Source organism: Olea europaea, unplaced genomic scaffold, assembly GCF_002742605.1.
Source record: "Olea europaea var. sylvestris unplaced genomic scaffold, O_europaea_v1 scaffold1469, whole genome shotgun sequence".
Lineage (NCBI taxonomy): Eukaryota > Viridiplantae > Streptophyta > Magnoliopsida > Lamiales > Oleaceae > Olea > Olea europaea.
Genome location: NW_019232246.1, coordinates 284,095 through 356,183, shown reverse-complemented (window position 1 = coordinate 356,183; position 72,089 = coordinate 284,095). Strand labels below are relative to the sequence as shown.

Below are 72,089 nucleotides of genomic sequence, written 5' to 3'. Positions count from 1 at the left end.
TATTATGTTAGTTCGAGAATATGTCTGTGGAATCTTTATGTACTTCCAACCCCAAAAAATATGTAAGCGAACCAATATCCTTCCTCTGAAAGGAACCCTGTAGTGTTGCTGGAGTTGAGTGATCAATTCAGAATCTATACCAGTGATGACAATATCATTGACATACACAAGTAAGAGAACAATACCAGTCGATGCGAAAAAATTAAAGAGGAGTCAAACTGACTCTGGATAAAAGAAAGTTGTAGTAAGGTAGATCGAAACTTCTCAAATCATGCTCAAAGGGCTTGTTTTAACCATAAAGAGACCACTTCAACTTACATACTTGTGAAAAGGAGGAAACGAAGCCCGAAAGAAGAAAATATCCTCTTTAAGATCACCATGAAGAAAAGTATTTTTGACAACCATCTAATGAATAGGCCATCCTTGAGATGTAGCAATAGAGAGAATAGTGTGTACTGCAGTCATCTTTGCCACTGTGGCAAATGTCTTCTCATAATCTATACCATATTCCTACCTATTTCCAATAGCAAATAGGCAAGTTTTATGATGATCCAGAGTTCCATCAGAACAAAGCTTAGTAGAATAAACTCACTTGCAACCAATAGCATTGACATTAGTTGGGCCTGGAACAATATCCCAAGTAGATTATCTTGAAGTGCTCGAAATTCTTCATCCATAGCCTTTCACCAACACTCATGGTTAGCAGTCTCGAAATAACAAGGAGGTGAAGGAATAAATGTCAATGTAGTGGCAAACGAATTAAAAGAGCCATATCTATCAAGGGGTCGATAAACTCGAGTAGATCGTCGAAGACCTAGGTCAGGGGACACGTCAGTCTCAGATTCCAAGTCAAACTCAGAAGGAAGAGTTTGAACAAGCTCAAATGTGTTGTCGACCTTAGGAAGAGGCCTAGTTGGTTGATGTCACTCATAAATGAGTCCAGGTCTGAATCATTCAGGATGAGAAATCAAATCATCAAAACATGGAAAGATACTAATTTTAGGCAAATGCTCATCATGAGTAAAGAGGAAAGGTTGGTGCTAAACAACATAAAGAAAAATATGAAATCCGTTAGAGCATGGATCATAGCAAATATAACCTTTGTGTGAAGCACTATAACCTACAAAATCACATTTAACAGATTGAGCAGAAAGTTGGTGTCGTTCATGAGGAGACAAATTAACAAAGAAAATACATCCAAAAGTATGCAGATCATGATAAATAGGATGTTGATGATGAAGACGATAAATTGGAGAGTCAAAGTGTAAAGTTTGAGAAATCAATCCATTGATTAAATAAATTACAGTAGATAATGCTTCAACCTAGAATTTCGAAGGAACATATGAATCAATTAGTAATGCATATACAACTTCCAAGAGATGACGATTCTTTCTTTCCACCACCTCCATTTTCTTGAGGGGTATAAGGGCATGATTGTTAAGATACAATTCCTTTCTGGTTTAGGAAATCATGAAACTCACAAGACATGTATTCTCTACCAGAATCAGATCGTAAAATTTTAATACTGTTAGAGAATTGGATTTCCACATGTATCTCAAAAGTTTTGAATATTGAATATACTTCAAATTTTAAACAGAGAAAGTAGATCCATGTGTATCGACTATAATCATCAATAAAAGTCACAAAGTATTTATACTAAGCATTAGATGTGATAGATTATATGCCCCAGACACACTATGCACAATATCAAAGATCTTTTCGGTATGACCACCATGTAAAGGAAAAGGAAGATTCTTACTTTGCATGTAGAACAATCGAAGCACAAATTATTAGAAGAATTGTTTTTATTTCTTTGCAAACTCCAGGATTTAACAATTAAGATGGAATAGTAGAGTTTGTATGGCCCAATCGTTTGTGCCAAACTTCACTTTTATTGTTAATTGTCATACAAGCCAAAGATAAGCATTAGGAATAGAAAAATGCAAGGAAAACAATCTTTCAATTTTAGGCTTCTTCGTGAGTATCTTCCCTGACACCTGATCCTGCATATGATAACCTCCACGAGAGAAATGGACATCACAATTGTTATCAACTAATTGATCAATCAAAATAAGAATTGTAGATAAATTATGAGATATGAAAACATCATAAATAGTAGAATTAAAGTTACCAACAACATCAATAGGCAAATGACTTCATTAGCTACTTGAATATTAAATCAATCTTGATAGGGACGAATATTATTAAGACCATCTGAAGAACAGGTCATATGATTTGAGGTACCATAATCAACTAGCCAAGATTGTGATGAAGTATTATATTTACCTTGAAGTCTCAAAGCAGAAAAACTGGATTCAATCATTTGTTGCATCATTTTAGGAGTAAGAACAGATTACTCAGCAGCAGAGGATGTCTTAGAAATCGATAGGTTGATAGTGACCTGATATGCATTAGCCTGACAATTTTGAGGTCGAGTAAGACAATCTTTGATATATGCCCCGACTTTTTACAGTAATTGTTGTACTTCTTGGCACAATGAATAGCAATATGCCCATAGTCCTTGCAGCTGAAGCCTTAGACCTTCCTCATGTCTCTTCCCTTATTTTTTCCACAAGCTACATAAGCGACAGCATTTGAGGTCATGTCATGTAATGATTTTGAAGAGTGGCATGTGTTGTAAGATGCTACTCTTCACAAAGTAACTCTCTAAAACAAACACCCAAAGAAGGAGATGGATCACGATTCATCAAATTGGAGTGGATTGCCTCAAATCTTAGACGTAGCCTCATTAGAAACTGATCTTGCTTACTTTTTTCATGAATGGATTGGACAACAATAAGGAATTCAGCTGGTACTGTCGCATAGATAATGTCAGTAAATTCACCCAATAAGCTTTGAAACCTAACCAGAGAAGTAATCCTGGATATTAAGATTGGCTTGAGCATAATTTGAAATTTCATACTCCAACTAAAATTGTATTGCTGTATGGTCTTGATATTAAACATTTTTTCAAATACTCCTACATATCTTTAGCAATCTTGTATGGCCTCAAATTTAGAACAATCATAGGATCAACAGATCCTAAAATCCATGTCATAAACGTAGCACCTTACACTGTCCATTGAGCCATTCGATATTCTCAGTTTACTGGGACACTTCCATCAATGTGACCCCATAACTCTTTTCCCATAACAAATAATTGAAATTGAAATTTTCATGTAAAATAATTTTTACCCGAAAAACGCACACCAAAAGATTCATAAATGTTGGTTGACATGGTGTACGTAATTTAATTATACCATCAGAAAGCTTAAAACAAATATGCAGCATTCCCAAAACAAAATTTAGGTCAAGAAAAATAAAATTTCAGCAACTCACAAAAAGAAAAAAAAAATCACAAAGGCAACCCAATTTTTGAAAATCCAACCTTAAGAGGCTAAACAAATTCTCTAGGACTGGCCCAATAAGGAAAGGCCCAAACCAAATTATACCTGTACAAAAAATAAAAAAAAAATAAAAAATAAAGGAAAAAACACTTCCTTCAACGCAGCAGAAGAACCAAACACTAAAGCCCAATGTTGAAACACCTAAGTACCGACTAGTCGTTGACAATCCTCAACAAGGATTGCCTGATCTTTACAATAAAAAATCATCGGCAAAAAGAAAATATATCTTTGGCAGTCCAACACACAGAGAACAACAATCACTGGCAGCAAGGACACTAATCGTCGGAAGAGTGTTGTCCAGACAAATTTAGCCACCAAATTCCTCGACAGTCCACAAGTCGACTTCGAACGTATCACTGGTCAGAAACCTCGAACAGGAATAGTTTCCTGCCAGAAACCAAAAGATTAGTCTTTAGCTAGAAAAATGTCACGAGACCAAAATTTGATCCACGGTGACTCCAAATACCAAAAAAATTGAAGAATTTTAGTTTGTAAGCTCTGATACCATGACATAGGTACTCAAATTTCTGTTAGAACTCGATGATCCTTATTTTGAGGATTCCTCTGTATGTATAGGGCCAATATGTCAAATTACAAAGCTCAAATTTAGCCATCACTGCACATATGGAAAGTAAATATGTTCCTACCATTTGTATATTTACTATGTATAGTATCTTAACTAAATTGCTTGCTATAATTACTTCCAATTGACACCATTCATAATCAAAAAGGGCAATGTGAATTTTTTCTTTTATCACAGTTGCAGTATGCAGAAAAATTTCAAAATAATCACATATGGGGTGTTTGGGAGACATTTTTATGTAAAAATGCATTTTTGAATAGTAAATTAATGAAAAATGTGTGGTTGAAAAATAAGGAATTTTTTTTATTTACGTGTAATACTATTTTAATAAAGAATGTATGATTGAAAAGAAGAGAGAGAAAAATGTATTTTGGAAAAAATAGGTACCAAACGGGGCATAATAATAAACTTGACAGGCACCAATAATTAGCTAATAATTTAAAGTTATTGTTTAATCATAATTTCATCAATAATCTTTTACTATGAAAATGTTCCAAAAGCCCACAGGCCATGTACTCATTTCTAGATTACTAAATCGCTAAATTTTCTACCACAAACATAGAAAATGACTAGCCTTCATGTGCTTCTTGTAACTTTTCCAGCACAAGGGCACATCAATCCCTTGCATTTGCCAAGACACTTATTAGGAATGGCATAGCTGTGACCTTTTCAATAGGTTTATATGCCCGACGTCGGATGACGAAAGCTAGTGACAACATTACTTTTGCGACATTCTCTGACGGATTTAATGTTGGTTGCAAATTCGATGACGATCGCAATCAATAAATGATAGAGTTCAAAAGCCGTAGTTCCAACACTATAAGAGAGACGATTCTTGCCAGTGCCGAGCAAGGCCATCCAGTTACGTGCCTAGTTTACAGTATATTGTTCCATGGGCTGCAATGGTGGCACGTTAAATGCATATCCCTTTCTCTTCTGTGGATTCAACCAACCACTGTGTTGGATATATACAACTATTATTTCAATGGCTATGGTGAAGAAATTAGTAAGTCCTCTGATGATCCACCTAGGAAATCCAGCTGCCTGGACTTCCATTGCTAGCCAAACATGATCTTCCTTTCTTTGTGCTTCCTCCAAGTAGCGATCACAAAGTCTTTCCTCTTTCATCATGTAAAGAGCATCTAGAAATATTAGATGCAGAAACAAGGCCAAAAGTGCTTGTGAATACGTTTCATGCGCTAGAGCCTCATAAACTTAAGGCAATTGAAGATTACGAGTTAATCGGGATTGGACCCTTAATTCCCTCTACTTTTTGGGATTATAAAGATCCATCAGATAAGGGCATTGGTGGCGATCTTTTTCAGAAATCAGAGGATTATGTGCAATGGTTGGACTCCAAGCCAAAATCTTCTGCAGTTTATGTGTCATTTGGGAGTCTCCTGAGGCTTTCAAAAGTTCAAATGGAGGAGATTGCTAAAGGATTACTCGAGTGTAGGCGAAGATTTTTATGGGTCATGCGAGTAAATGAAAATACAGAAGAAGAAAAAGATGATGATAAACTAAGTTGTTTAGAAGAATTGGAAAAACTAGGGAAAATAGTACCATGGTGTTCCCAACTTTAGGTCTTAACACACCCTTTGTTGGGTTGTTTCGTGACTCATTGTGGATGGAGCTCAACGTTAGAGTGTATAGCATGCAATATTCCAATGGTGGCATTTCCACAATAGGCTGATCCAGGGACTAGTGCAAAGTTGATGCAAGATGTGTGGAGGACAGGCTTAAGGGTGAACCCAAGAGAAGATGACAGGATTGATAGCAATAAATTAAACCCTAATGCCCTGATCTTAGAATTCCATGATTTTGACATATAAGTTAATTGATCAATAAACATACCTTGATCCTTGGCGATAATTGAAATATTTAAATCTACAAACTAAGATAAACAAGTGAAATAAAAAAACCGTTATCTCTCTTTACCTTACTGTAATTGAATAATTTAATTGATGGATTTCATTCATGTTTATAGGCAGAGAGAGATAATTGCTTATGGGCTATAAAACTACCCACTTTTCCATCAAAGTAAACGGTTGCTAATTCTCAAATGGGCCAATTAGATTTTAGCACATAGACCACTTTGATAAATTCATTGATAATATTATGTGGGCCAAATTAATTGGTCCAACATTCTCCCACTTGGCCCGAGTAATATTACATTTCTTTATGGTTTATAACATACTGCGCATACAGTAAGCTAAAATCCTTCTTACATTGCTCACTTATTATATCTTCCTTAAGTAATGACAAATAAGTGTCATGGCGGTTTTACAACTTCATATTGGCATAATTCCTTCTATGAATTACAATACTAGTCCTCACTTAACATGGTACACTTAACACATGATACGTAATGAGAAGTTCAATAATTATTCCAATGATATCTTTAAAAGGATAGCGTTCATATAATCCATTCATGTACAGGTACCAACAATTATGACTGGAATAGTATTTTGTCAAAAATAATACATAAATGAGCTCTAAGTATTAATACATAAGAATCATAAATTACATAACAATGTCAAAGATAATTTTCAATAATGCCCATCCTTTCGACATGTTCAATAAATGTCTTTGGTGTCAATCCTTTTGTTAGTGGATGTGCAATCATAAGATTACCGTTAATATGCTCGACTGACAACTTTTGTTTTTGAACTTCTTCTTTAATAGTAAAGTACTTCAATTTATGCATTTATCACTTTTTGAGTACTTGTCGTTCTTTAAGAAAAAAAGACTGTTGTAGAATTTTCAAAATAAAGTTTCGACGGCTAGACAATACTGTTGACAATTTCAATCCCTAAAATAATGTTCCACGGCCAATTTTCTTGAATTGTGGCCTCAAAGCATGCCATAAACTCAGCTTCCATAGTGGATGCAGCAATGACCAAACTACTTTGCACTTTTCTAAGATATAGCCCCTCCAGCCAAGAAGAACATATAGCCAAATGTGGACTTTCTAGTATCCACACAACCAGCAAAGTCTGAATCTGAATATCTATCAGATCTCCTATAAGTGAGCATGTAATCTTTCGTTCCTTGCAAGTATCACAATACTTTCTTTGTAGCTTTCAAATGATCAAGTCCTGGGTTACTCGATACCTGCCTAGCATTTCAATAGCAAATTGATGTCTAGATTGGTGCAAGTCTAAGCATACATTAAGCTCCCAACAAGAGATGCATAAGGAATAACTTTCATTTGTTTACGTTCCAATTCGTTCTTTGGACATTGCATAAGACTAAATTTGTCTTCCTTTTGAATTAAAACGAAACTCGCTAAACAATTTTCCATCTTAAATCTTTCTAAAACTTTATTGATATACACTTTTTGAGATAACCCTAACAATCCTTGTGACCTATCATGAAATATTTCAATCCCATTCATATAGGTTGCCTCTCCCATATCTTTCATTTAAAAATTTTTAGAGAGAAATTTCTTAGTCTTGTGCAATAGACCAAGATTATTAGTAGATAGCAAGATATCATCAACATAAATGATAAAAAATATAAACTTGCTCCCACTGACCTTTGATATATACATTGATTAACTATGTTTTCCTTAAATCCAAAGGAAGTAATGTATCGTTGAACTTAAGATACCATTGACGAAAAGCCTGTTTAAGTCCATATATTGATTTTTTAAACTTACACACTATGTGTTCTTTTCCTTTTATTGAAAACCCTTCAGGCTTATCCATATATACTTTTTCATCTAAATTTCATTTAAAAAGACAATTTTCACATCCATTTGATGTAGCTCTAAGTTATAATGAACTACTAAAGCTATTACAATTCTGACTGAGTCTTTCTTAGAGACTGGAAAAAATGTCTCCTTATAATCAATGCTACCTTTCTGAGTAAAACCTTTGGCAACAAGTCTAGCTTTATATCATTCGATATTACCATTAGAGTCACGCTTGGTCTTAAAGACCCATTTACACCCAACTCTTTTACATGATTCCGGCAATTTAATGAGATCCCAGAATTCATTATGCTCCATAGACTTCAACTCGTCTTTCAAGCATCTAGCCACCTATCAGAATTAGCACTCTCAATCGCCTATGAAAATGAAACTGGATCATCATCAACAATTCCCAAGTCAAATTCAAACTCTTGTAGGTAAACCAAATAATCATCAAAAATAGCATGTCTGCGTTATCTTTGTAACCTTTTTAATACTATTTCTTGCAGTTCATTTAGTGTAGATTCAACGGTAGCAACTTCATTATGGGGTGTTTGATCATTTATTTGTAGTTTGGGTAAATTGTCATGCCGTTCAACAATTTGAGGAACAACAACATTAGAAGAAATTGAGGATAGAGAAACTTGAACTCTAACTTCTTGTATTTCCATATTTCGTGGTTTCAAGCTCCCACTAACTTCACCATTCTTAATTAACCTAGCATTTCTAGTTAGGACAATAAAATCTATATCCCTTTGATTTTTTTGGATAACCAATGAAAAATTCACTAATTGTTCTTAAGCCCGGTTTCTTTTCTTGTGGATTATAAATTCTTGTTTCTACCGGATAACCCCAAACATGCAGGTGCCTTAAACTGGTTTTCCTTCCCGTCCACAGTTTAAAAGGAGTCTTTGGAACTGCCTCACTAAGGACCCTGTTTTGCAGATACATAGCAATTTTAATGCAAACATCCACAAAGAAATAGTTAAAGAAGAATGACTTAACATACACCTAACCATTTCTACTGAAGTTAGATTATATCTTTCAGCCACACCATTTTGTTATGGTGTGCTTGGCATAGTGTATTGAAAACATATGCCATGTCTTTCAAGAAATTTAGCAAATGGACCAGGGTGTTGTCCAGTTTCATCATACCTTCCATAATATTCACCACCTCTATCGGATCTAATAATTTTCACATTTCTGTTTAATTGTCGTTCAACTTCATTGACAAAGATCTCTAAAGTATTTACAACTTGAGACTTTTCATGCAGCATATAGACATAACCATAACGTGAAAAATTATCAATAAATGTGATAAAATACTTTTCTCCACCAAAAGACGGAACATCAAAAGGCTCACATATATTGGTGTGTATTATCTCAAGAAGCTATGTGCTTCTTTTGGCTCATTTCTGCGTGTGTTTGGTTTGTTTACCCTTAATACAATTCATACAAGTTTCAAGATCACTAAAATCCAAGTCAGGAAGAATTTCATTCTTTACCAATCTTTCTATCCTTTTCTTGGATATATGACCCAGGCGCTTATCCTACTAATCATTCAACAATTCACGTTTAGTACCAACATTATGATGCAAGGTTAAAACAGTCACATCAAAAAAAGATTATCAAGCTTTAATTCATATAAGCGATCACAAAGAACAGTAGAACCAATAAGATGATTTTGTTTAAATAACATCCATTTCCACCATTAAATAAATATCCAGTAGAATCAAGTTTTGATAAGGAAACTAAGTTTCAAGAAATAGAAGGTACATAAAGAGTTTGAAATAAATCTAAATGATATCCTGTAGCTAAAATCCAATGACAGGTTCCAATGGCTTCAACAGGAGCTTTGACTCGATTTTCCACGAGAACAAACTTTTCATTTGGATTTATGGCCTTGATTGAAAGGATACCTTGCATCGTATTCGGTAACATGAATGGTATATCTGGAATCAATCCACCAAGTATTATAAGGAGCTTTAACCAAATTAGATTCGAAACATACTTAAGAAATAATTTTGCCTTTACTTTTGAACCATGCCTTATGTTTTTGGCAGTCCCTTTTATGGTGCCCAGGTTTGTGACAGAAATGACACGTATCTTTTTTATGTTCCTTATTATGGATTTGGGTTAAAAACTCATTTATCTTTAGTGCTCCTTGCTTAATGCCCTTTCCAGAACTTTTTTTTATAGTTCTTTCCAACTCCTTGATGACTTGTGAGATGAACTGTGTGAGTTCCTTAATTCTTAAGCATTGTCTACTCTTGCACGAGCATGTTGTGCAATACATTGACATTCCATTTATCCTTTAAGGTATTGTAGTTCATATGGAATGGACCATACTCGAGAGGCAAGGAGTTGATGATAAACTGTACAGGGAAGTTCTCATCCACAGTCATTCCATGAGTCTTAAATCTTCCTGCTATGTTACTCATTTCAGTAACATGCTCATGCATAGTACGAGAATCATCAAGTTTCATATTGGTTAAGGTACCCATTAGTGCGCTAGCAAGTGATCTGTCTCAGCTATTTGGGAACGGTCTTCCACAAATTTCATATATTCATTAGCAATCTCTATTTTTGGGATAGTAGACTTGATATTTTTTGCTAAGATCATCCGCATAAATATTAGGCTTAATCTATTAGACATTTCCCAATCCTTATGAAAAGATCTTTAATCAGCACTGCTCTTATCAGTAAGATCAACAGGTTTCTGAACTTGAAGTGTCAAGTCTAAGTCCAAAACACCTAAATTGAACTAGACTTGTTCATAATGATCAAAGAAATTAAGCCCATTGAACAGTGGTATAGATGAAGCATGCGAATGTAGGGAAATGAGAACAGATACTGTAAAATATAAAATGCTCTAACATTAATGCTTTGAGTTTTGACTTAAACACTTAAGTTCATATTCAAATAACGATAAATGTATACCGTATTTTTCCTTTGGATGACACTACGTTGTACCATTATAATAAACATAACAATGCTAATTTAATTTCACTTAAATGGTAATTAAATATACTCTAATCAAACATTATGATATCTCTGGATATACAAAACACATCCGACCAAGTAAATCAATTAACCACGATCATGTTCAATATTAATAAAATTAATTGATCAATCTTTGGACGATCCATAATAATTTTATAATCTATGAACATCAATGTACTCTTGACAATAATAATCATAATGTCATCTTCATTTATAAGCATCAAACTATCAAGAGTAATTAATATAAATAAATTATGTAATTTAGTGTTCGAAATATCATAATGTTTGGCCACTTTAATGACTAACAAACAACATTAATCGAACATTAATTACATAAACAAAATATATATCACATAATGTTTTTGATTATTATCTAATCTATTAACACGTTTACATGCGTTTGATTAGCCACAAACACATTATAAATTAATTAATGGCAGGCAATCATTAATTTATACATATATTTGGCCAATATACTTTTAACAGTGAATTTGGCACCCAACTTACACTGATTACTACAGTAAATTTGGCGCCCAATATTCCGCCATTTCGAACAGTAAACAAACTGTCTTTCAACAATTATTGTACATAGATATAAGGATTGTGCTTGATATACATAATTTTATTTATATAAGAGTATCCATACACTTAAATGGGTGTGGGACCCACTCGAGTAGGCCCCACATGGGCTTAAAGTATAGGGCATTCATACCCTCCGTTTGTAGAAATTTGAACTATGTTGCAAGTTACTCGTACCCTTCAAAACAAATCTTTTCAAATTTTATTTTTTCCGTCTCAATTCTAACCCTCAATGGATGACTAATTTAATTGCTCTAGTTTTTATTTTAAATTCAAGCTTTGATTTTAATTTTTGTTTTTGATTTTTGTTGTTGTTATTTCCTCCCCCCCCCCCTTTCGCAGCATACATACTTGTTTCTCTTGGTTTCCTTAATGGGAAACCGACGAAAACATGAGAACACTAACAATATAAGATGGGAGATCCCGAAATTGGTGAAGATGACAAGCTTGTGGAAAATTTCTCTGTCCTAACACGATTTAAAGTAAAAGAGATATGATGCACTTTGATGAGGATGACTTGTCCTTGAGAGTACTATGGGGACTATCATACTTTCAAATACAAGGTATATTTGAAGTTCATGAGGATGATTTGCCATTGAAATCACTACAGATATTCTCGGTCTATTGAATGCAGGATGATGAACAGTACAATCCATATGAGCATACAATCCAAGTTGGGAGCAATACCCAAAGCTCTATTTGCCTGAATGTCACAATATTGAAAATTTTACTAATGCTCAATAAGAAAGGGAGCATTCTTATGAAAATTTTCTTGTGCAATTGCCCGAAATTTTGAATAGTCGGGCCATTTTACTCAAAAACCAATAACGAAAGAAGAACATAACAATAATGAATTAATCATAGTGGGAACCACCAAGTTAGTATTATTTAAAGAAGAAAGAATTAGCATGGGGCCTTCAAATTTCATTATTTGCTCAAAAACAAAGTTTGCGATTAAACATGATGCACTAATTGAAGTATACATTATATTGAGTTTGAATCAAGATGGAGGCAAGTCATACTACATTGAGAATGACAATATAGTATGATTGGCATCCTAGCACCACAGCAAAAAATAGTTAAAAAATTCTATTGACCATGGTTGATTGAAGAGCCAGTTTGTCGCGATCAATGATCAAATGTAAGGAAACAAAATAAAAAAATAGGAAAAAAAGTTATTTTAATTTATTTTATCTTAAATTTATAATAAGTTTTAACTCCAAATCTTTGAATTTCTACCCCTTTTTCACATGTTGGACATCCAAATTCACACAATCACCAACTTATTTCATCATCTATATTCAATATGTTAAAATCATGAAGAGTTCAAATTTTACTCAAAATATTATTAATTATAATCATGAGATTTTTTCTTCAAACTCTTCTAAATTTTTTATATTGACTTGAGGTATATGGTATAGGAAATTGTTATGTTTGAATAATATTTGTTAAGATCTTAAATATTATTCTCAACAAATTTGACACAAAACTAGAGATCCCTTTTGAATGAAGAGAAATGAAAAGAAAGAAGCAAATAGAAAATAAGCAAATTCCAAAGCCAATTTCGTCGTCCAACAATTATTTGACGAGTCTAAAACTTATCTCTCTTATTTAACTGTACATTTTGGACTTTATAATGCTATATTTAGGACAAATAGGAATTAAGTTTGGGGTGAAAATTCTTTATTTTCTTGTAATTTAATATTTATGAATAATTTGCATGTGATTAATTTAGGTCTAATTTCAAGTTTGAAAAAAAATTTAAAAATGAAAATTTCGTGAAAATATATTTACAGCTTTATTGTGAATAATTATCTGGGAATTTGCCTTAAATAATGTGATTCATATCCGATGATAATACTGGTCTCTTCAAGATCAAAATTTGAATAAGTTCATGACAACTGTCGAATTTTTAATTATTACATGAATATCATTACGTTATACTCGCTTTTGAACATGTAGCAAAATTCATTATTAATTGTATTTATAAATAACTTTGAAATTAGTTGTGCAATTGATTAGCTTAGAATCCTTTAAGGCTATAGTATATTTTCATAATAAGTTTGGAGTGATTGGATCCATCCAAAATCAAGAACATCATCACTTTGCTATTCTTCAATTCTTATTGTTGGCCTCAAAAAATGATAGACATTGCACTAGCCCGTCGTGGTTGCTCGTTTGATTTTTCACAAGTGTACGGTATCACGAACAAGTAATAAACAATAAGTAATATATTTTTTGCACGAGAACTATGTATTAAATCTAGTGTCAATTAATTTCAACTCTAGTCGAATAGCCAAAGTCGTTGAATGATTTATACTAATTATTCTAATTAAACTAAGAAAATCTAGTTAGCAAATTAAAAGATTTTCGAAAATTTAGATTGGATATTACTAAGATTTCAAATCCCATTCCATCTTTAATGCAAATCAATATTTTGACTATATGTATGCATTATTGTTGATCAATTTTTCTAAATTAATTAAAAACATCTCTCGATATCAATTAATTATATCCCTTCAGGATATCTTCTTATATCTCTATAAAAGATGCGAATATGAAAATATGCATTAAAAATGTTAGAACATCTACAGATTTTATGAAAAATATAACGTTATATCTCTAGCTCCTATCAAACTTTACAGTGGTTGTTGAAGTGTTATTTATTTTATTGTTTCTCTCGAAATCAATAAAATTTACGAATCAATCGAATTGGTGATCAAATAATTGAAAGCATTAAATACAATAACAATTATCCAAGAACTCATGCATATTGGATGTCAAAACATTTACTTTATATCAAAAAATTCATAATAATGGTTCATCTACATCTTAGTAGTTGAAAATTTAACCTAGCATTACAAAATTACAAGAAAACATCTTTAATTGTAAAAACATCACCTAAATTTTCAATAAGTTGAGAAATGAAGAAGAATCTTAAAATTCTTGAATTTCTTCAATGGTTTTATGATGAATTTCCATTTACGCCTTTTTTTTTGGCTTAAAAACCATGATTTAATCTTCAATTGTATGGATTCTTGCAATTACTCTTCAATCCTCTCAAAAAAAAATTTTGAAATTTGCTTCCTTTTGATTGTAAGAATTGATATAAACAGGAGTATAAGCATATGTGAGAGGTTTATGATATTGATTGCCCATGTCTTGTATTTATGGAGGTGAAATTAGGTCAAAAATTATGCAAAAAAGTGATTTTTTTTTTTTTTATGTAGAATTTTAGAATACAAAGAAAACATCGCGATTTTCCCAGATTTGGCCTGAATGATTGCCCATGCAAGTTTTTCATCCACTGTTTTTGAACATTCAAGCGGGGTGGGCCGGCTTTATAAACTGGGAAGCCATCTAGTTATGCTTTCATTCAAACTTAGCATTTTGGTCCTCGAATTTGATTTTTTATTTTTTTAAGTCATTTTCTCTTGCAATTTTGGTCCTTGCTTTATAAACTGGGAAGCCATCTAGTTATGCTTTCATTCAAACTTAGCATTTTGGTCCTCGAATTTGATTTTTTATTTTTTTAAGTCATTTTCTCTTGCAATTTTGGTCCTTTAACTTCTAATTGCGTCCAATTGAACACGTAACATCTTCAATCTTTATTTTGTGGTCCGAATTAACTATTGAATGTTTGTATTTTAGTCCACATACATTGCTTTTTACCATTTTTCGCTTCTTTCTTTCAATTCCTTTTTCATTCAGTAAATTTCACTTAATAAACAAAATATACAATGAATTAGGCCACAATAACCAAAAGAACCTCAAAATATCTACATCTAAAATCCCGAATAAATGTATAAAATATACTTAGAAGGGAAAAAATTATCAGGATTGTAGCATGAAGCTATTCTTGACTAAATTGTCCATATTCATCACTACTGTTTCGGAGATACTCCACCAAATAAGAAGACTACCGACAATATAGAGCGAAAAATACTTTTGAAAATAAGAAAGAACCCAAAAAAGAAGAAATGGACAAATTAAAAAGAAAAGAACATTGAAACACATCAATGTGTGTTAAGGCATAGTATAACAACTAAAAGTATGTCTTTGTTCAACTAAGTCTTGATCATTACTAAGAAATTTGGTTTGGGTTCGTTATGCTCACATCGTATTATGACACTCCTAAAATGTTAGAATCTTTATCTAGTTAAAATTAAAAATAAATGATTCAAGACACAACAAAAAATTGTTGCAAAATTTACAAGCACATTAAAATGATCAGCGTGAGATATTAAAGAGAAAAGAATGCTGAAAATGAAATTGAATTGTGAGGAAGTTAATTTCTCAAAAAAAGCTTTCTTTATATTCAAAGATAGCCTATCTGTATGCCCTAATTCTAAAGTATATATTAAATTCAATTGCATGGCTGAAAAAGTCATGGATGCACACTACCTTTTGATGATAGGCAAGCGAATATGTAAGCCACTCACTAAATAGTATAAGATGACGAGCAACTCGTATGGACGAATCGCTTACTGGTAGGTTTACATGTGGTTTTACTGTTAGAATGCGAAAGTAGAATTACCTAGAAATTAATAATTTCTTTAATTCAATAAATTAGATCGGTTAGATGTTCATGTGTATGTTATATAAAAAATAAAGGATTTGAACTTTTACCTTAATGGTCAATTATTGAATTAATTTTGAATCACGAACTTCCAATTTTTTGGATCACAAATGTCCAAATTTTAATTGTAAGAATTTGATGCTTTTTGTAAGATGTCTAGATTCCATCTAATCTCTATTTATAGAGATAGAATAGTTTCAATCATTATACAATAATAATTTCACACTCAAATAGGAGTTTTAATTAAAGTCATTACGTTTTCTTATATGTAGTCCTAGAACTTCAATTACAATTACAATTAAGTTTATAAATTTTATAGTAATTACAACTAAGTACAAAACTTTATTTTAAATACAATTAAACCCAAATTATAAACACTGTAATTAAGTTGCAAAACTTTATAGAGCTATCACACGACCTGATCAGACATATATTATCCAAACTTCAATAACTAGATCCTATCTATTTAGCCCTAAACCAGCCAATCTAATTATTTATATTTGCTTTTTCAACTGAAGACCAAAGAGTGAACTCTTGGAATATATAAAACAACAAAAGCCAATAAATCTGTAATATTTTAATCTGACTTGAATTATATTATTTTATTCTTGTCCTATATTCCGTAATTAGGTACAAGCATAAATGATCATTTTGCACATTCTCACTGGCTTAAGTACCATTTGCTTCAACAGTCCTGTGAAGCAAATCATAGATGTTGAAGTTTAGTCGTCGCTAAATACTGAGCTCAAATTTTAACTGTTTAACTAGAAATATTTAAGTGTTCATACTATCTATTTTTCAAGACGACGATTTCCATAATGAATTCATGTTCCCTACTTCGTTCATTTTCAAGTTCTCAACTTACTGAAATATTTGATCAATTAAATTCATCTCATCTATTGACGAATTAAAGAATTATTAAAATCATGAAAAGATATACATAATTCTATCAAGAGATTCAAATGAAATAGTAACGATCAAGTGGAATTTAATTCTCCGTATGGTCATACTATAGAATTAAACTCAACATGTGGCTCATTCAATACACTCCAATTATACTAGTGTCAATCCTTCTAATACAAGATGTCAATCCTTTTATATTGGCTATGAACAAATTATTTATGATCAAAATATAGGTTGTGTCACGCTGTATTTCTCAACACAAATACCTAAGTGAGCATAGGCACTTCAATTCGACTGCTCATAATAAAAAAATGCAATAAATAAACCAAAATTTATTTTATTATACAGCAAAATATACTATATAGGCACACAACCAAACACTCACCCCCGCATGACCACAGTAAATTTGCTATTGTTCATCCATGAAAAAAAAAAAATACAAACGGAAAGAATAGTCAAGGTTGTTGAACCAATACATATTTAATACGCCAAGTTAGAAAAAGAAGGGAGATAAACTGGATGTTAACTTTGTAGAACATGGGTCAGCTGTAATTTCTTTACACAACCCCAAAAAAATATATATTTTCATCAATATTTCAACTTTTCTCAACCGCCGAATCCCCTTTTTTCCAAGACTTAGGTTTGCCATTTTTACCTAATAATTCCATTTTTCTCAAGACCTAGGTTAAGCAATAACTTGTGATAACTTGGTCTGCCATTTTTACCTAATAATTCCAAGACCTAGGAAAAGCAATAACTTGGCATAACTTGGTTGGTATTAGATTTCATAAAATATTTAAATTCATTGTTGAATTTTAGTTTTATTGAATTCGTAATTTTTATTGGGATCTAATGAGCCTTTGTCATTTGTCTATAGAAATTGATTGTGTATTTACCATTGAAGTCCATTTTTCTCAAGACCTAGGTTAAGCAATAACTTGTGATAACTTGGTCTGCCATTTTTACCTAATAATTCCAAGACCTAGGATAAGCAATAACTTGGCATAACTTGGTTGGTATTAGATTTCATAGAATATTTAAATTCATTGTTGAATTTTAGTTTTATTGAATTCGTAATTTTTATTGGGATCTAATGAGCCTTTGTCATTTGTCTATAGAAATTGATTGTGTATTTACCATTGAAATTATTATTTGGAATATATTAACATTCATTTATTTATTGAATTTCATATTAAATGATCATGAAAAAGTATTTTTAAATGAAAATCTTCTTTATCCAGCAAGGAACAAAATATCGGTAAAACAAGTGTTCAAGAAATGTTCGGAAAAAAATCTAACTTATTATTATTTTTATCTATCTCATAATGAAGATTGTTTAGATTTGCCACTAGAATCGCTGTTGACTCATTAGTGGGGTGAGCGGCTCACCCACTACAAAATAATATTGTAGCATAAAAAGAGATTCTGTTGCAAAAATCATTTCACGGCAATAATATGTTTGTTGCAGCTATTGTCGCGCTATATGAGTCACATAATGTATTTTGTGACAACTTTCAATAATTCATCGCATTAACAAACTCGTAACATTATTTGTTTGAAGCAAAAAATACAAAATAGCAACAAGATATTTGTCGCCATAATGTCTTCGCAACACATATATGTTGTGAAAAATTAAAAGACCGACGAGTCAATCTAGCGATACGATTAACCTAATAAAGTTTTTGCGAGAAAAAATGTTTGATGTGAATATGTTTTTAAAAGTATGGCTTGTGTTTTCTATTATATTTTATAACAACACATGGTTGTAGTAATATATTTTTTAATAACAAATCATATTTGTCGCAAAATTTATTTTACAAAGCGTTTAACGTGTTGCACAATATATTTTCAGATATTCCATATTTGTAGTAGAATTTATTATGTAACGAGTGATGTTTGTCATTAAATTTATTTCACAACACAAAAAATTTTTCCTCGTCATCATTTGTGCAATGATATATAATTGTTGCCTAATTTATGTCGTGATTATTTATGTCACATATTTTACTTTACAATATTTAAAATTATTATGCAAATTATTTCGTGACAACAGATATTTGTTTATGTAATATGTGCTTGTGGCTGAATTTATTTTGCAACAATAGATATTCTTTGCATCATACTTTCAAATATGATAATTTTCAAATTCTTGCATTGCAATAGAGTTGTTAGTATGGTACACATTTATTTGAAAATGTAACTTCATTAGAAATAACTCATGACTTCATAAAAATAATGCTTCAATGTACAATAATTCAATATAAATAATTCCAAAATACATTAAAAAATTCATGCTATTGTCAACAAAATAGATATAGACCCAGGTTTATTTATAGACAATTACCTCCAAAACTAAAGCAAATACAAATATACTGCTATTAATTTCAAGGTCGAACTACTTAGAGTGGTTCACCAAACCTGAACAGGAAGAAAATAGGACTAAAAAAATTGAAGAAATAACGTTGCACTAGAAAGATAAAGGTCTTTACATCTGTTATTATGGCAGATTCGACGAAGTAATCCTCTTTAGATGCTGCAAATCAATCATAAATTTAGGTCATCATCCTTATAAGCTGATTCACAAACTTGCCATAGGCTATGATTAAGGAATTTCACTTAAGGGCATTCAACCCCACACATGATGGTGGCACCTTCGTCCTTGGCTATTGAGATGAACTTCATTACTCTCTCATACAATAAAAATTCCAAATTTGAGTAATGAGTAATATAATTTCCAATACATCCATTCCATTAAGGAATAAATGAGAGAGAAAGTCATGAAGTTCATTTTGAGTTAAAAGTAATATAATTTTGGATATCTTCATCCAGTAGAGAATAAAAGAGAGAGCAAGAATTAATATGTTCATAGTATGTATGCACAAAATATTACAAAGACCTGATAGCATAATGCATTCAACAGTTTCTATCCACAGAAGTTCCTTATTATGAGTAAGACTCAGCCATAGCATTTAATGGAACTTTTGCAGGTAATGATGTAAATCTTTCAGCCCTTTTATCCTGCTCGAGTTTGAGAAAACAGAAAAAAAAATACAAGCTTTCTTATCAGTCCATTGCTTACCACAAGACCAAGCTTCCAACCTTGCTCCAACCCATGTGTCTATCTCCATTACTTCACCACTATTGACACATACAACACTGTTATGAAACAAATGTCTAAATTTAATCTTTTTTATGTTAAAATATCCAGTTTATTTTCTATTGCACATATTCCTCAGAAATTCAATGCTAGTGTCATTTGAATATATATGTTAATATAGTGTAGTTCAATACCAAATCGGACAATGATCAATCCTCTTGAACTTGCATTCTTGAAACAACCCAAATGAGATTATTTCTCATCATTCCATGAGTGACTCCAAAACCATCACCAAAAAGCCTGACATCCATAAATGATTTAATGTTGTTTCCTGCACATTTTTTACAAATAAAATGCCTTAAAGCTTCTGAATGGAATATGAAAAAGAATTCTTGAAAATTCGAAAACCGGAAATTCATCACCTGAATAGAGTAGAGGAAAACAACTTTTCAAAATCAAAGTATCAAACAACCAATAAGTATGGTAAAAAATAAATATTACTAAATGAAGTGAAAGATGGCTACTTAAAGAGAATTAAACTACCATCCGCTTCTCACATAATATTTGTACTCCTGCTAAAAAATGAAACGCATGAATACAAATTTTTTTAATCTAATCAAAATAATCATTAAGGAGTTAGTATCCTTATAAGAACCACCCAGCAAAAAAATAAAAAGAAAAGGAGAAGCAAAGATGACAACAATGAATTTGATAGAAAGAATAGGCGATACAAATCAGAAGTTATAGAGATCATCGATTAAGCACACTCGTGTGCATATGCATAAATCCAGTGTTTAAGTTAGGGATGTAAAGTACCTTCGCACAAATTGAACTCAACCCACATTTCTTGTGCCTATGCTCTAGTTCATCATTTCACCAAATAAAATATTATGAATTAATTGTGCAATTTGTTTAACACGGTGAATCACGGAAATTCCCTTACACTTGTATTTTCTATCTCTCTGTCGTTATTAAAATCTCCATTGTTTTGCAGGCCAAAATTAATTATATTTGGAAAACGAGTAAGAAAAAAATAAAATCAATAGGTTCTACTCGTAATTAAAAACTATTTCTATTCTCCAAGAAACCCCAAAGTTGATGCTACGTTTAATCGAAAATCATTTACATTTATATATCAATACACCACAAAAAAATTTAAAAAAATCACAACCCAACCAACACTAAAGAAACTTAATATAATATTTAAACACCCACGCAAGCACATATATAGGGAAACACCTGTTGAAGGGTTATGAAATTAACGAGAATTTAAGTGACGAGTTTCCTGGAGCTTTGTTTTGGGCTGGGCTTGTTTTTTGATAGCATTCATCTTGGCCATGACTTCCTCAACTGTAGACTTACTCTCTCGCAACATTTTATAGAACGCCATCGCCGCCATGTCTATCTTGCGCTCCAGCAGTATTTTGTCGGGTCCTATCATCGTCACTTCCACTTCAAATGCGATTCCCTTTGTTTATCTTTCTCTAGGGTTTGTGGCCGAAGAGAAAATTTCTAGGTCGAAAAAGTGGAGAAGAGATGGTCAAAAGTAGATGAATAAATGTCAGTTCGGGCCTAGTTCTAACGGGAATTAAACAGTAATTAAATGCAATTCATCTATAATGCAAATCAATTTCAGTGTGAAAACAATAACAAGCATGAATAGGGAAAAGGGGATTATTTTTGTCAATTTTCTTAAGTAGGCAAATCAGGTTGGGGTATTAAGTTTCCCACCAAATAAAATTTTGGCACCTTCCTTCTCTAATATTTTTTACAACAATCTTTATTATTTGTCACACTTTCTTATATTTCATGACAACTTTTCATCTCGCCTTATATTTTTTGATACTTATAATCTTCGTAACAATCTTTGCGACAAACTTAAAAAATGTGTTGTGCTAAATCACTTATTGAACAATTTTTGTATATCGCAAAAAATTTTGTCACGAAATGTCACACCCCAAATTAACATAATAGACTATAAGCTCAAAAAAACAATCCACAAAATAATCTTACAGGTAGTCGTCCATGTACATCAAACTCTGGAATCCCGTAAGAGCTCCACAACTAGCCATGATCTCTACGTAGTTCCATGCTCACCTACAATGCAAGAACTACATAAGTTAATGCTTAGTAAGCAAAATCATGCATATCATGAGTTTGAGTAACAATGATATATGACACCATGTTATTCATTTTAAACACTATGCTGAAGATGCATCATATTTCAATATTCATCAAAGTCAACTCGAAATCATTTCATTTGAAAGTTTTCATTTCATTGGGCCCTTGACCCACCTACAATGCACTGGATAGAGCTCTGCATAATATCAATATCAATAATCAAATAGTTAATATGAAATTGACACCAACGAGTGGACCATCCTCTCGTGACCACTAGAGGCCCATCTCCTAACTACCTCTATGATCTCCCAAGAAGAATCCCATCGGACAGTGCCAATAATCATAATATCACAAGGGTATAGTCGAGTAGTCCACCCTCCCGTGATCACCAAAGGCCCATCCTCTATTTATCTTTGCAATCACCAAGGAGTATCAGCTGCGATGTCAAAACATATCACATAAGTATACATCACGTACATTGGTGCCTTAGTAGTGGTCAATAAAACATTTATAAGGAAAACTCAATTTGAAATCATGTTTCACATGCAGGATTTTCAAACATGATCACATGTCGAGCTTGCAAAAGAAAATGCTCTCGAATTATGTATTTAATGAAAATCGATGTCCATAGGTTTCGCAACCTCATACTCAATGATTATAACCATCATATGATGTACAATAAGCCTTTTATCAAAGTTATGTAAATATTCCAATATTACCATATCATAAATACTAAGTTCTTGCATCGTTGTTAGAAATAGATTTTTACTTACTTTCCGCCTTCGTGTGTGCAAGCTCTTACGGAGTGTATATCAGTTTCCTTTTTCACTCGAAGTCGGAAAATCACATGTATTACCATCTAATATTAAAGACAATCCTTCATTCAATAATTTTAACGCATACAATCCCAAAACACGTTCATTCACGCCAAAACAATTTAGACGAAATTATAATTTTAAGTTACCAAATTCATTACAAACTAGCCCAATAAATCTCGCTATTTTTCGAGTCCAAATATGACGGTCAACATCATGTAATTGTTTTCAACAATTCAACAGATGTATAATAAAATTAAAATTTAGTTGCTATTTTCACATTCTGTCTGTTGTGTGATATTTTTTATTTTGTAAAAATCATTGTATTGGATGTTCTATTTTAAATTTAAATTGATGTTTTGAATCATAGTGTTTTGAATTACACATATGATTATTACATTATAATATGAGTCATGGTGAAGTAAACAACATTTATATTTTTAATAAAATAATATACAATGTACTAAGGATCACAATTATATTCGTACAAGTCGCTAGCAAATTTCAGCCTCCACATATCTATCCAGGATTGGTTTATTGCATCAACATTTCGACCAATACTCAAAAACTCTATGTACTTTATTGTGAATATGGCACAATCGCTCCTGCAAGCGAAGAATAATATATTAGTTTGATAACAAATAACTGAAATCTAAGTATTGGAATTAAAAAGTTGTAAATCTTTACGATATTCCTTCTCTCGCAATCGTTATGTTCCGTACAATGGCTAATTTGTCATTTACTCGAACTTTACATGTATAGTCATCATAAGAATGATTACTGCCATTGGTTATGTCAGATAGCTATGGTCGGAGTTGTAGACGTAGATAGTTGACTCAGCAAATACGATGTCGGTGAAAATCAGTGTGCGTTTGAGATCACTGGAATGTACAAATGTATACAATCCTTCCAAGGCTGTTTGCATGTCGGCTCTAGCCCAATCACCCACTCTAGTATGTACTCAGGCATCACATATCCATTCCTTTGGAGTAGGAGCGTGCTATGCTAAATATCAATGGCATGGGCAAACCCGAAGCTTAAGATAACTCGACCAGGAATGTCAAAAGATCTCGGGTGCTTCCGAGCTCGATCGCGTAACAATTCCATGGCCAAATCGATATGCTAAAAAAAATCAATAGAAAAGAGAAATTGTCAATATATCATAATAAATAAACCAACAACTTCTGTAAACATAATACACTTACATCATCGATGAGCCAAGATGAGGTTGTCAATATATCTTCGAAACACTTCTTAGCATTCAAAATTGTCTTCTCCCCAATCTTGTAGCTATCTCTAAAAAATGAAAAAGTGAAATGTTACAAAAAGTACAAATGGTACTCATATATACTTTAGCAAAATTATAAAATACTTACTTGGACTTATGGGATTTGAACCATTCATCAAATGCCTTGTGTCTAACTTGGTCGACCTTGCGCGGAAGAGATTGGAGAATGTCCCACCCACGAATGTCATTCTCTTCGCTTCGACCATGTAGGGAAAACGATATACTGTGACGGCAATCTCAGCCTCTTACTGACCATTAGCTTTGGCACGTCAGCAGTACGCTTCTTACCCGTCCTCACCTCCACCACCCCCTCTGACACAAAGACTACATCCTCCGTCTTCGTCGTCTTTGGCATCCTCTGGTCCTCTATTACCCCCTCTGCATCATCGGCTACCTCCTCCGGTACACCCTCAGCTACCTCCTCCGGTACCCATTTGCTGCCTTCTTTTGTGCCCCCTCCACACCCTCCATGTCATATGCAAAAATAGAATCGATCGCTACATTTGATGGCCAGGACGGATCATCATACCCCATCTCACCCTCTCCTCCGTCCCTTTCGTCCCTGAGAACCTCCGGTCCCTTGCCGTCCCCTCTATCCAGAGGATCGCCAGTCCCTTCATCGCCCGCTCGATCCCAAGAGCCACCAGTCCCTCGCAAGCCTACTATGTCACCTTGTATCGCTACAACCTCAGTACGAAGGTCTTCTAAGCTAGCTCGTATCATTGTCACATCACATTGTAACTCCGCTACTTCTCTGCTAATCTCCTTCATAAATGTAGTTAGAAGTTCGAACATATCATCATTGGAAGACTACAACTACGAGCAGAAGGTGATCTCCTCGATGGAGGTGACATCCAAGATCGAGGTAATCTCCTTGGTAGAGGTGATACTAGACGGCGCTCTTAAAAAAATGAACATTACAAATGAATAACTTAATTAAAAGATCAAAGCGATAATCAATAAATTATATTCAATTAACATACTCTATCTCGTTCCACGACGGACTCGGGCAGCTGATCGTCTGGCGTAGTCGGAGCAAACAATTCGCGAATATAACTCTGACTCTCTTCCTTGATCGAGGTACCAACTCAGTGAGGACTTCTAGCTGACATATTGACATTTCACCGAGTTAATGACCATGTATTGAGATTTTAAAGGACATGCAACATAAATCGCAAATGTATAATACGTATTTTAGGATCGTCAAGGAGAGTTGGTAACTGCCTAGCAAGCCGCTTGTCTTGTGCTCGCAGTGATGCATCCGAGTACAGCATGTCTCCTATCTCCTCGCATACTGACTAGCCAAGATAGGGATAGTCTCATATATCTATATCTGCATCGATTAAAATTATTATACATAGAATTTAATAAAAAAAATAGATAATTCATTGTGTTAAACATATACCTGCAAAGCCAACGACAACCCATAAGCATTGTACTTATGCTCGGGCTTATCCCCTTAGGCATCGAATATCCCCTTCTAAAGACGCGTAAGGTATCTATAAAACATCTTCATCCCCATGGATAGTTGTTGAAGGTATCAATGTCATCAACAACCTCCAAATGGAAAATGCCAATCGATTTCTTATGATGACACTGGAGTATGCTCTCGAGGATAAGCACCAAGCCCAGCTTCAACTTATCTGACATCTAATAATATCCCTTGAATATGTCTCCCAATTGCGCCAAAGTAACTGTCGTCTGTCCATGAAAATACTCATTCAACAACTTTTTGTTCCTCAGAATATGATCCCTCGCTACTTTTTCATTCGTACATTGCAATCCAGTGATGAGGGCAAACTCAAATATGAAAAACGTCACTACCTTGCCCCCCGAGATCAAAATAGAGGGCATCTTTGTCAACTAGCGTAAGCTGTCAACATAGCAATGCACAGAGCGGATGCCAAGAAAACTATACGTCGCGCAAGGATAACAAGGGCCATAAGCATGATCGACGTAATATGTCCGCATGCTCCTCATCCAGCATACCTAATACCAAAACGAAGTTGGGAAAGTTACCTTTTGACATAACTTTACCGAGGATCTGACTGACGGCGTCGTCTAAATGATATTCCATCCTACAAAATTTCAATTGTTAGAATCCTGTGCAAGAGATAATGGATAAGCATAATATTCGAAAATTAAACTGATAAATTACTACTATACGCAATAATCAAACATATAATGGAATAAAGTAGGGCTAGATAAAACTCTCGAATCTAACTCGACGGTCCTTCTCAAGTTAAATACTCGAACAGGTATCTGAATCGAGAACGACTGATACAATTCGATTCTCGGTTCTAGACCAAGAACCGACCGAATAAGAACCGAATCTTCCTAATTTTTTTATATTGAATAAATCAAATTATTTTAATTTTTTCTAAACAAATTAACTAATTAGGTGATTGATTAATACTCCACCCTAGCCTAGCTAGCTTGACCCAACCCAATCAATTTTTAAATCCAATTTTTTGGCCCAATTATTTGTTTCATTTCTAATTTTTTTATTTTTATCCCAAAATAGAGTTTGCATTGAAGAGACAGAGTTCTATGAGAGCATTGAGACAAGTAATAAAATATATGTTTTATTTTTCTTATTAAATCTTATTAGTTGAACAATTTTTATTTTATTTATATTTGTTAATTGTGCTTTTTCAATTTTTTCTGTAGAGTTTCTTCGTATGAAAAGTCAAGCAATTGATGACTAAATCAAATAGCCGGTAAGTATTAGTAATACTTAAAAATAACTTCTAATTCAAGAAATTTATTTTTATGTAGACTTGAAGGCTTGAAGGCCGAAGCAAATGAATTATTGATATGGATCGCCAATATTTTAGTATTAGTATCTATTTTTTGGTATTTGTATATGTTGGTAAATTAATCTTATTGAACTACTTGTTATTTATATGTTTTTGAAATGGACTTCCTTAATTTGTAAAAGCTATGATTGAATATGTTATTAGTTGTATTTATATAATATTGTTGTAAATGTTAAAAAATGTAATTATGGTACGGAAACGAACAAAATCGAAACGGGCCGAACGATTCCATAATTATATTTGGACCTGACAGTTCCACTTACTAAATATCCGAAATTTTCGATTCGGTACGTTTTATAACCAGACCATACCCAGCCTAGAATAAAGGAAATGAACGTAAAAAAAAAATTAATTGTTTTATTAATATTTAATTTAATTATTTATTTTAATATTAAAATAACTATGTTAACTGTTTTTGTATATTATTTGTTGAATATTTAATTCTTCATTTAAACATTGTGTTAATTATTTTAGTTATTCATGTATATTACTTGTTTAGCATTTAATTAATTATCTAATTTATTAATCTTAATTATTTTACTTTTTATTTAAATATTTCAAATAATAATTTTAATTGTTTTTTGTAGATGGTAGATTTTACAAACAAGAAATCATATCAAATAGGCCACCTGCAATCCTGCGGAACTCAAGAAAAATAGAACGAAAGAAAACAATCATAAAAAAGATCTTAAGAGGACACCAGTGTGGTGCCAGTCGAAGACCCTCCGATGGTCAAGTCAGTTTATCTTATCAAAAGTTGAATAAATGCCACATGGAAAGAAAGAAAAAGTAAATTAGAGTATAGTAAATTGAGATACCTGAATGCTTGATCAATTGTGAAATTTATAGGAGTGGGATAATCGTCTAGGCGAGATCAGAGAGGATTCTCTAAGATTTCGTTGTTGGTTGGAGCCAAATCTAATTTGATCTATTTAGTTGAGATATCAAAACTGTTTGTAGATAACTCTTATAAGATCTGGATAAGTCTTAACATGATTTATCTTGAAGATAAATTATTGGAGATTTTGAACTAATACGTGGGTCTTGGAATGTGTATTTGGATCAATCGTTATAATGAGTTGGACTGAGGAGGGTGTAATTGGATCGTCTGTGGACTCTGTTTTATGGTCTGGGCCGCTTGGATTAGTAAATTAATTTTTACCGCTACATTTATGCATATTATTTGTTTAATATTTAATTCTTTATTTAATTAATTAATTTAAATATTATATTAATTACTTTAATTATTTATGTATATTATTTTTTTAATATTTAATTTATTTATCTAATTTTATATTTTAACATTTCATTCATTAATTTAATTTTTATGTATATTATTTATTTTAATTGCTTAATATAATTATTTTTTAATATTTAATTTTTTGTTTATTTTAATAATTTAATAATTATTTTAGTTGTTATGTATGTTTATTTGCTTTGTATTTAATTCTTTATTAAATTAATTTATTTAAATATTTTATTAATTACTTTATTATTTATTTATATTATTTGTCACTATTTAATTATTTATTTTACTTTTTTAATTGTTTACGTGATATTTAATTTCTTTATGAAATTGCTTAAATTTAAATAAGTAATTAAATTAATTAATCAAATATTAATTATTTAAATAAGAAATTAAAATACATAATAAAACAATTAAATTAAGCATTTAAAATAAATAATTTAAATAAGCAAATAAAATAACTATTAAAATAAATAATTACAATAAGTAACTAAACACTAAATACATAATATACATAAAAAATTATATATTTAATATCAAATTTTTAAATAATCAATAATTTTAATACGTAAATAAAATATAATTGTTAACAATTTAAATAAGCAATTACAAAAGTGACAAATATCAAGCAAACAGTTACAATAAATATTGAATAAACAATTCAAATAAGTAAATAAAATGAATAATTAAATATTAGACAAATAATATACATAAGCAATTAGCATAATTAATTAAATATTTAAATAAACAATTAAATTCAATATTTAAACTAAATAAATAAATGACTAAATAAACAATATAAACAAGTAATTAAAAATAAACAATTTAACTAAATAATTAAAATAAATTAAATTAAATACAAAACGGGGAAAAAAAGGTTGACTGGTCCGTCTGGGAAGAATCCTTTGGAATCAATCCAGATGGCCCAAACGGCATTGCTGCCATCTTCTTCTTTGGTGGAGGTGATATCCACGGTAAAAAATGCCAAATTAATGTATTTCCATGCATAATTTGTGTTTTACATCCCATTTTTACAAAGATTTATCCATTTTTACAAAGATTTCTCACACAAATAAACATAAACATGCTTTATTTCGAAAAATTAATAATACATTAAAATTTCAAAGCTCACCTTTTGGGTCGTAAACATTTGGGTCGTCGATTATTTGCCCAGCATCTGGGTGGTCTTTACTTTTTACTCTCTTCTTTTGTGAAAATGTGAGAGTATTAATGATTTTTTCATTACTTTTTAAGGTTTTAAATATTTTTGCTTTAAAAAAAAAAAAGAAAAGAAGGGTCAAAAGCCGTTTTGCAAAGACCGGCCATCTCCCGCTATTTCCTCCCATGGAAACCTAAACATACCTTCCCTCACCGGATCCCATTAAACCCCTGTTTAGTACTCATTAAAGTAGATTTTTTTCTCTTCTATTTTCAATCACACAATTTTCTATGAAATAATATTACACCTAAATCAAATTTTTTTCTTTTTCAATCAATCATTTTTCAAAATGATACTGTTGTACGCATTTTCATTTTAAAAAATGGAGGCCAATGGGGGCTAAAACCTAATTTCATACACTTTTCGATTGGAAAGGCCCTAATTTCAATTGGATTCTTAATGAAATTATAGTTGGGAAGAACAATTGTGGAAGGAAAATGCTATTTCTACCCCGATCATTTACTTGTAGCAAAACCCACCGTGGAATGCCTTAGAATCAGAAAGTAGAAACACGGAGCATATCAGCCGGACATTGGTGGGCCACACCGAAATCACAGCGCACCAGAATTGCTAAATATTCAGACGATAATGAGAAATGAGAAAAAGGTAGTAATCATCTGCACTTCCAGTTTTAAATTTACTCGCCGTTTACAGTATCATCAAAATAAATTTTCCCATTAATGGAAAAAATACTTCTTTCCTACTAAAGGTTTTATGATTATTTTGGTAATTATTTTAAATATGTTTCATTATGTGTAGACTTTGGGTAAGAAGCTTAAAGATTCGGAAATTTGTGTCCCAATTGTGTATGGTAAAATTGCGTTTTGGCTTGGCAAGAAAGCTAGCGAGGAAGTTTTCTTTTGTTTTATTAGTTTTATAGGTTGATAGAATTGTAATTATCTATTAACTGTTTGATGAAATGCTTGTTTGATTTCATTTGATTTTATTTTTTTTGGTTGGATTTTAACTAGGTACCAGTCTCATAAATGGACAGTTTATGTGCGTAGCCCTACAAATGAGGACCTGGAAGTGGCGATAAAGCAAGCTGTTTTCCTACTACTTTCAACGTTTAATAATCCCACGAGGGTTGTTGAAGGTCCTTTTGAATTATCGGAGTCTGGATGGGGTGAATTTGAAATCGTCATTACCCTTCATTTCGACAGGGACATTACTGTAAAGCCATTGCACTTGTGGGCCTGCTCTCTTTGTCATGCTTGTGTGAGGTTATCATTACATCCATACATATATGTATGTATGCATAAGATCCTGTATGCAACATGAGGCCTGAATGATGTGAATGTGATTATTTGCCCCCGATACCAGGCATTATTGGGTCAAAGATTTATGATTTTGCATGAATGAGTCTTTTTTGCTGCTTTTCTTCTAGCTTACAAATTGGTTTGGATTTCCTCAATTATGAATGCAGTCACTATCAAATAGTCTTCTTGATGTTGTGGTATATTCTGTATTAGAAGTTACGATTAAGTGTGTAATTGCTTATAGGTATCACCATTTGAAGTTATACCCTGAGGAGGACTCTGGTCCCATGTCCATGAAGAAGCCTGCTGTCAGGAAATCCTATGACGAAATTGTGTTTTCTGAGCCTTCAGAGGGTTTCCTTGCACGCGTGCAGAATCAACGTGCCGTTATTATGCCTATAGACTACCCAGTGGCTTTGCGTTGCCTCCTTGTATGCTTTCTTTATCTTTTTGGTTATCAAATGATTTTCCTATTCACTATTGTTTGGTATACTATTATTTTATTTACTTGTCTATACTGCCGATGGAGGATATTGACGGTGGGGAGAGGGGTGACACCAAAAATAATCCCCTAATCCAGTGGTTCACCAATTTCTCTGAGGCCTATGAACTATTAAAACTAGCTGCCACACGCCAGCAGGTTAATATGAATAGAAATTTACTCTTCTACTAAAATTATCTACAGTTTATATTTGAGATGAAAGAAGGATTGAAGTTTTACTTATAATGCTTCAATATCCACTAAAATCCTCTCATGACTCATCAGGTTGGGAAAAATAGAAGGGTCTATTCCACTCGTGGTCCCTAATATTTGAACCATTTTGTCACTTCTACCCCCCACCTTTTTCTTTGGCCTTTAGCTCCTCAACCTTCCAATTTGAGGTGCATCTTTTTCCTACTCACGGATTTTGTCCAACCAAAGCATAAACCTGGAATTAAAAGAAAATTTTTCCCTCAATTTTGGATAAGCAAAATAAATGAATATAAGAAGAAAAAAACAAAAGAGGCTATCTTCTTCCTCATGCCCCCACAAGCAGCCCCACCCCAAATCTTTACACAAGTTACTTTTATGGTGATGGCTATGGATACGCACAAGTGGAAGATGAAAGGAGTTACGAAACTACACACCACAAATCAATCTCTTTATTCTTCTAGGAAATGATCTTCAAAATGGTTGTTTAAAAGTTGAACAAATACTGAACACCATTGTGCTATTCAAGTTCTTCACATCTTTGCTTGCGAAGGTGACAATGATAATAGCATCTTTGCACAAATTTCGAAGATCAAATTGGGGATTGTAGTGTGGCGGCTGTTGGGGGATGGGGATGCGGATTTCTTGTTTTTGTTTTTTTCTTCCTTGTTTATATTATATATTTCTCTTGCTTATTTACAGTTAAAGAGATAAATTCGTTTTCATGCTTACTTTTCGGGATGAAAACCAGAGGTGAAATGCACCAAATATGGACTATCAAGGAGCTAAATGGTAAGAGAAAGAAGTTGTGGATAGAAGTGCAAAGTTGCCAAAATTTTGGGTATTGTTTGTGCATTTTACCCAAAGACAAATAGAAAAGACTTATCATTTTCCTCCAGAATTCCATCCAAACAAACCTCCGCTCCTTTGGTATTTGCAGATAGAATGTATTATTACTGTCATCTCCAGTTACCAAAGATGTGGGATTTAAATGGTGCACATTTTTTAAACTGATGACTACCAATTTTGAAGACCGTTTCCTTGAAAATTGAAGAGATTGATTGGTGATGGTGGTATTCTGCAACTTGTTTTATCTTTTTCTTGCTTGAGCCACTACCATAAAATCAACCCTTGAACAGATTTGAGGCTGCGTGGATTGGGGCATGAGGCAGAAGTCGGTCTTTTATTCCATATACTTTTTCTTTTACTTGTTTAGAGTTGTTGGTAAATTTCTCAAAGTCATCTTAACAGTTTTGCTGGATTGAACTGTGAATAGGGGATGAAAGTATCTAAAATGAAAGGTTGATGAGTTAAATGCCAAGAAAACAACCTTGGGAATAGAAATGCAAATGGGGTCAAACTTTGGGGACGGCTCATGCAATTTAAAACAGAAAAATTTGCAGTAAACCATTTGCTGGATTCCCAATGAAGCTCCAAGAGACACTTTATTTTTAAAGAGCATAATATATCATTTGAAGAGCATCTAGAGAGTTAAAATTTTGAAGTACTTCAATAAGCTATATATATTTAGCACTTAATTTTACCACTCTAAAAAAATATATTATTTTTCTCTATCTTTTATTTTAACTAGCTTTTTACTAGATTATTATGTTATTTTCCTACATCGAAAATTTGAACACTTCGAATGCATTTAATTATAGGGAGTGGCTTTTTGGAGAGCCAAACCCACTCATTAAATTAAAATATTAATTTAAAGAGTTATGATTTTAAGGTTTGATTCTTTAAAATGGAGAGCATCTCATGTTTTAAGAGTCTCTTGGAGATACTCTTACATTGTTACTTAAGTTGGATGAACTTAATGCGCTTGATATTCTTTAGATACAAAATACATGTGCTAGAGAAAGTCCAATGAGTTTGATGTATCCTGGGACATTGAAATATATATGCTAATTCCTATCAAAAAAAAAAATGAAATATAGATGCTAGTCCAGGGGCAGCGTTTTTATATCATTCTTGTTCATAGAAAGTGTACTCTGATTTGGAAGTAAGACCCTGTCAGTCTGGCATTGTTTTCCCTGGTACTTAATCAGTTAAATTGATGCAAGTTCTGCATTCAGCCACAACTACTCATCTGCTGTGTGTGAACTGCATCTTTATGGCATTTTTTTTTTTATTTTTTTATTAGATTATAAGTATGGAATAAAAAGTTTCTGTTTGATTTAATAACATTAGATGATTTAGGTTACACATAATTTGTGTTTAGATTTGCTATAGGTGAAAGATGTGCCTGTGCCTGTGCCTGTACCTTTATCTATATTATTATTAAATGAACTTTTAAATCGTGAGATCACTGAGGATGATCTCTGAGGACATTGCATGTAATCTATTGCTGCAAATATACCTAAATGATGAGGAAAACCATTATATTCCACGATATCAGCTTGTATGCAAGACCCAATAGACAATTATTTACTAAAATATTGTTGATAATATTTTTAAGGCACAAGACTTGAAGGTTTCAGATGTTGTTTTTTGCTCTATTAATGCACACATATTAGACATCAAATATTTGCTTATCATGAATTATTTCCACTTCTCTAGTTACAAAAATTGTTCTTTCACAGTTTATATGTATGCTGGTGCCGCAGGTGAAAGCTCATATTGCGAGACTCAGACGGCAGTTGAGTTTGATAGACGGGCAGCAACAACTGAAATCTCCATCTGACACGTAAATTTTCAATGCATCTAATCTAACCCAAAAATTTTATCATTCCAAGAGATTAAGATAACAAGGGTTTCAATTCATGTGTGATTGAACTAATTCCTATGCTTCTTTTTTGTCATTTTTGACATGTGAAACCTTCAATGTATTTCATGAAGGAGGAGAAAAATTGGCAGTCAGATCGATTCTTATATATGAAGATATACTCCTTCAGTGCTTTGTATAATTTGTGGGAACTCTTAAACACTTTCTGACGTACTCTACTCCATATTTATAGGCATTAATATTCTGATTTGAGGTTTTACTAAGGTTCTGAGAATTTAACAGCAAGCACTGCTCCGTCTTCTCAGACACCAACTATTTAGTATGCATTTCTTGATTAAAAAAAAGATGCCACGTTGCAAAATTTTGTGTCCTTATCACTGATTGTATAAATCTCTTATCTGTAGGGTTCTTAAACAGTAAGAAATGAGCAGCTAGTTATAGAGCATGTTTGGATAGGGCTTAAGAAGAGTGGCTAACATAAGTACTTAATAAAAAAACCTATATGTGAGGATGTCATGTGTTCATGAGTTCAATAAGCACATATGTTTGGATTGGTGTGTTTGCTTATAAGCTTTTGACTGTTGCTCAACTCCACTTACATTATGGACAAATCATAGGGACCCAGCTTACGGACTCAATTTGGGCTTGAAAATAAGCCATGCACCTCGCAGTCAGCAACATGTTCGGATAAATTTTGGGGAAAATTTCATAAGTATAACATATTTTAAAATTAAGAAAACAAGTTTCAAACTTATAAAATCAGATTTTTATTAAAATTTATTTATGATTTAATTAATTAATTATTTTATTAATTAAATATATTTATGTTATATATCTATACAATTTCGTCACAAATTAACAATTCAATTAGTCACTTATTATTTTGTGGTTACAAATAAGAAATTTTATGTCACATTATTTTACAATTACAAATTCAAAAATTTTGTAGGGCACAGTTTGTTTTTCGATCACAAATAAAAAAATTTAATTAATCACGGGTTAATTTTTAATCATAATTTATCAAACAATTAGTCACAATTTATCAAATTATTGTTTATAATTTACTTTTCGATCATAAATAAAAAAATTTACAGGTCACATATTATTTCTTGATCATAAATAAAAATTTTTATAGGTCACAAAACCAACTTTTATTGGTTAAAACTTATTTATTCATTGCAAATTATCAAATTAGTTGGTCACGGTTAATTTCATTGGTCACAAATCAAGTCACGATTTGTATATCACAGATTTTCAAATTATTTGATCACAAATCATTTTCAGTTGCAAATTATCAAATATTTAGATCATAATTAATTAGTTGGTCATGAATAACCCAATGATTTGGTCACAGACCTCCACAACAGCCGTCGTCGCCAGAACAACAACCACCTCAAACAAGTCAACACATTGCAAAAAACACCACCACATTGCCAACCACGACCACCACACAACAGACAAAAGCAAAAATCAACCAAAATAATGTCATCACACAATTAGATTTGGACTTCGCAACAACTTCAACGCAATGCCACTTCACCGGATCGCGACCAGATCGCTGCAGCACCAAAACACCTGACATCGCACACGTGACCATCACCATCACCACTACCAAACCACCTGAAAAAACTACACAAAATCTACCTAAAAACCACCTGTGACCACTGTTGGCACCATCACCCAACACTGCTTGAACCATCACCCCCACCACAACTACAATCAACACAACCCAACAACAAAATACAAACTTACCCCCGACCTGACACAAACGCATCGCCATAAAGAAATAAAATGGATTGCAGAAAGCAAGAAATCGAAATCACAAATCTAAAATCGAAATCACAAATCTGAAAGTTTAACTTTTGAATTATTAAGTAGAATAATATCACAAATCACCACCAGCCACCACCCCAGATTCAACACCCACGATTGCACCTCACCGTCAGATGCACCATCAATCACCACTAGCAACAGATTTAACATTGCTAGCCACCACCACAGCACCACCACCAGTAGAGGCACCGCTGTAGATTCGAGCAACAGCAGAGCTCCGCTTGCTAGGCGTAGCTGCGCCGTTGCCGTCAAGGACCAGCAAGGCATCGCTGCTCGCAGTGCCTCACCGTCTACATTAGCGAATGAATGAGGAGGGAGCCTCAGCGATGCATGACTGCCGCTTGCCGCCACTGATGAGTGTAGTTCCTAAACGAATGATGGTGGAGAGGGAGAGAAGAATGGATACTGAGGAGAAGGGGAGAAATAATTTACGGTTTGGGTTGAAAAATCTGATTTGTGAAAATTAAAACCTTCCATTTGATTTTTGAACACAAGTTTTTTAAAGTTGGGTTTTGTGTAATTTCCACTAAACTTTGCTCCCAATTCACCAGAATGGATGAAGATATAAACACTTTAGATTTCTTTTGATAATAAATTATTTTACCATCCAAAGATTGTCTAATGTTAATGCAGCTTCTATTTGGTTTGAATAAAAATCATGCTTTTAATAGATTTTGACAAGAAATATGTAGTTGAAATGTTGATAAAAGTTTTGGATCTTATAAAATGTGGTTGAAAATAAATTTAAAAAAAAAATTGAATTGAATAGGGATGAAATGCACATTTCGAAATAAGGATTAATATCTTTGAGATTTTTCTATTAAATGCTTTTCCAATATTCTTGATGTTTGGATGCTTGGGCATTTTTAGTGAACCTAAAGAGTGAAAATCCACCGTATTAAAGTTCTCTGATGTCTTAAGTCACAATCTATCATAGCCAAGGGAACAAACAAATTTTGAACGTGTTATTTCAAAATATATTGTTATTTTGAATTGGAACTAGAATCTTAATTACTTCAATACCATCAATTTGTGCCCCTACTATTAAATTTCCACAGCAATGCCTTGATCATGCCTTCGCGAAACAAACATTCATGCAGCCAACAAAACTGCATAATGTATGCCCCCAACATCCATCATTCTCAAAGCTTTCTATCCTTGATTCCGCTTGCTTGCCAACTGCTTTGCCACATGTTGGCGGTCCCAAAATCTTGTTTGCGGGAACGCACGCCTTTAGTCTTAGGTAAACTAATAAAGCAATGTTCGGAGCGGACCTGCTTTGAACCACATGTAACAGACCGCTCGTTCGGCTTTTGAGGTCACGAGACACCCCCAGGACAATATTTCCCCAGGCACAATATAAGAACATAGAAAGCTTGTCATCATACCTGAATAACATATATCGTTAGTGCACTTTCGAAAAATATAGTAATAAACTCACGATAAGCAGTCTTGCCATGCCTTATGGGTTGGGGAGTTCTCTAGGTCTGTGACTAATGGCTTAGATAGAGACGAAAGATGTCTCATCAACGGAAGACCAAGCTCAAGGGCAGAGAAAGTTTGATCCTTTGTTGTTCTCAAAATCACAATTGCTTTCAGACTTTGTCCAAGTAGAACTTCCCTCCTCTATACAAGCCAAGCCTCCGCCAAAATGGTATTATTAGAATGCTCTATGTGATTAACATACGCACAGAGCACGCCATTAGACTTTTGACTACTATGATCTTAAGCCTGTGACTTCATATTTATTGAGGTGTTCAGGTGTTCGTGTGATACCCGCAAGCGTACGGGATCGTTGACAAGTAATAATTAGTGAGTTAAGAGTTATCGTCGCATAGAGAATAAATTTAATTCAAGTTTACTAATTTCGTATGGAATTCTGTTTATGAAAACAAAATAAATATTTTGATTTGATTTAAACTAAACTAATCTAAGAAAGCAATAAAAATTGGGGTTTATCAAATTATGAAGGATTGTATTGAATTTTGACTCTGCCTATTGCTATTTATTTCAATTCTTGATTCGTAATCTAATTTGTTTCACGAGTTCTTGACAATCGATAACACTAATATGTTAAATGTTCTTTTCCAAGATACACCAACCTATGATTAACACGACCCGATCCTATTTCTAGTCCGAATTCATATTAAAATCATGCATTTAGTTTAAGTTATCAATATAATTGCATGTATGATAGATATTATTCCTAATCCTAACTATACATGTTAATTTTGCCGCGTTCTAGACTCGTTGTGAGTATTCCTACACTGCAACAAGCAACTAACTATTCAATTGATGGCCAAACAATTCAATAGTGCAATGGAAATGCAAAATTAATCAAGTAACACATGAATTAAACTAAATACTTGTCTTGAATTGAAATAAATAAATAATAGGGTTCATCTCATCCAATACAATGAAAAACTAGTATAGCATATTAATATATAAATTACAAGAAGAATAATAGAAAAATATCACCCAAATCATGAAAGAATACAAAAGATGTTGATCTTCACATCCAAAGTTGAATTCTTCAAAACTTGATGTAATTGAACTTCGATTCCTTGCTATGGCTTGATCTTCTCTCTCAAAATATAGCAATTAGCCCCTTATTCTTGATGGATTTGATGAAACTATTGTGTATGAAGAGGCAAGAGAGAGACCCTTTCATTGCTGCCCATATCTTGTATTTATCTGATGAAATTAGGTCAAAATTCACGTCCAAATTGTCTTCCAAAAGAGTTTGAATCAAATAAGGAAAGCTGCCTTCACGCGCACATAATTTTGTCTCTGCACAACTTTCAGTATTTTGATCATAACTTTCTCTTTCGGTGATTCAAAGTGCATTGGAAAGCTAATTAAAAGATCTACAATTCTTCTAGAAATACAATTTTTCCAATTCAGATGTTCTCCATCCGAAAAATGGATCTCAAGTTGATCAAAAATGTTGAAAATATCCTATATGATTGGAAGTCAATTTACGATAATATTCTAATCATATCCCTTTCCTTGTTGACTCCAATTTGCATTCAATTGACTCCTATCAATTTTCAAGGTGTCTTTTGTGGTCCAAATCAACCATTAAATATTTACACTTTGGTCCCCATACTTCGAATTTGCTTCATTTAGCCATTTTCTATTTTTTTTCAGTTCTTCTTTGAAACATGGACTTTTCCTAATAAAAGCAATAAATAACAAATTAGGTACTAATCCGTTCAAAGAATAACAAAATATCATCATTTAAGATCCTAAATAAGTGTAGAAACTACACTTATCAAACCCCCCAACTTTAATCTTTGTTTGTCCTCAAACAAAAATATAACCTAAATAATAACAAATATACAAGTATGCAAAAATATTTGGCTGGACAATCTAGCTTTTTACCACAGAATTCGAGATCATCGTATTAGATCTATAAACTGCTTCAAAGTTACAATACCAAACCAATATCCACTCTTCCAATGCAAAATTGACGTGTGTGTGTGAAAAATTAAGTAGACATTAATGATTTCACAAGTTGTTTCAATTCCCGACCCTCTATGGTCAAATATATCATTTCATCTCTCGTAAGATTCACACACCCCTAAATTTATTCTTTTTCACTATTTTCCCAGCGTGTGATCTAAGGTTGAATTTTTCATTACTATCCTTATCCTCTCTAGTTCAGGTGGGCATCACTGGTTGCAACTCAATACATCAATGAACAAGGATTCTCAGTTAATTTGATTGATTCAACCGTCAAGACTCAATTAGGCTAATTATCTCTAATCAAAAGTTAAATTTTTTCGAATAAGTGTTAGGACTTAACAAGGTATTTAGTGTTTCTGCATTTTTCCATGCACCTGCTTTTCCTGATTTTTAAGAGTTTTTTTTCTCTCCATTAAGCTTTCTAGATGACCCCTATAGCAGGCTTTAGGTCGATGACTCCTAAGTCAGATGAATTTAGGGCATCAGATTTTAAGATATCTTTACAAGCTTAATAACCCGAGTCAAAAAGCTTCAAAGAGAATTTTTTTTTCAAGTGCAACTTCATCTCTGATTGCTTTCTAAATGACCCATATAATGAGCTTTAAGCCGATGACTCCCAAATTAGACGACTTTAGGGCATCAGGTTTTAAGATACCCTTATAGGCTTAATTACTCGAGTCATAAAGGCTTTAGAGAGAAGTTTTAAATTTCAAAATATATGCTTTGATTAGTGCAATGCTCTTTATCACACACTTATTCAATCAAATCGACCTCCAACTCAAAACTTTCACCCAATTTTATCATGTTAGTCTAAGACAATCCACACTTAAGTTTTCACACATGGAATCCCTGTCCACATTCGTATCTTTCTACAATAGCAAAATCATCTCCAAACTGTGCTAAATTTGGTCTAAGGATAAATAATTTGTATGGTATGGGTAAAGCATCTATGTCCGATTAAATCAACCTATCAAGCATATGAATCAACTCATTTCATCACAATGTCAAACTCAATTCTAGTGCATGTATAATATCAAGTCTTGCAACGTTGAGCTTTAACTAGTTTAGCATACATCTTATCCACAGTTCATAAATCAATACGAAACCTCAAATTTAATCATTATAGTCAGCCAAACTGTCTAACCTACACAAGCACACAAACAAACAAAAATAAATAAATAGATAAATTTTAATTTTTTTAACGCACAAAAATAGAAATTTTAACGAATTTATTATTTATTTTTAAAGAAAAACACAAAAACATACAAAAATCAAAAACTCAAAAAGTTTTTTTTCCACCCCCAAACTTAAACTTGACATTTTCCTCAATGTCTTAAAATATAATTGAAAATGTAAGGGGACAGGGAATGAAAGGAAGAAGGTACTCCTCGGATTTTCCAGTTGTACATAGAATGCACTTTGGGCAACTGTTAGACATTTTCCTTCATCATGTTTTTCCCTTGGTCTATGTTGGTTTGAGTGTTTTGCGACATCATATTCCTACATATGGCAGTTAAATACAAAATTAGAGATTAAATAACCTAGAACATGTGTTATTTAGCCCAAACATCTAATAAACCATTAAATCTCAAAGACCTAAGAGAAAAACGTGGTATGGATGATGAGTCTCTAAAATAAAAATTAATCTAAATTATCTTAAGCTATTCTAATTATAGTAAAATAAAATGGATAGAAATATTGGGTTGCCTCCCAACAAGCGCTTAATTTATAGTCTTTAGCTAGACTTTGTTGCTTTTAGGCTCTTCATGGTGGCTTGAAAAGCGAATTTTTAGCCCTACATTTTAAACACTGGTTGCACTTCTTTCTTTCATCTTTCATCCACCACATGATCAAGTTTCCATTGTTATCCCTACCAACCATTCCATCTACATCTAGCCGGCCTTTGTAACTCTCCCAGTGATCAACTCATTGGCAATCCTCAAAATATGATGGTTGCTTGATTGTATTTTCCATGGTGAAGCTTTGTTGCTTATCCTCCACCCTCATGACTATCTCGTTTTTTTCAAAATCAAGTAACGCCCCACTTGTTGACAGGAATGACCTTCATTGTATTATTGGAATTTGGGATGCCTCTTCTATGTCTAGAATGATAAAGTCAGCTGAAAAAATAAATTCTCTCGTCTTGATGAGCATGTCCTCGACTATTCTATAGGGATGTTTCAATGTTCGGTCCGTCAGCTGAAGGATGATAGAAGCCGCCTTGGGATCTCCCAATCCTAATTTCCTGTAAAGAGGCAAAGGAATTAAGTTAATACTTGCTCTTGAATCAATTAAACAATTAATACCTTGTAAGTTTCCTATGGAGCAAGGTAGAGTGAAACCCCCTGGATCTTTAAGTTTGGGAGGGATCCTTTGCTGGATGATCGTGCTGCACTCTTCAAATAGTGTTATTGTTTCATGCACGAGCATCTTTTTCTTTTTAGTCAGCATCTCCTTCAAAAACTTAGAATAGTTTGGGATTTAAAGGATAGCGTCAATGAATGGGATGTTGACATGCAACTTTTTGAGGATTTTCAGGAATTTCATAGCTTGCTTCTCCAATTCGGTCTTCTGTAACGTTTGAGGAAAAGGGACCAGAGGTGTCAGTGAAGTGCCAGGAACATTTGCCTTAAGCTGTGGATTATTTGAAACTGTCTGTTGGTCATTTTCGATTGCTTCTTCAGTTCCTTATTCTTAGTAAGCATTTGAGTTCTCTCTGTCTCCTTCCTCTTTATAGTGATTTTTGGCAATTGAACACCACTCCTAGTAGTGATGGCCTGAACCCGCTCTGCTGTTGGCTGGCGTTGAAGTCTTAGATGAAATGGAATGGGTGGCACATAAGCTTTAAGAGGGGTGGTGGATGTGGTAGATGGGAGCTCAATAGTTGCATAATTTACCGCCTCAGCTACTAATACCTGCTCCTGTGGGTTCTTCTCTGTGTCATTCGGTAAGGTACCCTGTGGTTTGTTGGCTAATGCAGCTTCTATCTGTCCTACGTAATTTTCTAGGTTATATATGGAAGCTTGCTGATTCTGCATTACTATTTCAGTCTTGGTGATGTACGTGACCAGTAGATCTTTCAAGGATTGCCTCTTACCTTGCTGTTACTGAATTACTGGTGGATTGCCCTTCATCTGATTGACTTGATCTGGATTATCCACCCACGAATAGTTAGGATGCTTGTTCAAACCCGGATGGTAGTTGTATGGGTAAGATCCATTTTTCCTCTGATAGTTCTGCGTTGACCTCTGCTGACTGACCCATGGGAGTAGAAGCTAAAGGGCAACTTGAAGTGATGTGATCTAACCCACAACTCGTGCATACCAAAGCTGGATGTTGTACCATGTGCACAGATTGAGTTAAAGTATCAAACTTCTTTGTTATTGCTTCCATCTGCACTACTAATGCTGTCACTGTGTCCACATTATGCAATCCAGCTATTTTTCTCAAAACTTACCTATCTGTTAGCTAGTTGGCCTGATTCTCAGCAATCCTCTCAAATAAATTATGTGCATCATCCACCTCGATAGTTAAAATTGATCCACCTGCAAAAGCATCAACTATATTGCGAAATTCAATGCGCAGTCCATTATAGAATAGATATATTTGTGCCAGTTTAGGAACATCAAGATTTGGACATTTCCTAAATGCACTTTTGAACCTATCCCATGCTTCCGGTTATGTCTCATGATCCTTCTGTCTGAAAAGATATACTTCGTTTCTGATTTGGTGGACTCGAGATGGTGGGAAGAATTTCATGGTAAATTTTTGTACCATGTCATTCCACGATACGATGCTCCTAGGGGGTTGTGACATCATCCATAATTTCACATCCTCCTTCAAAGTGTGAGGGAATAAACGCATTCGGAATGCATCTTGTGACATCCCCTCATGGCTAATGACATCACAAAGCATGGTAAAAGTTTGAATATGTTCGTGTGGATTTTTCGTAGCTTTCCCGCTGAACCTGATGTCTTGATGATTCTGGAAAAGATTTATGACATTTGGTCGGATGTGAAAGTTTACTTGTCCGAACGGTGGATAGACAATAGGAGGTTGAATCGGTGCAGGTACTAGATTCACATAATCTCTAACCAATATAGGCTGAGCTGGAGGTGGTTGTTGAACCTGAAGTGCTGCATTCTGCAGTGCATTTTGAATCTGATCTTGATTCTCAGCCATTACCCTCGTTCTTCTTAGTTCTCTTAGCGTTGTTTAAAGGTCCTTTCGATTTCGAGATCTAGTAAAAGCCTTAAGAGTAAAATAAGAAGAAATTAGGTATCACAATTAAAGCCTAAAATAACAAAATAATAATAATAATAATAATAATAATAATAATAATAATAATAATAATAATAAATTCAAATCCAATGTAAACTAATAAACTCAAACTAAAACTTTATTCCCCGGCAACAGTGCCAAAAACTTGTTCGTGTGATACCCGCAAGCGTACGAGATCGTTGACAAGTAATAATTAGTAAGTTAAGAGTTATCGTCCCACAGAGAATAAATTTAATTCAAGTTTACTAGTTTCGTATGAAATTCTAGTTATGAAAACAAAATAATTATTTTGATTTGATTTAAACTAAACTAATCTAAGAAAGCAATAAAAATTGGGGTTTTATTAAATTATGAAGGATTGTATTGGATTTTGACTCCGCCTATTGCTATTTATTTCAATTCTTGATTCGTAATCTAATTTGTTTCACGAGTTCTTGACAATCGATAACACTAATATGCTAAATGTTCTTTTCCAAGATACACCAACCAATGATTAACACGATCCGATCCTACTCCTAGTCCGAATTCATATGAAAATCATGCATTTAGTTTAAGTTATCAATATGATTGCATGTATGATAGATATTATTCCTAATCCTAACTATACATGTTAATTTTGCCGCGTTCTAGACTCGTTGTGAGTATTTCTACACTACAACAAGCAATTAACTATTCAATTGATGACCAAACAATTCAATAGTGCAATGGGAATGCGAAATTAATCAAGTAACACACGAATTAAACTAAATACTTGTCTTTAATTAAAATAAATAAATAATAGGGTTCATCTCATCCAATACAATGAAAAACTAGTATAGCATATTAATATATAAATTACAAGAAGAATAATAGAAAAATATCACCCGGATCATGAAATAATACAAAAGATGTTGATCTTCACATCCAAAGTTGAATTCTTTAAAACTTGATGTAATTGAACTTTAATTCCTTGCTATGACTTGATCTTCTCTCTCAAAATATAGCAATTAGCCCCTTGTTCTTGATGGATTTGATGAAACTATTGTGTATGAAGAGGCAAGAGAGAGACCCTTTCATTGTTGCCATATCTTGTATTTATTTAATGAAATTAGGTCAAAATTCACGTCCAAATTGTCTTCCAAAAGAGTTTGAATCAAATAAGGAAAGTTGCCTTCGCGCGTACATAATTTTGTCTCTGCACAGTTTTCAATATTTTGATCATAACTTTCTCTTTTGATATTCGGTTTAGGTGATTCAAAGTGCATTAGAAAGCTAATTAAAAGATCTACAATTCTTTTAGAAATACAATTTTTCGAATTCAAACGTTCGCCATCCAAAAAATGGGTTTCAAGTTGACCAAAAATCTTGAGAATATTCTATATGATTGGAAGTCGATTTATGGTAATATTCTAATCATATTCCTTTCCTTGTTGACTCCAATTTGCATTCAATTGACTCCTATCAATTTTCAAAGTATCTTTTGTGGTCCAAACCAACCATTATTTACACTTTGGTCTCCATATTTTGGATTTGCTTCATTTAGCCATTTTTCAATTCTTTTTTCCAGTTCTTCCTTGAAACATGAACTTTTCCTAATAAAAGCAATAAATAACAAATCGGGTATTAATCCGTTCAAAGAATAACAAAATATCATCATTTAAGATCCCAAATAAGTGTAGAAACTACACTTATCATTAGGGAATGGAGTTGAAGAGAGATTTATTCTATAATCATAATATTGTGATCAAACTAATTTTATTACTATGAGGAGTTATAACTTTACAACATTTCCAAAGAGAATCTTTAAACATGATATGATTTCTATTTTAAAGAGTCAATCTTTAAAATCATGTTTCAAGAAACTTTTAAATTAACATTTTAATTTAGAGAGCTATAATTAAATGCGCTTAAAGTGTTTGAATTTTCAATGTGGGAAAATAATAAGATGATTTATAGAAAAGCTAGTTAAAATAAAATATAGAGAAAAATAATAAATATTTTTTGGGAGTAATGAAATTAAGTGTTAAATATAAAGAATTTGTTGGAATAATTCTAAATATTTTTTGGGAGTAATGAAATTAAGTGTTAAATATAAAGAGTTTGTTGGAATAATTCAAAATTTTAACTCTCTCTCTCTCTCTCTCATATATATATATATTCTCTAAACGATATAATATACTCTTTGAAAATAGAGAGCTTCTTGAACAAGCTCTAATAGAGGTGTATTTACAAAAATTATTTTTCGACTTAGTTTTCTTTAGTACAATAGCTATGGAAGTATGAAATACATTAATAATTAATTAAGAACATGTAAAATCGAAGGTATAGACATTGATAAAAGAGAGACATTTTCCAAAAACCAGTATGACTATGTAGGGTTGGAAATATGCAGAATCGTCTTAAACATTTGATGTAATATACCATGTATTTTTTGCAATATATCTAGAGATAAGTTCCTCAAACGAAAATTAGAAAACTTAGGAGTTTATCCTCATTTATTATTGGCCTAGCTAAGTTGCGACCAAATTTTTTCATGACTACATGGAGGTTATTCTTATATAGAATTTCAATATTAAGAGATCTTATTGTATAATATAACAACGAAATAGAAATAAGGAAAAGTGAGAGAAAAGATGGGAGACAACATAGAAGAATACGGAGAACGAATAATCAATATTCAATTAATAATCGAATCTACTTACAAAGTATAGAGATTGAATCTGAAATTTTAACATTGCTAGCCACCACCACAGCACCACCACCAGTAGAGGCACCGCTGTAGATTCGAGCAACAGCAGAGCTCCGCTTGCTAGGCGTAGCTGCGCCGTTGCCGTCAAGGACCAGCAAGGCATCGCTGCTCGCAGTGCCTCACCGTCTACATTAGCGAATGAATGAGGAGGGAGCCTCAGCGATGCATGACTGCCGCTTGCCGCCACTGATGAGTGTAGTTCCTAAACGAATGATGGTGGAGAGGGAGAGAAGAATGGATACTGAGGAGAAGGGGAGAAATAATTTACGGTTTGGGTTGAAAAATCTGATTTGTGAAAATTGAAACCTTCCATTTGATTTTAGAACACAAGTTTTTTAAAGTTGGGTTTTGTGTAATTTCCACTAAACTTTGCTCCCAATTCACCAGAATGGGTGAAGATATAAACACACTTTAGATTTCTTTTGATAATAAATTATTTTACCATCCAAAGATTGTATAATGTTAATGCATCTCCTATTTGGTTTGAATAAAAATCATACTTTTAATAGATTTTGACAAGAAATATGTAGTTGAAAAGTTGATAAAAGTTTTGGATCTTATAAAATGTGGTCGAAAATAAATTTTAAAAAAAAAAATTGAACTGAATAGGGATGAAATGCACATTTCGAAATAAGGATTAATATCTTTGAGATTTTTCTGTTAAATGCTTTTCCAATATTCTTGATGTCTGGATGCTTGGGCATTTTTAGTGAACCTAAAGAGTGAAAATCCACCGTATTAAAGTTCTCTAATGTCTTAAGTCACAATCTATCATAGCCAAGGAAACAAACAAATTTTGAATGTGCTATTTCAAAATATGTTGTTAATTTGAATTGGAACTAGAATCTTAATTACTTCAATACCATCTATTTGTGCCCCTACTATTCAATTTCCACAGCAATGCCTTGATCATGCCTTCGCGAAACAAATATTCATGCAGCCAACAAAACTGCATAACGTATGCCCCCAACCTCCATCATTCTCAAAGCTTTCTATCCTTGATTCCGCTTGCTTGCTAACTGCTTTGCCACATGTTGGCGGTCCCAAAATCTTGTTTGCGGGAACGCACGCCTTTAGTCTTAGGTAAACTAATAAAGCAATGTTCGGAGCCGACTTGCTCTGGACCACATGTAACGGACCATCGGCCTTTGAAGTCACGAGACACCCCCAAGACAATATTTCCCCAGGCACATTATAAGAACTTAGAAAGCTTGCCATCATACTTGAATAACAAATATCGTTAGTGCAATTTCAAAAAATATAGTAATAAACTCACAATAAGCAGTCTTACCATGCCATATGGGTTGGGGAGTTCTCTAGGTCTGTGACTAATGGCTTAGACAGAGAGGAAAGATGTCTCATCAACGGAAGACCAAGCTGAAGTGCTGAGAAAGTTCGATCCTTTGTTGTTCTCAAACTAACAATTGCTTTCAGACTTTGTCCAAGTAGAACTTCCCTCCCCTATACAAGTCAAGCCTCTGCCAAAATGGTATTATTAGAATGCTCTATGTGATTAACATACGCACAGAGCAGGCCATTAGACTTTTGACTGCTATGATCTTAAGCTTGCGACTTCATATTTATTGAGGTGTTCACGGAATGGAGTTGAAGAGAGATTTATTCTATAATCATAATATTGTGATCAAACTAATTTTATTACTATGAGGAGTTATAACTTTAGAGCATTTCCAAAGAGAATCTTTAAACATGATATGATTTCCATTTTAAAGAGTCAATCTTTAAAATCATGTTTCAAGAAACTTTTAAATTAACATTTTAATTTAGAAAGCTATAATTAAATGCGCTTAAAGTGTTTGAATTTTCAATGTGGGAAAATAATAAGATGATCTATAGAAAAGCTAGTTAAAATAAAATATAGAGAAAAATAATAAATATTTTTTGGGAGTAATGAAATTAAGTGTTAAATATAAAGAGTTTGTTGGAATAATTCAAAATTTTAACTCTCTCTCTCTCTCTCTCATATATATATATATTCTCTAAACGATATAATATACTCTTTGAAAATAGAGAGCTTCTTGAACAAGTATATATATATATATATATATATATATATAAATGAGAGCTTCTTGAACATGCTCTAATAGAGGTGTATTTACAAAAATTATTTTTCGACTTAGTTTTCTTTAGTGCAATAGCTATGGAAGTATGAAATACATTAACAATTAATTAAGAACATGTCAAATCGAAGGTATAGACATTGATAAAAGAGAGACATTTTCCAAAAACCAGTATGTCTATGTAGGGTTGGAAATATGCAGAATCATATTAAACTTTTGATGTAATATATCATATATTTTTTGCAATATATCTAGAGATAAGTTCCTCAAACGAAAATTAGAAAACTTATTACAATGTGGAGTTTATTCTCATTTATTATTGGCCTAGCTAAGTTGCGACCAAATTTTTTCATGATTACATGGAGATTATTCTTATATAGAATTTCAATATTAAGAGATCTTATTGTATAATATAACAACGAAATAGAAATAAGGAAGAGTGAGAGAAAAGATGGGAGACAACAGAGAAGAATACGGAGAACGACTAATCAATATTCAATTAATAATCGAATCTACTTACAAAGTAAAGAGATTGAATCTGAAATTTTTAGTGAAAATACAACTATTAAATAATAAAATATCATCTAATAAAACTACTTCAATCCTATTCAAATCAAATATATCTTAAATTTCTAACTTTATTCCCCATCATTTTTCCCTACTGAGAGCACTTTACTTGATGAGTTAGAGTAGGCCTGAGCGCTATTTGATTTGAGTCAATTTCGACTCCAACACGAAACCCGACTCCAACCCAAAACAAAAATCAAATTAGTCAATTTGGGTGAATATCAACCAAAACCAACTACCTCTAACTCTTAAAACGAACTGGACGAAACCAAATCAGTTTGGGTTGGTTCGGTTCAATTAGTCGGTTTAGGCTTTTTGTTCAACTCGAATTTTTATTAAAAAAAAAAAAATTGTCCAAATTTTAAGCCCACTTAAATTGCAAGAGCTAGAATAACTAAATAACTTTATGTTACAAAAACTATTGACTAACAAGTAAAATCAGGTTAATAGAAACGGATCAACAAAAAACTTAAGAATTTTGTTGCTTTTTTATGCACTATATAGCTTGACTACTTGAGTAGGAAAAAAGTTAAGCAATGAACTTGTGAAAGAAAATTTTTAGTACTATTATTTATCGACAACATCATAAATGGGAGAGAATCGATATATAGTTATGAGATTAAGACTTATATTTTGATTTTGATTTTTTAAAAGTAAACATGTAGGTGGATTGGGTTGATAAACCATGATTGAACCGATCCACCGTGGATTTATGTAAAAGAAAATAAAAGCAAACCAATTACCTATGTCAAACCGGCCTGAACCGACCCAAATCGGTTCAATTTGATTGATTTGATCAATTTTTAGATTTTTGTTGGCCTAGGTTTAGACTGCAAAAATCTGGCCACAATGGTCAATCTTTTTGGAGAACCAAGTACCTACAAAAATCTTCTAATTGCAACATAACAAATTACTTGAAAAGCTTCGATTCACCCCATCAAGACAAAAAACTTGAACAACTCTTTGGGATGTAAAAATGCTAGAATGTGCCCCCTTTGAGGAAATGATTCTACTCGCTCGAAAACATTTGTTATAATTAAGTGCAATGGCCAGTCATATACATGAGATATAATTTCTTGTGATTAATGATCTAACATTTTCTTAAAATGGTTAGAATATCACAATAACCTTCCCTATTTTTTGTTTTGAGTATCACTCGTACACTTTAACCAATTTTTAAGTCATATATTATTTAACTGGTTGATATGCTAAAAATGTCCTTGTAAACAAAAGATAAAATTTTCTACAATAGTTAATATATAAAGCTCGTTCGACATATTTTAAATTTTAATGATATAAATTTATATTTTTTATTAGAAGTACACAAGTACAATATATTTCAATAATAACTTATGAAAGAACATACTATTTAAGCACACGTTTATATTTAATATTTTTGTTTTAGTTTATAAATTTGTGAGTACGAATTTTTATTGATAAATTTTATTTTGTTTTATATAAATTACATATAAAGAATATATAGAGTTAATAAAAACATTGATATTATTTATTATCATAATTCGACAAATTTTAGGTTGAAATTTTCACTAGCATGCATATTCAGATTTATGTAAATCTGTATTAATTTATTATTAGATGGAACAAATTTAATTGCAACTAATTGTAGAAAAATTCAATCCCTTTTTCTTTCACAATGGCATCTTAGGTATATCAACATCATTTTAAATGATATATAGCTCAAAAGTGGTTATGCGATACTCAAAACTGGAAATAGGAGAGGTTAGTGTGGTTTTTAAACGTGAGAGGATGTCTATGATATTGATCATAAAGTTCAGGAGATTTATCTGATATTGTCTCGTAAATTTAACCCTTTTTGCCGCCTTTGTGTTTGTTTGTGGAAGGATATCTAAAATCTTGCTGGATTTCTTATGTCAGGATATGGATCAAACATAAAACAATTCTCTTTTAGGTGGTTTGAGAACTGATCTTTAGATGGTAATATTCTATATATGTTCTGTTATTGCGGTTCTCATTTTCCTTTAACTTTTGCCAGCTTGTACATTTGTTTAGATCATACCAGGTCCGAATCCTTATCCTTAAATCTGTCAAATTCTTTTCAAATATTTTGTGGGCCATGTGATATAATCCTGCAAGTTCTCCAGTTTCAAATATGGTTTAGTGTAGAATTTCATTTTGTTCCTATTATATCCGAATCAAAACAAATAGACAAAGTATAGTTCAGAATTATTTCTTTCTAAACATCACAGACTCCATTCGACCACACGACTCCAGGTATCATCGATTTTTGGGCTCAGAACACATTGTACCCTTCTGTACAAAAAGAAACCCCAAATGGTTACTTCAACGAACCGACAGAGAACCCCCCAAAATCAGTATCTACTCCTTTCCCTTCTATAGAATCACATAGACTCTTTGGATCACAAAGGATACCACCCAAGATCACAGAAGATTCAAGGGAAAAACCACACAGAAGACGAAGAGAGATCAAAGGAAGAAAGGAGACGGTTCAGAAAACCCTAGGTCTAGAGAGTTCCACCGACTGAGAGAAGAAGAAAGACGCGTAAAAATGAAAATTAGATTTTAGGGAAAAATATCAGATGGTATATATATGAGGGCTCATCACGGTAGATTTAGGTTTAGGGGATCCAACGGTCCGGAGCAACACACGTGGCCAAACGTTGGGCTCGGGTTTTGAGCCTCTTGTTGAGTTATCAGGCAATGGGCTGTAGTATCTGAAATGGGCTTAGCCCAATCTATCATCATAGCCCAAAATAGTTTGAGTTGTAAGTCCAAATTTGGCATCACAATTCAAACAACCTCCACCTTGATGCCAATGACTCAAACAGAACTAGAAATTAACAAATAATAAAACCAGCAATTCCATCCACTTGTTTTATTTGATTTCATAGCCTACAGTATCAAGATGAACACACAGGTCCCTGCAAATCACAAAGAATTACCCAACATCAATTTTCAGCATTTTTAAACAAGACTTAAACTTAATAAGAGGGAGAACCTTGGTTCCCATATCTGCTGGATTAAATTCAGTAGGTATTTTTTCAAGTACTACTGAATTCTTAAGGATCATGTCACGAATGAAATGCATCCTAACATCTATATGCTTCGTTCTTTCATGAAAAACAGGATTCTTGCATAAATGAATAGCACTATGACTATCTGAGTATATTACTACAGGATGAGACATAACATTCAATTCACATAATAATCCTTTAAGCCATAATGCCTTTTTTATGGCTTCAGTAGCAGCCACATATTCTGCTTCAGTAGTAGATAATGCAACAATAGACTGTAATTGTGATTTCCAACTCACACAAGTGTTACACAAAGTAAACATGTATGATGTAGTTGATTTTCTATTGTCCCTATCCCCCGCATAATCAGAATCAACAAAACCCTTTAGCACAATACCTTCTTTACATGGATTAAAACATAAACCTAGGTTAGAGGACCCTTTTAAATATCTAAGTAACCATTTCAAAGCAGTCCAATGTTTAGGGCCAGGATTGGACATGAATCTACTTAAGGTACTGATTGCACGAGCAACATCAGGTCTGGTACATACTATAGTATACATAACAGATCCCATAGCATTAGAATAAGGGACTTTTTGCATATATTTCACATCAGATTCATCAACAGGAGACTGATCTTTACTTAATTGAAAATCACTTGCAAGTGGTAAAGTAACAGACTTAGATTCAAGCATAGAAAATTTAGATAACACCTTTTCCACATAGGAAGATTGTGTAAGAAAGAGAGTCCGTTTAGACCTATTTCTCTTAATATCCATACCTAGGATTCTTCTAGCATGGCCCAAGTCTTTCATTTCAAATTCAGACGATAAAGATCTTTTAATGTCATTAATATCACTCATATGTTGACTTATTAGCAACATATCATCCACATACAAAAGCAGGTAAACAGTTACAGAATCATTTTTATCCTTTTTAAAGTATAAACAATGATCAAATGAGCTCCTAAGGAAATCAACTGATGACACAAAGTTATCAAACCGTTTATACCACTGTCTTGGTGATTGTTTAAGCCCATACAAAGATCTTTTTAATAAACACACAAAATCAGATTTCTTAGACTCAATGAAACCTGGTGGCTGACGCATATAAATGGTTTCATCTAAATCTCCATGCAAAAAAGTAGTTTTTACATCCATTTATTCAAGTTCTAAGTCAAAATGTGCTATTAAAGCAAGCATGACTCTAATGGTTGTATACTTAACTACAGGTGAGAAGATCTCATTATAATCAATCCCTGGTTTTTGTGTAAAACCCTTTGCCATTAATCTGGCTTTAAACCTAATGGGCTGTTTCAAATTATTGCCCTCTTTTATGTTATAAATCCACTTACAGTCAACTATGGATTTGTCTTTTGGCTTGGGGACTAGGGTCCAGGTATTATTCTTTAACAGAGAGTTCATTTCTTTTTCCATGGCTAGCTGCCACTCTTTTGACAGCTCACAACTCACAGCCTCCTCGTATGATTTAGGTTCTTTAAAAGCAAGATCTTGAAATGACAATAAGGCTAGAGATAGATAGTCTCTCATTCTAAGAGGTTCCCTAATTTCTCTCCTATCTCTATCCCTAGCTAACTGATAGTCTTCTAAGGGATTTTCTTCTCCACCTACTTCTTGAACAGATATATTTTCTTCAGTTTCAGCTTCTAAAACTTCTTCATTTTCAGCCTCAATTTCATCAATGTGTTCTGCAGGTGTTTTCAGCTCCACCTGCAGCCTGGTTTCCTCATTTTTATCAGTCACAGGTTCAGATTTTTGTTGTTTTTCAGGCATGCAGGGCATATCAGACTAATTAAATGTTACATTTCTACTTGTGATCATCCTAAACCCCTTAACACTCTTATCCCACAGCCTATATCCTTTCACACCCTCAGGATATCCCATAAAAACACATTTTATGGATCTTGGTTCAAGTTTACCAATACTTTGATGGGAGAATGCAGCACAACCAAAGATTTTAAGGTGACTATAATCTGGAATTTTTCTAGACCACACCTCCTCAGGGGTTTTGCCATCTAAGACACTAGAAGGGGTTCTATTAATGATATACACAGCTGTCATAGCTGCCTCACCCCACAATATTTTAGGGACAGCAGAACTGATTATCATACATCTAACCTTGTCTAGAATGGTCCTATTCATCCTTTCAGCAGCTCCATTTTGTCAAGGGGTATAGGGTACAGTTTTATGCCTAAGAACCCCACTAACTTTGCATAATTGATCAAAGTTAGTATTACAAAATTCTAGACCGTTATCAGTTCTTAAAATTTTTATTTTCTTCCCAGTCTGATTTTCAATCATGGTTTTCCAAGTTTAAAATTTTTCAAATGTAACTGACTTCTGTTTTAACAGAAAAATCCAAACCTTTCTTGAAAAATCATCAATTAAAGATAGAAAATATTTATTTCCTCCTGGGGTAATTGTAGAAGAAGGCCCCCATAAATCAGCATGAACATACTCCAGAATTGAAGTAGTCTTATGCCTTCCGGTATTAAAATGAAGTCTATGTTGTTTACCAAGTGTGCAGTGTTCACAAAATGGAATTTTTGAAATATTATCTTTTCCAAAGACTCCTTTTTATTAAGAATGTGCATCCCTCTTTCACTTACATGAGCTAACCTGTTGTGCCATTTTAAAGTGTCATCAACTTCAACAGTTGAGGATTCAGCAATGTGACTTGAGATAACATCAGCTCTAGTGACATATATTCCATTTCTTTTGGCTCCCTTGAAAATTACAAGTGAGCCTTTAATTATTTTTAACAATCCATTATCTAATTTGGCTTGCAGACCAATGTCATCTAGATTTCCCATCGAAATTAAATTTCTGTTTAAATCAGGGACATATCTTACTCTTTCTAGAGTAAAGATATATCCATTTTCAAATTTCAAAGTCACACTACCAATTCCTAAAACTCTACATGCTGCATTATTTCCCATTACCACTTCACCACCATTTATTTCTTTAACATCTTCTAACCATGACCTTTGAGAGGTCATATGAAAGGTGCAGCCAGAGTCAAGCATCCACTCTTGACTCTGGTCTTTATTACCAGAAAAATTAACAGTATCCAGGTCAGTTGTGGGTTCTATAACAACATAGACATCCATAGTTTTATCTCCTTGGGGCTCAACTACATTACCCTCATCCACTCTCTTTTCTCTCTATTCATTCTTTTTCTTGTAGCAATCTTTAATAAAATGACCAGTTTTTTCACATCCATAACACTTTCTATTTCCAGTCCTAGACTTGGATCTAGGTCTTCCTTTCCATTTCTTCTTGTTATTGTTATTTCCTAGATATCTCTGATTTTCATGACTATTTCCTTACCTAGTAAGTGATCCGCCTCTAACAAATAAACTTTCAGATTCTCTTCCCTGCCTTTCAGATTTAATTTCTAATTCTTTACTTCTTAAAGAATTAATAACAACTTCAGGGGTTAACTCATCCCTACCATACTTAATAGCAGTTTTAACATCTTTATAGGCTTCAGGTAATGAGTTTAGAAGAATAACAGCTTTGTATTCTTCAGAAACTTTATCACCCGCATTTGTTATATCTTGAACTAGTTTATTAAAGATGTCAAGATTGTCTTCTAAATCTTTGGAAGGATCTATTTTAAAACTGAAAAAACTTTCCAAAAGGAATATTTTATTTGGTAAAGACTTTGTTAAATACAGTTCTTCAAGTTTATCCCATAAAGCTTTAGCATTATCAAGTTTTCCAACCTTTCTTAACACTTAGTCAGATAAATGCAATATGATAGAGGTATAGGCAAGTTCATCAGATTCTAATTTTTGTTCTTCAGTCATAGTCTCAGGAAAATCATCAGTTATAGCCCTTACAACTTTCTGTTGAACAAGGATCCCTCTCATTTTTTGTTGCCAAATGGGGAAGTCCCCTTTTCCATTAAAAACCCCTAGTTCAAACTTAGCAGTTGACATTCTGAGTTTTTTTTAATTAATCAAAAAAAGAAATATTTGAGGTTCAGTGTCCAACAGAATAGATAGATATAGAATACAGTTTGAAAGGTAATAAGAATCAAATCAAATTCACAATATCTAGGAATGATAAAATGAATGATGCAATACACTTCAGACCCCAAATGCCCAAATTCACCAGGATTCTGTGAAGATCAAGTCCTCAGGTCAAGGCTCAATTTGGGACATCAGAATCCAAAATAAGGATATTATGAATGTATCACAATGAAACAATAAGTGAATGCAGTTTACCAACAAATTTTAACTACAAACGTATATTGCAGTTCACAGGAAGATCTATTTCAACTATATAACAATTTACTTCATAATCAACATGCATATAACATATATTTTGGCATTGCAGATTGAAGAAAAAAAATGTTAAGTAGAGGATGCAAACCAAAGTAGTAGTCAAGTTAAGACTACTAATCGACCAAGAAAGTCACAATAATGCTACTGATCCCTCAAGAATCATACACGAACCAAGAGTTCGCTTGACGATACACCTGTAGGGGTCTAATGAGTCACACAAAGTAATAGTCGTCAGTCCAATAGACAGTTAGAAATATTAATCGAGAATATATGAGATCATTTAACAAAAAACAGATCTAGGGTTTTCAGGAAAAATCGAAACCCTAGATAACCCCTTAAGATCTAAATGTAAGAATTAATTTCTTACAACCAGATCTTCTTCGAAAGGAGATTAGACTCCAAACCAAGCTCTGATACCACTATTATATCCGAATCAAAACAAATAGACAAAGTATAGTTCAGAATTATTTCTTTCTAAACATCACAGCCTCCATTCGACCACACGACTCAAGGTATCATCGATTTTTGGGCTCAGAATACATTGTACCCTTCTGTACAAAAAGAAACCCCAAATGGTTACTTCAACGAACCGACAGAGAACCCCCCAAAATCAGTATCTACTCCTTTCCCTTCTATAGAATCACATAGACTCTTTGGATCACAAAGGATACCACCCAAGATCACAGAAGATTCAAGGGAAAAACCACACAGAAGATGAAGAGAGATCAAAGGAAGAAAGGAGACGGTTCAGAAAACCCTAGGTCTAGAGAGTTCCACCGACTGAGAGAAGAAGAAAGAAGCGTAAAATGAAAATTAGATTTTAGGGAAAAATATCAGATGGTATATATATGAGGGCTCATCACGGTAGATTTAGGTTTAGGGGATCCAACGGTCCGGAGCAACACACGTGGCCAAACGTTGGGCTCGGGTTTTGAGCCTCTTGTTGAGTTATCAGGCAATGGGCTGTAGTATCTGAAATGGGCTTAGCCCAATCTATCATCATAGCCCAAAATAGTTTGAGTTTTAAGTCCAAATTTGGCATCACAATTCAAACAGTTCCATATATATCTTTGAACTATATATAGTTCAGATCGAGACTTCGGGTAATCCAGCTCAAGTGACCTGCAATGTCTGCTGAGTTGTTTCTTTTGTCCAAGGACCCATATTGCTTTGACATGACAGTGGCTCCTTCCTCTGTGTTATATTCTTTACAATTAGAGTTGTCAAAATGTATTGAGCAATGAAGCCCTGTAGGGATCTGTGGCCTGCATAGGAAGTATCTCGCGGCTGTATTTAAATAGAGAAACTCAAGAAAATGTGAAAGTTTTAGGCCCACACAAGTCTACACCTCTAGCTATGAGCCAATGACCAGTTTTTTCTTATTTTTAATGCCATAATAACATTTTAGCGTCAATTTATTTGTAAATATGAGTAACTAATATGTTTGAGCCACGAGTGACGTGATTTCAATGAAGAAGATGCGGAGGTGTAGAACATTAGAAGTTAAGGATCTGGTTTTATTAGATCTTTTTGAAATGAACCCAACAAATAAAATATTCTTGTAGTCGATCCTAAATTTATTGCGAATGAGACTCAATTTACTGTTGTTTCACTTTTGTGCCTTATTGGGCTTTCAAGATTTAAATGATCAATAGTTTGAGGGGGAGAGTAACATGGACTTCAATGCAATAGGGAATGCTTAGTCACCATCAAATGAAAATGGGAAATGAAGTTGATTACGTAGTTTTCTGCTCAATTTTGGTGAGAATTGAGTGAAAAGGAAAAAAATTCTTGTATATTTCATTGAGAAATAATAAGGTATATATATACATCATACGAGAATCAATTTAGGTCCTAAAACAAAGCATATACATTGTCATTGCCTATTCATACTCCTGTATAAATGGAAAATACATTAACAGCAATTGATGGTGGTTGACTGAGATGATTGAAGGACATTATTGACTTTGTGCCTTGATTCACTTTTAATTCTTTAACACTCCCCCTCAAGTTTGGAATATATGTTGATAATTCCTAACTTGCCAAGTAAAGTCGAAAAATGTGAAGAACTCAGCGGCTTTGTAAAGATGTCAGCTGGCTGGTGTGATGTGGATAAATGAGTCATTTTGACCATTCCTTATTGAACCTTCTCCCGTACAAGATGACAATCAATTTCTATATGTTTTGTTTGCTCATGAAAAATTGGGTTTGAACCAATATGTAGTGCCACTTGATTGTCACAATATAGATTGGCAGGATGTGAGCGTTGGATGCCCAAATCTTGTAGGATGTATTTCAACCAAGTAATCTCACAACAATTTGTAGCCATAGATCGATACTCAGCTTTTGCGCTAGATCGTGATATCGTAGTTTGCTTCTTGGTTTTCCAGGAAATTAATGAACTTCTAAGAAATATACAATACCCAGTGACAGATCGTCGAGTATCATGACATCTAGCCCAATCCGCATCACAAAATGCATTTAATTGGATTGAACTATCTGTAGGAAGAAAAATTCCTTGACCTGGTGTTTGCTTCACATAACGTAATACACGATAAGCTGGTTCTTGGTGTGAGACTCGTGATTTGTCCATAAATTGGCTTAGAACATGTACCGCATATGTCAAATCAGGTCGTGTGATAGTCAAGTAAATTAGTCGTCCAACAAGCCTTCGATATGAAGAAGGATCACTAATATAGTCCCCATCAAACTTACTAAGGGACAAGTTTTGGTCCATGGGAAAAGAGACTGGTTTGGCCCCTAGATAACCAACATCTTCGAGAATTTCAAGAGCATACTTTCGTTGTGAAAGAACAATGCCTTTGTTGGATCGTGCAACTTCTATTCCGAGAAAGTATTTCAATTGCCCAAGGTCCTTCAATTTAAATTGATCTCTTAAAAATGACTTGGTATCTTCAATGTCTTGTAGATTATTTCCTGCAAGGATGACGTCATCTACATAAATAAGGAGAGTAGTGAATTTACCATCTTGGGATCGAACGAACAAGGAATAGTCGGCCTTTGATTGTTTGAAGTTGGCTCGTTTGAGGGCAGTGGTGAGTTTGATAAACCATTGGCGAGATGCTTGTTTGAGACCATACAATGATTTGTGAAACTTGCAAACTCTTGTCTCCCCCTTTTGTCCGAAACCAGGAGGTAAAGTCATGTAGACATCTTTATCAAGATCTCCATGCAAGAAAGCATTGTTGACATCAAGTTGGTGAAGGTGCCAATGTTGGGTTGAGGCCACAGCAAGGAGGAGGCGAACATCCACAAGCTTTACAACTGGAGCAAAGGTCTCACTGTAGTCTAATCCTTCTATTTGGTTGTATCCTTTGGCTACCAACCTGGCCTTATAGCGTTCGACAGTACCATCGGGTTTGAATTTGATCTTGTATACCCATTTGTAGCCAATTGGCTTCTTTCCTGGAGGAAGTGTCTAAAGAGACCATGTTCCATTAGCCTTGAGTGCAACAAGTTCTTGTTGCATAGCTAGGCACTATTTGGGATCACAAATTGCTTGTTCAAAGGATGTTGGTTCTTTTCCATTGAAAGAGAAGTGGTGAAAACATGGTGTTTGGGTGATAACTTATCATAAGAAACGACATCAGATAAGGGATAAAGAATACCTGTTTCTGTAACCATCGCCGAGTTAGATGATGGAATGTTCCTTGAAGGAAGAGAAACACCAACATGATACTCTCGAAGATAACTAGGTGTTGTTGTTGTTCGTGTCAATCGCGAGGAAGGTATCTGTGATTCATGGGACGAAGTTGGAGAGTGTTGGGTAGTAGACGAAGTAATATCAGAGGAGATAGTGTCAGTGACATAGTTTGAAGGAGGAGTTTCTTGAGAGATAAGTTCTAATGGTATTGGTTCAGCATTGAATTGTGGGAAAAAGGATGGAATGGGGTTGTCATCATCATATGTTGGCAGTTGATTACTAGGAAAAATTGGAGAGGAACGTATGGTGGAAGATGAATAAAGAAAAACATTTTCATGAAACAAAACATCACGTGAGACAAAAACTTTACCAGTTGAGAGATCATAAAGTCTATATCCCTTTTGGCCATATGCATAGCCTAAGAAGAGACATTGTGTGGCTCTTGCATCAAACTTTGAAGGATGATGATGGTGTGTTGAGGCAAAACACAAGCATCCAAAAACTCCCAAATGGTCGTATGTGTGCTGTTTGTGAAAAAGCATCTCAAAGGGTGTTTTTCCTTTTAGGAGAAGTGTAGGTGTTCGGTTGATGAGATATGTAGCAGTTAAAATGGCATCTCCCCAGAACTTTTGGGGAAGATTGGCTTCAAATAGCAAAGCTTGGGCCACATTTAGGAGGTGACGATGTTTTCGCTCCACTACTCCATTTTGTTGTGGAGTAGAGACACAACTGGTTTGATGAATGATCCCTTTATCTAAATAAATTTTCTCATTGTAAATTCAGGGCCATTATCACTACAAAGAATTTTGACTTTCAAGGAAAATTGTGTCTCAAATAAACCCATGTACATCGAGTGTAATCATCCACAATAGAAAGAAAATATTGTGCCCCATTGATTGCAGGAACATGGTATCCTCCCCAAATATCAACATGAATTAATTCAAAAGGTGCATGAGCATGAATTGAACTTAATGGAAATTTAGAACGAGTTTGTTTAGCTAATGGGCAAATTAAACAATCAGAAACATCATGAAATTTTATTTTTGTATCTAAATGGGAAAGTAAACATAGACTCTTATTTGAAAGGTGATCAAGGCATTTATGCCAAAGTTGATAGGTTGTTGAGGTAGCTGAGTTGCATCTGGCTTTCTGCGTAGTATCAAGGTAGTAAAGTCCTCCTCGTTCAATTTCCATCCCAATCATCTTCCCCGATCGTTGGTCTTGTAGCATACAAGTATTCTTAGTAAATGAGGCAAAATAATGGGAATTGCAAACAAGTTTGCTAATAGAGATGAGATTTAATTTGAAGGAAGGAATACAAAGCACATCATGTAATGTAAAATCAGCCACATGAATGCTACCTATGTGTGTGACTATCGCTAGTTTTCCATTAGGGAGATATACAGTTCGATCAGTAACACAAGATTTTGTGGTTATCAAGTCAGCAGAGCAAACCATGTGATCGGTAGCTCCTGTGTCAAGTATCCAACGAATTTCTTGACGAATAATGGGAGCACAGAAGGTTATACCTGAGAGATCACTTATAGCAGATGTACTCCTAACATGATTAGCCATGGATTTGGACTTGTTCTTGTCAAGCATTGCCATGAGGTTCTGGTATTGCTCTGCCGGAGAGTGAAGGGCGTGGGAGGTGCTGTTATATTGGCATCCACATGATTAGCTTTGGAGAAATTATTCTTGCGCTCTCGCTGATCAAGGTAAAAAGGATCATTTGGATTGTCGTATCCGTTGGCCTCAGGCTTGGCTGAGTTTTGGATCAATTGACTGTCATTTTCTGCAATGTTCGGCCTTTGCTGTGATTGGGAAGGGAAAGGAAATAAGGCTCAGAATTGTTCTGGCTCTGATACCATGAAAAGGAAAATAATTCTTGTATATTTCATTGAGAAATAATAAGGTATATATATACATCATACGAGAATCAATTTAGGTCCTAAAACAAAGCATATACATTGTCATTGCCTATTCATACTCCTGTATAAATGGAAAATACATTAACAGCAATTGATGGTGGTTGACTGAGATGATTGAAGGACATTCCTGACTTTGTGCCTTGATTCACTTTTAATTCTTTAACAACCACTTCCCTCTTTGATTAGTCAATTCTTATCCAATTTTATTTATTAAACTTAGGAATGTTGAAAGGCCATATCCCTTTTAGTAAGATAAAGTCAGTCAATTAGGTTAAGCTAGTTTAAATTTTGCTAATTTGCTGCAGAAATATGTATTGGAGTTTGAAGGAAAAGAGGGAATGAGCGATGAACACAATAATGTACTTAGTATGCAGTATTAAGAAGGGCTTGACTCTATCGTTACTTCTTTTTATTGATAATGGCAAGTATTCTGCATCTCATTAAACAAGTTTGGAACAAATTCTTAGAACGAGCTGAAACACGTTTGTTGAATGTTATTAGTGTAGCTATTACATCGCTTTCCATGATTCGCATGTGTATGGCTGTGAGGATTGTAGGGGTGGTGTGTACTGTCAAGGACTTTAGGGTATATATACTTCAGTAAAACAAAAGGACAAAGCGCATACTCAAGCATATAAACTTTGCTTAGCCCATGTTTGGTATAACTTAAAAAATTGACTTTTATCAACTTTTTAACCACGCATTTTGTCAATTTTTACTAATTTCTACTAAATATTTATTTTTTATCTACATCAAAGAGGGTTAGATGGTTTTCTCAGCCTTAGAAGATGCATATTCAACTTTTCTAGGTTGGAGAGACTCGCAAAGCAACACAACTTTTCTTATATTGCATGGTGGCAGTGGTGATGGTACTGCTGTGACTGTGACTGATTTTACATTTGATAGGGAAATGAATAGCCCTACTTTGTACAAAAATTATCTATAATAGTTAATTGCATAATGTTATAAAAAAAAGGTTGAACCCCAACCTCGAGGGTCCCCATCGTCCCGTCCCTGGAGCATCGTGAGGGACGTAACAAGAGCTTGCCCGTACACTGGTGCCCACAAAGAGTCTAATTCCATATATCAGGAATCGAACTCTCACATTGTGGCTGTCAGCAAGGTTGAGACTACCTCACTCCCGTTTTTTGCATCATTGGGTTATGCCCCGAGTGGCTAATTGCGTAATGTTATTATTTGGAGCATGTATGAGTTCGCTCATGAATTGTCGATGAAAAAATTATGTTCCTTCATTACCAATTTAGGCTTTTTAGTCTTAACTGAAGTGCGGTTCAACAGAAGTATGCTACAAGATTTTATTTTATTTTATTTTTTTAGTTAAATGCAAAACTAGGTTAATAGGAGCGATAACTCAATTTGAGTTTAGATTACTGTTGGCAATGGAAACAAGTACAGTTGAAAACATGATGTTGGAAAGTTGAAATTGATTTCATTTCTTGAAAGGTGAGTTTGAGGCTATGATGAGGAGAGGGGCTTATTTCTTCTACGACATAAAGAGGATTTTGTGCTTGAATGTTAACACAAAAGTACCAATACATTCTTTCTATCAAGAAATATAAAATAAGGGTACAATAATTACAATTTATTGAAACGACGACATATGTAATCGTGTTATGTTTTATGTAGGTGTAAAGAGATTTTGATTCTTAATAGCAATGCGATTATAGCGAAATAGGTTAGGTGTCGGATGGATGAACTAGAATTAATTTGGTAGTCTTGTGGAAATGTAAAGAAGCTATTTTTCATTTTAGTGACATGATCTCAACATAATAAGTTAGGATAAAGATAATTAGATTAAAATTAACATGATTTGTTGCAGATATAAGATCTAACTAGACAAATGGACTAGCAACAAAAGGTTCATGTAATTAATGCTTAATTCATTAAGAGTAAAAAAAAAAAAAAAAAAAATTATTGTAGTTAGCATGTTTGGCAGAGTCCAAGAAAATGTATTTCTAAAATGTTGTCATGAAGAAAGTTACTTGTTCAAAGTAATTATTGTCTTACTGTGTAAACAAATAATTATAATAATAATTATTTCGAGTTTGAAAAATTTCAAAGAGGGACTATTAAGTGAACTTTTTACACTTAGCCAAACATGCTAGATGAAGATCAAACCAAGCACTGAACTTAGGTTATCAGAAGCATAAAAAATAAACTGATAAGGGCAATTTATCTTTGGACACAACTCTTATAATCCATATGTATTGTCATTTGTAGGACCAAAATTCATAAGTTTTGCCTATGGGTATTGACCCACATTGTCCTTGCAAAAATTAAACACGGCCCAAAATACCCCCAATGGTCTGCCCTTTGACCCAACCCCTCTCTAAAAACTTGGGAAATTTGTACTACTTACCCCAATTTAATGTTGTTTCATTAGCAACTCGGTCATCAATCTTTCACTATAAATGTATAATTAGTCTTAATGACGAAAACAGTCCATCACTAAGATAAATAATCAATGTTTCACAACTTGGGTCGATGCTCAGAAATTTGAACTACAACATTCTTTTTTGAGGACCATGTGATAATTGAACGAAGATTTAGATAGTTCCCTTAAGTTAGAATTGATTATATAACTATAGTGAAATGTTGAGAACAAAATTATGGCAATATGATAAGTTAAGGACCCTAAAACATTCATAAATACCCCATTCGCGCCTCTTCAATCCTGACCACCTCCATTCCCTTTCCTTATTCATCAATTGCTTGCCTAAAACTCAAAAATATTGGCTACTAGAAAACCAAACAAACTGCCACAACCAGCAGTTTTGAAGCAAATTCTCAAAAGATGTTCAATTTTAGGCAGGAAACATGGGTATGATGAAAATGATATTCCACTTGATGTCCCAAAAGGCTTGCTGTTTATGTTGGAGAATACAGAAGCAGATATATTGTCCCATTTCATTTTTTACTCATCCTGAGTTTCAGTGTCTTCTTCAATGTGCAGAAGAAGAATTTGGATTTGATCATGATATGGGACTCACTATCCCTTGTGAAGAAGTCGCTTTTCGTTCTCTAACATCGATGATCAGATAATACAGGCCTAATTTTTCATAGCTAGTTGCAAGGCCGGGTAAAGGATGTGGGTTGATGACATCAGCGCCAAACTTTGTCAAATCTAACGACACGACGAGTCGTAATACATATCTGTTGTTGTTAGAGAGAGAGAGGATCAAGATGAAGCTTAGAATTGCTGACCGATTCTCAGTCTGATCCTTTTATTTATTTATTGGGGGAATTTGTTAAAGAGCCCAGTCAAACAATGTTATTGGTTAAATAACCTCCTTTCAATGTTTTTTGAACAAATAGCCTTCAACTATTGAGCACAATAAACAAATAATGTCAAATATCATAAATACCCTCACTATTGGAAAAGACCCTAACACCCTTATCAAACCAATTAATTCCCCAATTCAATTTTTGGTCTCCAAAATCACAGTAACACGATTTCTTCTCTTCAACCATTCTTGCTACATTAAAATCATATTCTTCATTATATTCTTTACCCATTTGGATATCCTTTGAACATTTATCATCTATATTGAAAAATCCCATGTAGATTTGAAGAAAAAAGAAAGATAATTTTAGAAATCTTATATAAATTGTACATTTATTATTGAATAATATTTAAGTTGGTATTGTTTTTATACTTCATTTTTTTTTTGCGTTTTCTGCAACTATTGGACAGTAATGACACTCCAACTATTATCTGAAATGTAAAACATCACTCCAGTCGTTTTTCACTGTGTAAAACGGCACTACGGTTGTTATCTACTGTGATTTGATTTTTTTCAACAAAACAATCTCTAATAATGAAATACTGACGTAAGTAGCACTGAAAAATTGACCATGTCACAAAAAAATATTGAAATGACATAGCTTTTATATTATTGAGATGGTGAAATCACAAGTTGTCCTACTCATATGTGTTGATTAAATTAATGAGCATATCTATCAACTTTTGTACATGTCATGTACATATCACAACATAAATAAGTACAACTTATTATTTTTTGGGAACATATATGGATTATGACTACTTATAGTTGTGTTTACACATGTAACAGCACATGTGTTGTTTTCATGTCCAGTAACGACAGTTGTATCGTTCAGAAGTTTTTACCTATATTTAATCTTTTTCAATTAAATAATATCTAATAACGGACTTCATAACGTATGTAATATAGAAAGGTTGACAATATCATAAAGAACAATTGAAATAACATAGATTTTATATTATCGAAATGGTGAAAGCACAAGTTATCCTGCTCATGTGTGTCGATTAATTTAATGAACATATTACTTAACCTTTGTACATTTCATGTGCATATTACAATGTAAAACAATTTAGAGTTCAAAGTAGAAAAAAGAAAATCATTGTTAATGATCGTCCGCATCGACAACGGTTATCGTTGGCGTTTTCGAACGACGAAGGTGGACATGAATGAGTGCTTTGTAGTTCGCAGTATATACGAGAACATACTTGTGAAATGAGAATTCGTCAAAATGATTATAGGCAAGCCCGAGTTTGTTTATTGGTCGACAGATAATGGACAAGTATCGGGACACACAAACGATCTACAAACCTTCATACATCATTAAAAATATTCATCGAGAGTACAGAGTGGTCATGAGTTACTAAAAGGCCTGAAAGACCAAAGAAAATGCACATAAGCAAATTTAATGGGCTCAGCAGAGGAGAAGTATGCTCAATTACCCCAGTATTGCCATAATATGGAGAGATCTAATTCTGGCTCGACATTTTTTATTGAGACGAAAGGAGTGAATTGCTTCAAATTTTTCTTCGTAGCTCTTGGACAATGCATTTGGGGATTCCAAAATGCCATGCGACCCATAATTTTAATCAATGGTACAACTCTGAAAGCTAGATACTAAGGCAAGTTAATTACTGCTACATATCAAGACGCCAACATCCAAATTTATCCTCTTGCATTCAGCAGAGTCGACAGCAAGAATGACCAATCGATGCATTGGTTCTTTATAAAGCTGAGAAAAGTGATTGGGGAAGTCGAGGACCTTGCCTTTGTAACTAATAGGGGATCGTCTATAATAAATAGTATAGCTGAAGTTTTTTCCAAAGCATATCATGGTTATTGCCTGTACCATATACAAGGCAATCTAAAGACTAGGTATTAGGTTAAACGCATTATTTCATTGTTTAGGAAAGCTGTTGAAGCTTACAGTGTTGAAAAGTGTAATAAGTTCATGGTTTGAGTAGCAAGTAAATTATTCTTAGCATAGGATTATTTAACAAAAATGGGGATCGAACATTGGACGTTATCATATTTTTCAAGACATCGACAGATGACATCGAACAACGCGAAGTCTCTCTAAATGCACTATTCAAGAAGGATCGAGAGTTACCAATTCTCGCAATGATTGAGAACATTCCTAACAAGTTGTAACAATGATTTCACGATTGACGTGTGGAATCACATAATTGCACAAGCGTGCTAGCCCCAGCTCAAGAAAACAAACTCTTCAAGGTTGTAGAGGTTGCAAAAAAGTTAAATGTAGAACTAATGGATGAGTTGCACTTTTTCGTAAAATGTGCATGTAATACGATATATACAGTGGACTTGATTGATAACACATGCACTTACAGTCGACTTCAGTTCGAGAGTTTTTCATGAAAGCATGCAGTCGCAATGGCTATATATCAAGGCTTTGCAGGAAGAACAGTATGCTCTCCTTTTTACATGATCGATTCTTGGAGAGCAGTGTATGTTGAGTCTATATTTTCTCTACCGAATGAAGTTGAGTGGAAAATTTCTGACCATATTCTCTTACTTAATACATTGTTGCCACCAAAAGTTGAACCATGTGGTCCGGGACATCCACGTACGTCTAGAATACCATATACCGGAGAGTTTTCTAAACCACATAGGTGTTGTAGGTGTTGAGCAATAGCACATACTTGTCAATTTTGTAAAAGTCAGATTCTCCTAAATGACAATTAGACCGATGTGTAATGATGTTGCTGTTAAATGAATAGTATTTACACTTATTTTTCGATATTCAAAATAATTATCTCACAATTACAAAAAAAGTCAATGTACAATGTTTACATAAATTTCCCAATATTTACAATTATTTCATAATTAAAAGAATTTACTGTACAATGTTTGCATCAATTTTACAATATCGAAAATTATTTCATAATTGAAAAAATCAATATACAATATTTATGGATCAGAATTAAATTCAAATAAACCAGTCGCTAATTTATTCCTCCAAATCTGTACCCACGATTGATTGATTCCATCAATCTTATGTGTTATATTTGAAACTCAAGTATCGCAAACAACTCGCAATCGTCCCTGCAATTAAAAAATAATGCCTTAGTTCGATACCTTATAGCTGAAAACTAAGTTTTAAAGTTTAACAAACTTACGGACACTTTGATATTGCTTGTCTCGCACAACGGCCAATCTATCCTTCACAATGACTCCCGCTCGTCTAGCCATTAGTGGAATGATCATAGCTACCGGTTCCAAGTTTTGCTCGGGCTGACCCTGTGTTAGACATGAATGATCAGGGTCGTACACATACATAGTCAAGTTTGCAAACACGATCTCCACAACAATGCAATGATGATTCTGATCACTAGAATGTACATATGTGTACAACCCTTTCATGGCTTTCTTTCGACACTCAGTGACATCCCGATGATCTACTCGAGCATATATTTAAGCACCATGTATTCGTTATCCATAAGTTAGAGCGACTAATTCTCAATAATAACGATATGTACGAACTCGTTGTTTAATATGACTCGGCCATGAATGTGAAAATGTTTTGGGATATCTTTCAGTCAGGCGGGCATACAAATTATCGAATTAACAACTTTAACTGTCAACAGGAGATCCATGTGGAGGTATCTGGACAGGGAGAAGGAGATCTCTGCGGAAGTGATGCCCTCAACGGAGGTAATCATCAATCAATTGGACCACGCTCTTACACAAATAACAATATTAAAAGTTATTAACATAATTAATGATTGCTAACTCATACAAAATGATAGTCAATAAATTATATTCAATTCACATACCCAATCTCGGTCTAGGATCGAATTGGACATCCGATTGTCTTGGGTGTGCAGAACAATTAATTCACTCGTAAGAACCTGACTCTCCTCCTCCATTGACGATATCAAATAAGTTATTACTTCAAGCTGACATATTGACATTTAAAATCGTTAACGATCATGTAATGAGATTTTAAACTACATACACTATAAATCACATAAATGTAATACTCACGTGAGGGTCGTTGAGGAGAGCTGATAACTGTTTTCCAGAGATACATCCGTCCGCTTAAGATGCTCACCAATGATGTATCTGAGTGCAGCGTGTCTCTCATCGCCTAGCAAAGCAGGACCTAATAGGGAAACAGTCTCAACGTCCGCATCTACAACACATACAATTATTATACATAAATTCAATAGAAATATATTTTAACATTGATTATGTTAAACATTTACCTACACCACTAGGGGCAATTTATTGGTATCGTACTTACGCACGGGCTCCTTGGTCTTTGAGTAGGATCTGTTGAAAACTTGTACGGTGTCCTCGAAACATCTCCAATCCCATGGATGATAGTTGAAGCCATCGATGTCATTTGACGATCACAAGGTGGAAGAGGTCGATCACGGTCTTCTTTCAGAAGCACCGTCCCTTGTCCCTGCAAGTAAGTTTCGTGTAGCCTATTGCTTATCTAAGTACTATTACAAGCTGCTTTATCGCTCGTGACCTTTAATCCAATGATCAGGGCAAACTTGAACATAGAGAAATTGACGACTTTACATCCAAAGTCGAAGTGGAGGGCATCGCTGTCTACTGGACTCAACAATCAACATAGTAGTGCATCGATGATCTGCAAGTTTGATTCAATAATAATAATAAATTAAGTACCAAAAGAGAGATGTGGAACTTTGATAAATATTATGATTTTGCAAGTTTGATTCAATGAATCAAAGGTTTGATATATTTGAGTAAAAGAAATGATACAATGTAAATTCAAAACTTTTCTTCAAAATATATCTCTTCTATGATCTATGAATAATTGAAATAAGTTAAGTACAAAAAGAGAGAGAAAAACTTTGATGATGATGATGATGATGATGATGATTAAGGAGTTTGAATCAATCAAAGTTTTTGATATGAAAAAACAAATGAAATGAATGCAAAGGAAAGGAAAGCTCAAAGAATTCTTAAAACAAAAATATTGCACTTTGATACACTTGAAAACCTTATGAAGAATGGAAATAGTGAGGATATCTATAGAGATTAAAAATGTAAAAAAATAAAAAAAAATAAAAAAAATAAAAAAACCTATAAGTTCGAAAGGTAATGTCCGATCGACCGCCTCTTATCCAAATGACCAATATCGTCGTTTGTACAATAAAAATCAGATATAAAAATGGTTAAATTTTGGACCATTGGATGAGTCCGGTCAACTACTTCTATGGCCGGTTGACTGCCCCAGTTGTGTGGTTTTTTTACATTTTTGTCCCATTTGTTCCGATTTGAGAGTTTTGATATGCATTGACTTTTAGTGAATATTTTTAACTAACTTTTCAAGATAAAAAGTATTTTTAAAGTCCAAATATTATTTTTAAAATTCATTTTTATATTTGATCAATACATTGCATTGGAGTGACTTTTAATGCACAAAAATTGTTTTTAATTCATAGAAGGAATTTGAGCTTAAACATTCATTGCCAAATATCAAAGTGTTAGTACGTTTACATTTTATCTGAGAAATCAAGTCTTTGCTCCAAAATTTGCCTCTTAGACTTCTCGTCTTGATCTTTCTTCGATCTTGTCTCTCATATTCTTGATCTTGATCTTTCTTGACATTTATCTTTTAAGCTCTCATTTCGAATGACTTTACTTGAATGCTTAACTTTTACCTTGATCTTTATTTTAAGTCCGATATATAATGCTTGATTGATTTTAACTTTGAATTATCATCTCTCAAAATAAATTGTTAGAAATAATATTAATCTTGTTTGTTATGATTAAAACATTGAGGATGACGTTGACCATATGTCAAAATTTTTTTTACTCTTTGATTATGACAAATAAGATGATTTGCAAGGTAGGATTGAACTATTTATATCAAAGGAATATATAGTATAAATTTATCATGTAATTCATATTCCCCCCATCTTTTACAAATCAATAACCATATATTCAATGCATACATTCATTCTTTCCCCTTGTTCATATATTCTGAGAATATTAAATTTTCAATTCAAAGCATGCATAATCATCTCACTTCAGTTCCCCCTTTTGACATAAGCAATAATATATAATATTTGAGAGCAAAACACAACCATTTGAAACAATAAATGGTTTTCCCATTTTAATGCTTTTCAAATCTATCACTCAATTTTCCATTTTAGTATAAACAAAAAGTTAGCATATATGAGGAAAAGTAAGGCATATAAAATCAACACTTTAAATCCACCATAGAAAATAGTAATATATTTCCCCTCAATCAAGCACAAGATGCGAAATAAACGCAAGTTTAAATAAGAGGATAACCATCAATTTAGAGTAAAAATATTAATCAAACCATGAGTGATAAAATGAATTAAGTATAATCATTAGGGTAAAATTTATATACATTTCAACTAATTATACACATAGAATCAATTCAACAATAAGTATGAATTTAATTTAGCCACATACTTCAAATTCCTTGATAATTCCCAAAATTTCTTTAGTGTTTAAGATAAAGCATTTGCAATCAAACAATTTTAAGAAACTATTTTCATTTAGCATAGCCTTAGTCATTTATTGCGATATGCAATTCTTCCTTTCTATAACATTATTTTGTCGAGGAGTGCTAGGAGCCAAGAAATAGCCATCAACTTGCAAAAATCACCAAAATCAATATTATCAAATTCTCCATCATGATCACTTCAAACATAAAAATAATGTATTCCTTTCATTTTGAAGCTTTTTGCAAATATGTTTAAATGATTCCAAGTTTCATACTTTAGGTTCAAAAATAGGACTCAATTAAATTTAGAAAATTATTCAACGACGAAAGCATAATACTTACCATTTGAACTTATGATTCTAGATGGTCTATAATGATTCATGTGAAGAACTTGAACAT

The 72,089-nt window shown here is 33.3% G+C and overlaps 1 protein-coding gene and 2 pseudogenes across 3 annotated transcripts; all 3 read left to right on the top strand.

Moving 5' to 3' along the window:
- Positions 1–4,555: 4,555 nt before the first annotated feature.
- On the top strand, positions 4,556–10,560 carry LOC111376194 (annotated as a pseudogene).
- A 19,078-nt stretch (positions 10,561–29,638) lies between these two features.
- LOC111376201 (transcription initiation factor TFIID subunit 14b-like) lies at positions 29,639–34,294 on the top strand. 3 transcript variants are annotated; one of them, XM_022999147.1, is made up of 7 exons: positions 29,639–29,959; positions 30,113–30,201; positions 30,325–30,576; positions 30,857–31,043; positions 31,142–31,252; positions 33,913–33,992; positions 34,145–34,294. In XM_022999147.1, exons 1-7 carry the CDS (start codon positions 29,942–29,944, stop codon positions 34,182–34,184), a joined length of 777 nt encoding a protein of 258 aa, XP_022854915.1. In that variant the 5' UTR covers positions 29,639–29,941; the 3' UTR covers positions 34,185–34,294. The 3 variants fall into 3 exon arrangements, with proteins under 3 accessions (XP_022854915.1, XP_022854916.1, XP_022854917.1); XM_022999148.1 differs by lacking the exon at positions 30,113–30,201; XM_022999149.1 differs by lacking the exon at positions 31,142–31,252.
- Positions 34,295–62,325: 28,031 nt separating this feature from the next.
- On the top strand, positions 62,326–64,970 carry LOC111376193 (annotated as a pseudogene).
- The last annotated feature ends 7,119 nt before the right edge of the window (positions 64,971–72,089 follow it).

Excerpts from the sequence above, each read along its gene's own strand:
- LOC111376201 (XM_022999147.1), top strand. Across the intron at positions 30,202-30,324 it reads CTTGGCAAGAAAGCTAGCGA|GTACCAGTCTCATAAATGGA; the intron begins GGAAGTTTTCTT and ends GATTTTAACTAG. Across the intron at positions 31,253-33,912 it reads TAGCTGCCACACGCCAGCAG|GTGAAAGCTCATATTGCGAG; the intron begins GTTAATATGAAT and ends CTGGTGCCGCAG.